The sequence below is a fragment of the Papaver somniferum genome, chromosome 3 (genome assembly GCF_003573695.1).
Source record: "Papaver somniferum cultivar HN1 chromosome 3, ASM357369v1, whole genome shotgun sequence".
Taxonomy (NCBI): domain Eukaryota; kingdom Viridiplantae; phylum Streptophyta; class Magnoliopsida; order Ranunculales; family Papaveraceae; genus Papaver; species Papaver somniferum.
The window spans coordinates 119015667-119087755 of record NC_039360.1 but is presented as its reverse complement, the minus strand read 5'-3'; the positions used below and the strand labels follow the sequence as shown (position 1 = coordinate 119087755).

The window sequence follows — 72089 nt, the reverse complement described above, 5'->3', positions numbered from 1 at the left end:
TAGGCATGAGCCTCCGGATGTGGTCGCCAAATATTGAAAGGTGAATTTGATTTTTGTCCTACCCGTCCTAGCCACACCAAATGACCTCACACTTCCAAATGTGGTAAGAGAGAGAGTCCCCCCTTTCCATTGTACCTTGTCCTTTCTTTTATAGGCTTTCCTAAAAGCCCTTCTTTTTTACTACATCATGACACATGTCCTAACACCTCTTAATTACTCTTAATGCCATTCTTTAACATAACCTTTCCCTTCTTCATTAATTCCTCCCTTGTCCTCCCATCTTCATGGGTATTTCCTACTTGGACTTGGGTTTAGTCCCAAAGTCCTCATACCGTAACCCAAGCTCACCTCTATTCTTAGGGGAACCCCCAACTCGTTAAGGGGGTATTTTTCATGTATCAACATTAGTCCCCGACTATTGGATTAATTATCAGATAATCCAATAGTCAAAGAATCTTCTTTTGGGCGCCTCCCTGTTTCCACAGGAGATTTCGTTATCTGATTGAATATGTGATTGTGGGCGACGTTTCGACTCCCCATCGTGCAAAACCTCTCTTCTTTTTTCAGTTTCTGACGGTTACTATTCCCCATTCATAACTGCCACGTTCGACCTTGAAACCACCTATATATAGAGCTGTCAATCTATTTCTCCTTCAATAACTTTCTTTCTTCCTTCCTTCTAAACGCACTCATACACTCGCCATGTCTAGTAGTTCTTCTAGCAGTTCTTCGTCTGACGAAAGTAATGAGTCCGAACATCCTAATAGCGCTAGGCCTGCACACGGTGCGGTTCGGTGCGGTTATGCGCAAAACCGTTCACCTAAACGTAAGTTCTGCGGTTTTCATTTTTAGAACTGTAACCGAACTGTGGCAGAAACGGTTCGGTTTCAAAACCGAGCCGACTCAGATCGTTCAGTTACGGTTTTCAGAATGGTTTCTGTCCAAAGTTATCAGATCTCTAACTTCATCTCTTATATACCTTGAAAAATATCAATTTTATTCACTGAGTTAATCATGCCAGCAACTTAATTCATCATCAATTTCTTCATTGAACCATGACAACAAATCAATTACATCAATTCTAAACATTCCCCAGATCTCTAAATTGCTTTGAAATCAACACATAAAAACTCATCTTAGTAACTCATCAAAATTGATCTTCAAAATAAATAAACCAACTAAAATTAAAGTTACAATCATTTAAAACAAAGATTCATCAATAAATTAGAAAATAAAGTAAACCCAATAATTCGAATACAATTTTAATCCTTTAAAAAAGAATCCCAATCGAAAGGTGATGGTGGTGGTGGTGATGATGGTGTAGCAGGTTGCTCTGGTGTTGCCGTGTTGGTGGTGTAGCAGGTGGTGTGGGTTCAAAAAGAGTAAGAAGAAAAGAAGCATATGGTAGTGATTATGGTGGTAATTGTTGAGATTATTATTAGTCCCACATTGTTGGGAAATCTAAGATCCTGCGGTTTATAATCTCTTAGGTCCTCTCCATTCATTTCCAATTGGTTTTGAGTTGGATGACCGTATTCTAACATGGTATCAGAGCAGGCTATTTGCGACGAGTCATTGACCGCGCCTTTACTCCACGTCACCCGATTTATTGTCCACGTGTTAAACCCAACGAGGCTACACGTGAGGGGGCGTGTTGAGATTATTATTAGTCCCACATTGTTGGGCAATCTAAGATCCTGCGGTTTATAATCTCTTAGGGCCTCTCCATTCATTGCCAATTGGTTTTGACTTGGATGCTCGGATTCTAACAGTAATCGGTGATGATAAGTAGTTGCAGTGACCATAAGAAGAAATCAAATATAAAAAAGATGAGGCGACTGTAATGAAGTAGAATAGAAGAAGAAAAAAAGAGATAGAGAGGCGAGCAAATGAGTACTTAGATTTAGGGTTTTTAATATATATACTCTAGGGTTACTCGATTAGACGGCCAGGATTGATCAAAATAGAAATAAATCAACGACCTATAATATTCGGTTATTCGGTTCGGTTAGGGTGCGGTTATGGGTAAAACCGTTAACCGCACCGAAGATCTAACGGTTAACAAAATCAAAACCGTGACCGACCGTTGGATTATCGGTTCGGTGCGGTTTCGGTTCGGTTGTTGCGGTTATAGTTCGGTTAGCGGTTATCGGTTTGGTTATGTGCAGGCCTAAATAGCGCATGCTCTGAAGAGGCAGAGCATCCTGATCAGGAAGAGGTCATCTTTCCCGTCCCAGCGGATGGTAGGTTATATACGATCTCTGAGTTTACGAGTGGTCCTGCTTTAATGCGCGCACTGAGGTTAAGATAATTTCGCGGAGGTAAGCGCGTTTTCCCTCTAGAAGATATTTTTGTTTCTCGCCTTTTAAATCCTCCAGTGTTGCCTTACCCCTCTGCCCCTGGATGGCTTATACAACCTGAATCGAAGAGCATGGATGCTTTTGCGTTCAAGACTATTCCGCGGATGGCCATTCATCTTGGCGATTACAACCTTCCCCTTATTGATATTCGGTCTAAGTCTAAGACTCATTCGGTATGGCCACATTGGGCGGCTCTTATGCATTCCAACCCTGACCATGTTTCTGCACTTCAGAAGGCCGGGATCGAGGAAGTTATACACTCGTATCTTAAGCGGGAGGTAAACAGGTGCATCCGCGATATAACGCGGCTCTTCTGTCGTTGAACCCCTCATGTTCATACCCTTTTCACAGCATGGGGAGAAGCTACCATCGTTTTGGAGGACGTAGTCGCTCTTACGGGGTTGCCGATTCATGGTAGTCACTCATATGAGGAGGCGACCATTTTCGGAGCGCTAAATGACGAAGACAAGGAATTGTTTACTTATATGCTGAAATGCAAAGACGATTCTCGTCGTGAACTGGTTCGGAAGACCCAAGTGCCCCCTGAACAGGCTAAAGGCGAGGAGGCCGCTCACAAAAAGGAGACGCCATCGTCCGCCAAGAAGGAGAAAGCCAAATGGGTAGAAGAGAGGAAGGCGCCTCCTAAACACTCATCCAGCTATCGGCTGCTGTCCATCTCTTTTCGCACGTATGAGGCGGCTCATGGCTCGTCCGATCCACCAGAAACTGATTCCGAGTGGGTTATCAAGGTTAACCGTCATGCTTCTTTTTCCCTCTGGTTGAAGTATTGGGCTCCCCATATCGTTGACAAGAAGGTGCTCCCCTGTAAACGCAAGGAGAAGAATCCCCGCGCGGAATTAGCCGCTTTAATCTTGTTTTGGCTCTGTCATGATATGTTCGAATACAGTCCCCAGGATACCATTAAAGATGAGCTTGTGCCGATGGCAGTGTTGTTGTCCCGCATGATTTTTTTTTCACTTGCGCCGATGTTCTTAGGCGGCTTATACCGCCATCTTGATATGTTATGTCGATATCTCCAGATGGTAGGTTCATCTCATAAGATTGCGACCTACATCCCGGCTTCCTTCATGCAGGCCTGGTACTGGTAATATGTTCCTCCGTGCGCGCCAGAGCCAAATGACCTCGTCGTTCATCGTGAAGAAGATGTTAAACAGGATGACGGTTCAGTTAGGAAGCTTCTTGTTGTTTATGTCTATCCACGGATGGCTCTATGGAACTTGAAGGGGAAGATACCGAAGGGCGATTTAGCCAGGCATTTGGATGTAGCCAAAGATTTTGAACCATTCCCTTACCAAGGCGGTCGTTCAGATCCGACGCATTACAATTTTCTCGCTCTTTTTGAAACAGAATTGGATTCTTCAAAGCCCTTATCAGAAGCAGATTTTGATTCGGCGATGGCTGTGTTACCCGGTTATCTTCCTGGTTTCTATGCCGGTAAGTTTATCGTCATATTGTATAATCCTGATCGCGCAGCTCGGAAAGTAGGGTTCGATCAAGGGGTCCCTCATAGGTTCCCTCCTCCATACAGTTCTAATGTTGAGGACATTGTCGCTAGCTTCAACCATTACGTCTTCAAAGGGCCGACTCGTTTATCTGATCTAGGGATCGATTTTTCGTACAAGCAGCCCGTCTCCGTGCGGCCTTTGGAGGTTACCGAATGGGCTCACGAGTATCATGATTTTTATGGCGTCGATCTCTAAACTTTCTTTTGCGCGAATCATCTCCTCCTCGTGATCTGATTGTCCAAGATCTTCGGAACTCCATGCGTCTGGCAAGATTAAGCTTGACGATGCCGTGGCTGCTGAGCACTGCCTTGTTCCCACTAACAAAGGTTGCTCGGATCCTGTAGTGACTTCTTGGAACCCACCCGAGGGTCATGAACCTGTGAAGCCAAAAAAGGGGTCGTTCTCCAATCGAAAACCTCCCGGTTGAATGTGAAGACGTCTGCTAGTCCTCAAGCCCCCCAGGTACTCGTTATTTCATTCGCCTTGAATTTTCCTGTTATTCATCATGTTTCCAAACTTTATTTTGATTGAGATGGATGGCGGAAATCACTTCCTCAGGGAGCCCCTCCTTCCAATCTCCTAGGGTGGAAAGCCCCTTCTTACGTGATAGAGGAATACTTAAATATGCCCGAGTGTGATTGGACGGAGAGCAGTTTTAAGAAAAAGGCTAGGCGGGAGGAGAATCAGTCTTCTGCTCCGCGTCCTTGTTCCTCTGCTAATATTGTGTCTTTTCAGCCTCGTCAAAGCCATCAGAGGAGCGTGTCGCAGCCCCCAAGGAATGCGAGCGGCATTCCAACTCCTTCATTTGTAGACCAATTGAGAGATTTGGGAGTTAGCATTCCTTCAGGGGCTGGATGGGTGTCGTCGCGCCTTCACATACTGTCGATTCACTCTCTTATTGCTGAAACCGTTCGTGGTCAGGGTGAACTTCCGGTATCTCCCAGTGCGTTCTGCAATCAATGAGTCCTTCTGGGTCTAGTCGGTCAGTTTTTGGTGGGTCCTCATCCCATGTGGCGTTAGACGTCAATGATTATGCAGGTAGTTTGTTATTTAATACATGTCTTTATTTTTGTTATTCCTCTCTCTTTGCCTTCCTCCTCTCACTTATTTTTTCTTATAAATCTAAGTTGGTCTTTCGCGATGGTGGATATTTCTCACTTGTCAGGTTCCACTAGTGACTCTGAGTTCTCTTCTAGTTCCTCCGCGTCTCACCCTAAAGTTACTGATATTCCGCTAGGCTCGTCAATTCCCGAAGTTAGTTTTTTTTCTCTATTCTCTTCCATTATTACTGTGTTGTTTCGTTTTTCTGTTTTGACGGATTGTTATTGGTGCTAGGATATGGGTAAGAAGCGGAAGGAAGCTGCGAAGCTCGATATGGACGGCGCTAGGAGCGTCGTTCCCAGTGGCGACGGATTTGTTAAGCGTACTAAAGTGGACAACGGTAGCTCGTCTGTTCCCCCAAAGAAACAAGTTGATGCTCATGTTACTAATACATCGAACACCCCCATTGTGACGGGAGGCCCTGAGGACGCGCAGTTTCGTTTTTCTTTGGTGGTGAGCGCTGCCGAAGCTGAGGTGGATCCTTCTACTTATACCCTCATCCACGGCTTTTGGGTTCCGACTATTTTTGCTGCCAACTATAGGGATATCGTCGAGCGCGGCGGCGGTCATATGGCAAAGGCGGGTCTATTGGGTGTCCCTATCCTATGATACATGACTCGAAATCTTCTGGAGATAGCGGACCAGCTTACGCGCGTAGGAGATGATCCTGTCGAAGAGGCGAAGCTGCGTAGCTGGGAAGCTTCCGTGCAATCTGCGCTCAATGTTCAGTTTCCCATAGCATGGCTAAAAGAACTGTTGGTGAAGGTGAAGAGCCGCAATGATCCTCGCGGTCGCCTTACTAGTCAAATTTCTCAGTTGGAGGAGAGGCTGCATAGGTGCTCTGAGGCGACTTCTAGCAAGAAGGTGGTGTTGGACCTGCTGCTTATCGACGTTGGTTCGACAAATGACGAGGTATTGCGAACCGAGGCCGCCGAAACGAAAGTTTGTGCTGATCTCGAGGATAAACGGCGGGAGTTGGAGAAGCTTTAATTTGCTTGTAGCGCTCTTATGTTACTTGTTCTTCGTTCTTTTATTTCTATTTGTTGGACTTGATCTTTGTTAGGCTTGATGTTTATTGTGGGATATTGGTGTTCGAATTAATTTCTTTTGCTGGTATTTCATTATGGGATATTCTGTTGGTGTTTATATTAATTTCTCTTGCTGCTGATATTTTATTGACTGTTTTATATTCGTGAATATGCAGGTAGGGGAGTAGGTAGAATCGTTGTTTTTAGTTTGAGGATTTTGTTATGTTTGTTTATAGTAAAGGATTGTTGGGTAGCAAAGGATCGCCATTTTTTTTTGAAGATCTTTTTAGGGAGGACGTTGGTAAACGCGCCTACTCCTCCCTTATTTGTCTCTTTTTCTCTCCTCTCCTCCCCTTTTTTTTGAAGAGTTCTGGGTGGGGCTGGCGTTTCTCATATGTTCCTGCTTTCCTTCTCAGAGGGGCTCTAGGTGGGGCGGGCGTTTATTAAACGCGCCTGTTTTTGGGGTATTGGGTAGAGCGGGTGTTTGTCGGACGCGCCTCTTTTTATTCAGAGGTGTTCCTAGTGGGACAAGTGTTTATTAAACGCGCCTACTCCTCTCCCCTTATTCCTTTCTTTTAGACGCGTTTGTCAAATGCGTCTTCATCTAATCTGAGGCCTTTATGAACCCGCATGTCAATCAGGCGCTTTTGGCTATCCTGAGAGTAAAATTCAGTCAACCAGGCGCCTTTAGCCGCCCGAGGACTCTTCGTGAGTTTGTCAGTCGATAAGGCGCTTTGGCTGTCCTGAGACCTGTGAATTTTGTCGGTCGATCAGGCGCCTTTAGATGCCCTGTGATCTTTTGTGAATTTGTCAGTCAATCGGGATCCTTTGGCTTCCCCGAGACCTTTTACGAATTTGTCAGTAGATCAGGCGCCTTTGGCTGCCCTAAGACCTTTTGTGAATTTTTCAGTCGATCAGGCGCCTTTGGCTGCCCTGAGACCTTTTGTGAATTTGTCAGTCGATCAGGCGCCTTTGGCTTCCCTGAGACCTTTTGTGAATTTGTCAGTCAATCGGGCGCCTTTGGCTGCCACGAGACCTTTTGCGAATTTGTCAGTCAATCAGACGCCTATGGCTGCCCTGAGGCCTTTTGTGAATTTGTCAGTCAATCAGGCGCCTTTGGCTGCCCTGAGACCTTTTGTGAACTTGTTAGTCAATCGGGAGCCTATGGATGCCCTGAGAACTTTGGTGAATTTGTCAGTCAATCAGGCGCCTTTGGCTGCCCTGAGACCTTTTGTGAATTTGTCAGTCAATCAGGCGCCTTTGGGTGCCTTGGGACATTTTGTGAATTTGTCAGTCAATCAGGCGCCTATGGCTTGTCAGTCAATCAGGCGCCTTTGGCTGCCCTGAGACCTTTTGTGAACTTGTCAGTCAATCGGGCGCCTTTGGCTGCCCCGAGACCTTTTGTGAACTTGTCAGTCAATTGGGCGCCTTTGGCTGCCCCGAGACCTTTTGTGAATTTGTCAGTCAATCAGGCACCTTTGGCTGCCCTGAGACCTTTTGTGAATTTGTCAGTCAATCAGGCGCCTTTGGCTGCCCTAAGACCTTTTGTGAACTTGTCAGTCAATCGGGCGCCTTTGGCTTCCCCGAGACCTTTTATGAATTTTTCAGTCAATCAGGCGCCTTTGGCTGCCCCGAGACCTTTTGCGAATTTCTCAGTCAATCAGGCGCCTTTGGCTGCCCTGAGGCCTTTTGTGAATTTGTCAGTCAATCAAGCGCCTTTGGCTTCCCTGAGACCTTTGGTGAACTTGTCAGTCAATCGGGCGCCTTTGGCTGCCCCGAGACCTTTGGTGAATTTTCCAGTCAATCAGGCGCCTTTGGCTACCCTGAGACCTTTTGTGAACATGTCAGTCAATCGGGCGCCTTTGGCTGCCCCGAGACCTTTTGTGAATTTGTTATTCAATCAGGCGCCTTTGCTGCCCTAAGACATTTTGTGAATTTGTCTGTCAATCAGGCGCCTTTGGCTTCCCTGAGACCTTTTGTGAATTTTTCAGTCGATCAGGCGCCTTTGGCTGCCCTGAGACCTTTTGTGAATTTGTCAGTCGATCAGGCGCCTTTGGCTACCCTGAGACCTTTTGTAAATTTGTCAGTCAATCAGACGCCTTTGGATTCCCTGAGACCTTTTGAGGTATTTGTTTGCCAAATCATGAGAAAGTTCTGTTCTTACCAAAAAGGATAGCGTTTTACAGTTTGCGGATTCATGCTCCGCGTTCTTCCTCTTTTTATTTTTCAGGTTAGTGGCGATGGAATGAGTCGTGCTCAATCGTTTGTTTTGTTGTCTCAAGTTCTCCGGCCGCTCGCTTGCGTTCTAATGTGCTTAGAATGACAAAGCATTCCTCTATTGGATGTCCCATTCTTCGGTGGTAATAGCAGTATATGGATGAGTTTTTATACATTTTGTTGACATCTACTGTGGTTGGGGGTAGCTGAACTTCTCCTTCAGCGACCCAGCGATTTAGCAACCTGATCTCTCGTTCCCTATTACAGGGAGAGGGGGTGGCGTTTTATAATCACGCCTGCTTCCTCCGCTCCTCCCTTGATTTCTGCCGTTGGCGTAATATTGGTTCCTCCCCTCGCTAGTATTGGACTTCACGTTGCGCGGCGTTCCCAACACCATGCCAACTGTGGTGCACCAAGCAGAATCTGTAGGTATCTCTTCTACGTAGTCGGCGATCCTCTCAGCTGCCTCTCCTAGTTCAACGAAAGTCTGGAATTTGAAATTAATTAGACCCCTTATGAATGCTGGGACCATCTCGCGTACGCAGATTTCGACAAGCACTTCTTCATTGATATCTTCATGGCAGTCCAGCGTTAGGCGCCGGAAATGCAAGATGTATTTTCCTACTTCTTCGCATGTTCGTTGTCCACTCCTGCTCAAGTATATTGTTGTTATCTTTCTTTCGGCGGAGTAAAACTTTCCAAGAAAGAGCGTGGACAAGGTCTGCCAGGAATCCACACTTTCTTCTTTTAGGTTTTCGTACCAAGTGAACGTCGTGCCGGTGAGTGACTTAGGAAATTATTTTAAACGTAGATTTCCGTCTGTTACTCTGTCGTTCATTGCTGACAGAAATTGGATGATATGTTCTCGTGGGTTTCCTTGACCCTCGTATGCCTTGAAATTTGGGGAGACATAGTCTCCGGGGTACGTATATTCCCGAATGTGTGCTGGGTATGGGTTGTGTATGCGGCAAATGCTGTCTTGTTTTATCACGTGATAGTTCTGCTCAAGGTATTCGGCGATCTCTTTTTGTGATGGCATTGTTGTTTTGTCGCTTTTGTGTTCTCCTTTTGTTGCCTCCTCGGAGGTGCTTTGGCCTGCTATTACCGCCTGTGCTATCCAATCTTCAATCTCTTGTCTTCTTCGTGAGCGCTCAATCAGTTCTTCTTGCATATTTTGTAAGGTCGATGATGCGGATCCCGCTAGCCGAGCCGCCTGCTTGTTCTTTTCCTTTGTTGCTACTCCTTTCCTTTGGGGTTCGTGGCTTGCCGATTGCTTGATAACACCTACAATTGGTGTTTCTTCCTCGCTATCATCATCTTCTATTATCACCTCATCCAGATCAAGGGGTCGGTCAGCCGCTTGGTTTCTTACTGCGCCTGCATTAGTGTCTCCTGGGTGCGTCATGGTGGGCTAGGCACGAGCCTCTGGATGTGGTCGCCAAATGTTGAAAGGTGAATTTGATTTTGGTCCTACCCGTCCTAGCCACACCAAATGACCTCACACTTCCAAATGTGGTAAGAGAGAGAGTCCCCCCTTTCCATTGTATCTTGTCCTTTCTTTTATAGGCTTTCCTAAAAGCCCCTTTTTTTACTACATCATGACACATTTCCTAACACCTCTTAATTACTCTTAATGCCATTATTTAACATAACCTTTTCCTTATTCATTAATTCCTTCCTTGTCCTCCCATCTTCATGGGTATTTCCTACTTGGAATTGGGTTTAGTCCCCTAGTCCGCATACCGTAACCCAAGCTCACCTCTATTCTTAGGGGCACCCCAAATCGTTAAGGGGGTATTTTTTCATGTATCAGCAGTGGCAAACACAAATCGTCATCAGGAATGTATGAATATCTAACACAAGGTTTTTTAGGCGTCTTTCTAGGTTTCTTTCCCACTATTTCTACTTGTTCCTCTTCCACTTCCTCTTCACCCGAGTCCTCCTTTGATTCATCATCATCCTTATCTCTATCCTTATCTCCATCTTCCTCATCTTTTTCACCCTCATCATCGTCACCCTCATTTCCTCCTTCTTCAGCTGGTACACCTTCTCCACCTTGATTATGTTCTTGACTGCCCATCTCTTCCACGATCTCTTCATTAACTTGTTGGATTACGTTGTCAACATTATCTCTATTGACACCATCTTGGATGACAACACCCGGTAATGACCCACCTCCAAACTTGGCATTTTGGGTTCCACGCTTATCGATACCTAAGTGTACTCTGCCTCGAGGCGTGGGAGTTCTCAGATCTTCCGGTAAAGGTTGGTTTGATTTTTTGCCTCTCCCACTAATCAAGAAAACAAAAGATATTAGCTTAACCGATAAATGATTCACTAAATCAGATGCAACATAAGGGTTATCAGCGTAAGGTTTGGTTAGTAGCAAAAGTTCACGAAAAATAGGTCAAGTCTAATTTTGTGTTCCAGAGTATAGTTCGGTTACCAATGTTTTTTTACGAACAAACCGAACTCAACATTGGTCACTATTAATGAAGAGTTCGGTTTGTCAAGGTTTTTTGCGAACAAACCGAACTCCACATGTATGCAACTATTGAAGAGTTCGGTTTGTCAAGGTTTTTTGCGAATAAAACGAACTCAACATTGGTCACTATTAGTGAAGAGTTCGGTTTGTCAATGTTTTTTGCGAATACACCCATCCCACATGTATGCAACTCAACATAGTTGGACAAGTTCGGTTAAATTGAAACTCAACATATTGGGAAAAATAGCATAGTTCGGTTACATTGAATTTTTTTTTTTTTTGTAAAGTTCGATTACTAAATATTTTTAGAATTTTATGCGAACCAACCGAACAAGATAGCTCAGTTCGGTTACATAAAAATTCAAAATAACGGGCAAAATAACACAGTCCGGTTATATGTGAAAAAAAAATTGTTGTAAAATAGGTTAAGTTCGGTTAGAGAAAAGTTTTAGGCTTCTTTGCGAACTAACCGAACTGGCAGTTCGGTGACCTAGTTTTGAATCCTATAGAACCGAACTGTTCTTCGTTTCAAGAAGTTCGGTTAACAAACTAGGATTTTTAGAAATTCGTCCTAACCAACGCACTGTAACTTCCATTTGAACCCTATTTTGATGATTTCTATTCAATTAAACGAATCAAAATCAAATTAAAAGTAATGGGTTTGTTGGAAAATACCTGCGAATCGGTCCCATGGTAGAATCAGGCTTCTTCAAGCGTCTATTATACTGGATTATGGCTTCACTTGGCTGTTCCACTTCTTTATGAATCTCAAAATCACTTGGCTGATTTGCTAGATGTCCCAATCGAGGACCTTCTCCTTGAAGTCGGTTGGTTTTCTTTCGAAGAACCATTCTTATAGTCGATTGATTAATCGACGATGAAAATTTTATAATCGACGATTAATCGATGAAGACGATGTTGAAAGGAAGAAGAAGAAGATTTTTTTTTCATTGTGCGTCGGGAGGGTAGTCTGATTTTGGTTTTTGTTAATAGATTAGATTAGGTTTTTTTATATTTTGGTAGTTATTAGTTTAGTTATAATCTCAATTAGGATTAGGGGGCAAATTAGTAATGTCTACACTTTAGGACATCTCTTATAAGTATAGGGTAGATGGTCTTATAAAACAATGGTCCCCTCAAAAAAAGGTTGGTACCCAAAAAATCGTTCTAAATTTGGTAAAGACATGCGGATATAAAATGTTGATCCAACAACTGGCACTCGAATAGCAATGGGGTTGGGGTTGGGGTTGGTGGGTTTACCCAATGGTCTCTTGTCTAACAAGCATGTCCACCCAGCTCGACTTGTTAGTCCGAGAATAGGCTTGATTTCAGCAACAGGTATGTCCAATTTATTGCTATACATATCTCGGAACCCAGCTTTGTCAAGTTCCTTCATATTTAACAAGACTTGTTGTCTCTTTGCCCCCACTCTTCTGGTCTTTCCAAGCACTACCATCATAATTGCATGACTTCATTTTTAGAGCGTACACCCGAACATAATATGGTAGTCTACTTAGGAATCAAGAGTAACACACTGTTAGAGCATCTTAGCTTTTTTGCGGATGCATTGGTGGATTATATTGAGATTTGGGGAGGGTCGAAGCACTAAAAGAATCTATGATTCTCTCTCAAGATGGGTTTCATTGTCAACGTGAGCACTCAGAATGGCCATCTCAACGGGATGTCAGAACTCCTTGGTTGCAGCAACCTGAGACGGGGATTCCACCTGGGACAAGGGAGGGACATCTCAATGGGCAATGGGGCATTAAGTTCAGGTATGAAGTTTTCATTTGTTGGTTTGTTAAGCTGACAGCATACTTAGAACTGGGAGAGATAAATGAGTCATAGGAAAATGTTTGGTATTTATAAAAACATAAGAGTCCAGCAAAAATTGGCAACAAGGAATGATAATTTACTGATACTGCTGCACTTTTATTTCATAAAAATACATCTTCATTAGCGTTTGATCACTTAAGTAATTGTATCTTACCTGTCGAGGAGAAAAAACCCACTGCTTAGATCTTGTTATACATCACTGATGAAAGTGGTAGAAGGAGGAGGTTTCCTACTAAGTGTAATCTACTCAAACCCGTAAGCAATTTCAATCAGCTTTGGTTCTGAACCTCTTAATCCTCCGAAACATATTCCAACAGGCATTCCATCATCCTCATACCCTGCTGGAACGATAATTCCAGGATGTCCTCCTATTGCAAGCACAGTTGAAAAACTATTTCCTGGAGTGACGACTGCATCCAAGTTATTCTTAATTATCATACTCTTGAACCCTTCATTGTCAAGTTTCTGCATATTTAACAGTGCTCCTTGTCTCTCTGCCTCGTTTCCACTGGTCTTCTCAGCGTCTATCATTGTATTTTGATCATAGACATCAGTCATTTCCTTATCATGCATGATTGGCACCATTGCTTTTAAGTATCAATGGAAAATTAAATTAAGCATCCCTTAGTAGGGATGGTCAGTTGGTAAATTACATCAGCTAACGACCTCACAGGAGAAGTAACTAGATCTTTCAAGTAGACATTCAGAGACTGCTTGAACTCGGACAACATTGCTGGCATTTCACCACTAGATGGATCATAAATTGTTCGGATATTGTCGATTCCGAGATTGTCCCCTATAACTGCACCTGCTTGTTTTCATTTTAACAGAGAAAATGAGTATTAGGCCACATACCTAGACAGTAAGATACACTCAGCACAGGTCGTCAAAATTTGATCTTTTCAAAACAAAACAAAACAAAACAAAATAAGTCATCAAAGTTGGATACCTTTAATGGCAACTGCAAGATGAAACTTAGCTTATATAAAGACAACTCTCTTTATTGATGTTTAGAAAATCTCTCAAAACTAAACACAAGCTCTAATCTTGTTCATATGATCAACCACAACTTTGGTGATCATATATATATAGAATTATGAATTCTTTTCCTAGTCCTATTACCTTATTACATGTCTTTCCTTTTCTTAGAACTAGATGACTTCTAATTTCCTTAGGATTACATCAATTTCCTAATCTTGTCCTAACCAGCTTGTTAGTGACTTCTGTGTTGAAGTTTAACCAACATTCTCCCCGTTAAGCTTCAACCTTACCCGTGACATATCTTGTACTCCAATCAGTTGTCTCATTTCTTCAAACTTGATCCGAGCTAATGCCTTTTTCAATATATCTGCTTTCTGCTCAGTTCCTGGTATGTGTTCAACGTTGATGATCTCCTTCTCGATACATTCTCGTATGAAATGATACCTTTTGTGAATGTGTTTCGTCTTCCCATGAAACACTGGATTTTTAGTGAGTGCAATTGCAGACTTATTATCAATCTTGGTGAGAACTTTTTCAGGTTCTCTTCCTTTGATTTCACCCAACAGTTCTTGAAGCCATATTGATTGTTTAGCTGCTTCTGTTGCAGCCATGAACTCAGCTTCACAGGATGAGAGGGATACAGTGTCTTGCTTCTATGAACACCATGTAATAGGTGCTTCACCTAGATAAAATATATGACCAGTTGTACCTTTTCCATCATCTTGGTCAATATTATGACTGCTGTCACTATACCCAACAATTCCTTTTGATCCTCCTCGACCATACTTCAATCCACAGCTGATTGTTCCTCTTAGATATCTCAATATCTGCTTTATTACATCACCATGAGACTTGCGTGGACTCTGCATATATCGGCTTGCTACTCCTACAGAGAAATCCAAGTCTGGCCTTGTGTGTAACAAGTATCTAAGGCATCCAACATTTCTTCTATAACTCGTTGGATCAATCTCTGCTTCTTCTTGTGCCTTTGAAACTTTAAGTCCAAACTCCATTGTTATCTTCGTTGGATTACAAGTTTCAAGTCCTGCTTCTTTCAGAATTTTCCTTGCATAAGCTTCTTGTTTTTCTTCTTCTTCTTCTTCTTCTACGTTATTCTCAGTGTTTTCAATATTCTCTTCTTCTTCTTGATTATCATAGTGATTTTCTTCAGTGTTGATGGTTATGGGTCCTTCTCCTTCATCAATTACTTGACCCCATCTCATGTGAAACATTCCTCGATCCCTACTTGGTCCATCATTAGTTTCTTTCCAGTTCCAGTTTTCTTTTTCATCGAATACCACATCTCGACTCACTATCACTCTTTTCGTTGTTGGATTGAATAATCTGTAAACTTTGGATCCAGGCTCAATTCCTAGATGCACAAGAGTCTGAGATCGATCATCCAGTTTCTTAAGAGTTGCAGAATCAACTTTTGCGTATGCTTTGCAACCAAACACTCTTAAATGATCTATGTTTGGTTTTCTCTTTCGCAAACTTTCATATGGAGTCATGTCTTTCAGAGCTTTCGTAGGTATCCTGTTTATTAGGTATGTGGAGTGTCGTACAGCTTCTCCCCATAGATAATTAGGTACCTGCATAGCCTTTAAAGAACTTCTTGTCATCTCCATTAGAGTCCTGTTTCTCCTCTCCACCATTCCGTTTTGTTGTGGTGTATATGGTGATGTGAGTTGCCTTTTGATTCCATTTGAATCACAGAACTTGTTGAACTCTACGGAAGTGAACTCTCCTCCTCTATCAGTTCTAGCATTTTGACCTCCTCTTTTAGCTCTTTTTCTATCATATTTCTGAATGCTTTGAATCTGTCAAATGCTTCACTCTTTTCTTTCATAAGAATAGACCACATATATCTTGAGAAGTCATCTATAATAACAAATATGTATTTGTTATTTGCAAGGGTTTGTGGTGTAATAGGACCACATAAATCAGCATGAAGAAGCTCTAATGGCTTTGAGGCTCTGAATGTTGTTGCTTTTGGGAAACCTTGACGAGTTTGTTTCCCAACTAAACATGATTCACAGATTTTTGCTTCATCATTTATCTGTGGTAGTCCTCGAACCATCTTGTTTTGAGACATTGCCTTTAATGTTCTAAAGCTTATGTGCCCTAACCTTGCGTGCCACTTCCATGTCTGATCTTCCAGTCTCATATTCAGACACAATGGCCTCCAATCATGAGACTTATCTTGTAGAGTCTATTATGTGAGCGTGAGACTCTAACTAAAAGTATTCCACTTGGGTCATGAACTGTTAGATAATCTTGTCGCATTCTAACATCACATCCAACTTCTGTAGCTTGTCCTAAACTTAGAATGTTGCTTTGTAAGTTTGGGATGAAGTAGATGTTTGTGACAAGCTTCTGTTCTCCGGTCCTGCTCTGAAATATAATTGATCCTTTCCCTTCACTTTCTACAGAAGATCCATCCCCAAACTTCACTTGTCCTTTGATTTTCTCATTGAGTTCAGAAAAGTAGTGTCTCTTACCAGTCATGTGATTGCTGGCTCCATTATCTAAATACCAGATTCCTTCTTCTCCATCCTTTGATTCGTAGTTCTTTGGTATTAGTTTCCATTCGTTTAAGAATACAACTGCGTGCATGAAAAGAGTTGTATCTGCTTCCCTTGTTTCATTCTTGTTTGTTTCTTCCATATTTTGTATTCTTTCAGGGCATACAGAAGAGAAGTGTCCTGGTTTATCACATCTATAACAAATAATGTTTGATCTATCCTTCTTTTCTTTCCCTTGGTTTTGATCATTCTGACTTGTTGTTCTATCTTGTGAGTTAAACCTTCCTCCCCTTCCTCGGCCTCTGTTTCCTCTACCACCTCTTCCACGACCTCTTCCTCTTGTCGCAGAGTTTTGTTGGTAAGAGTTTGTGTACAATAGTTTTCCTTGAGTTTCTCCGTTGTTTTCTTCATCAAGGATTCTTTCTTCATATGCTTTCAATCTTCCAATTATATCTTCATAGCTAGTCTTCTTTAAATCTAAGACTTGTTTGAGAGAAGCTATGATATGAATATACTTGGATCTTGGTAAACTATTGAGAAACTTCTTTACCAGTTTATCTTCATCAATGGATTGTCCAAGTGACGCATATTTTGAGGCTATCTCTGATAGCTTTCCTGCAAAGCTATCAATAGTATCAGTGTCTTTCATCTTCATTCTTTCAAATTCAGACACTCAGGTTTGCAGACGGGCTTCTTTAACTCGATCAGCTCCGAGATTACGTGCCTTTATTGCATCCCAAATTTTCTTTGAAGTTTCCTGTTCACCAACTTGTAGAACAAGACATTCTGGTATTGCTTGAAAGAGTAATCCAATGGCAACATTGTTTTTGTCTGGGTCCAATGTACCAGGATCAATTGTTTCCCAAACTTTGTAGATTTTTATCAGTACCTTCATTCTCATGGCCCATACTGTGTAGCTTGTGGCGTTGAGGATTGGAACTTGTATTGATGGTGGCGTGAACTGTTTTGCACCCACAATGGTGGTTTCGTTTTCCATGGCTCAGAAACAAGCTATGATACCAATTAATGGCAACTGCAAGATGAAACTTAGCTTATATAAAGACAACTCTCTTTATTGATGTTTAGAAAATCTCTCAAAACTAAACACAAGCTCTAATCTTGCTCATATGATCAACCACAACTTTGGTGATCATATATATATAAAACTATGAATTCTTTTCCTAGTCTTATTACCTTATTACATGTCTTTCCTTTTCTTAGAACTAGATGACTTCTAATTCCCTTAGGATTACATCAATTTCCTAATCTTGTCCTAACCATCTTGTTAGTGACTTCTATGTTGAAGTTTAACCAACAACCTTAGCGTCTCGATGTGGCCCTCAAAGAGTTGGAGAAGAGGTCTGTGTGTACATATTTAACCATCAGCCAGCCACGTGTTTATGAAGAAACACGTGGAAGGCATGCGAACCAAGCCATCAAAACATGATGAGACACGCTTACAACCAAGAAGCATGTCCCATTAGCATCAGATCTTCGTCCAGATAATCTGATGGTAGAAAATTAAGGTGTACCGAAGTACGATGTTACTGCGGAGCACCAAATAGCCCCCAAAGATCTACTTTCTCTTATCCCCAGAAAGAGCCAAGATCAATGGCGAGGATAAATCTGACTGACACTGATGTGACAGGGGCAGAAGACATTTGTCTGACACGAGCAAACGTCTCAACTACCCGCATTAAACACTCTGAGCAGTGTACGTGTCAATCAACCCATAGGACGAACGAGGAAAACCCTTCGTGATCAAGCATGGAACGCAGGGGGCATTGTAAAGGACAAATACCTCTGCGTGATGGACACAAAGCACAAGAAGATAAGGTTGCAACGGCTTCTCAGAAGTAGGACCCACGTTTCAATCCTATAAATACCCCTCTCCACCAAGACAAAAGGAGGTCGACCAATCCACAATCCTTAGAAGAGAACATAAGAAGGAGAAATAGGAAGAGTAAGTAAATCCCATGCTTCCGCAGACTAATGTATACTCAAAAATCATTCGACTATCTTTGTAAACGTTCAATACATAGTGAAACACCAACCCTGTGGATGTAGGCCTTAGTGCCGAACCACGTAAATCTCCATCTTATTTATATTTCAGCACTTTTATATTCATCGCATATCCTTTATGATTCGTATTTATGCTCGTATTTGTAGTCTTACTCCTTATACGATCAATTCCTGGTATTACTCGACTAGGCAGTGATGATCCTGAAGGCTTTGAGTCAATGAATCGATAGTATCAGCCATTCTATGCATGTGTCATTTAATTCAAGAGTTTTTTGTATGTGCGAACATTGTTTGTGAACACGTAGGGTGACCTCGTGATTTATGTGTTCACAATCTGGCGCTAGAAACAAGGAATTTGTACCGGTAAAAGATTTATCTTATCCTGTGATTTCGCTTTAAACGCGCACTATGGCTTTGCTCTATTATTTTTAGCAGCACTTATCTGTTTATTGGCCAATTAATACTAAAGCTTCAGCGTGATTTCAAAACCTTTTTTATTCTGGGTTTACTGTCTTTATCTTCAGGGACACCATTTCAAAACAGACAAATCGACGGCTATTTATCACAGATCTGCACGTTCGGCATATTTTAAACTGATTAAATGACTTAATGGTCAGATTCACGGGTATTCGCTACGGATCTGCCTTTTCAAAAGATTTTCTATTTTTATCTTCACTACGGATATAGATCCATGATCGTTTATTAGAGGTTTTGTACTACGAAAACAAGACCGTTGAATTCTTTATGTTTTGTTTCTCTTATTAAGGCCCTCGGGCAACTCTTTTCTTTCTTTAGGTAAACATTTTTTATTCCAGGCATTTTACGAGCACGAATAGCACTAACCCGATCCACGCGGATATCTCTGGTTCTCTTTATTTGAAATTCCCCTATGCAGAAGGACCCAAGATGGAAAAGACACTAGAGGCAGGAAAACCCAAGCCTCATCAAAGGAAACACCGAGGACTACCCCGGTCATGACCCGAAGTAAGCAGAAAGGAGACAAAGCTAAGACAACTAATCAGAGGCAGGATGCTACGGAAATCACCTCACCTATGAACACTAACTCTATTGCAGTCGCGGCTCTCAAAGCAGCAGCGGCAAAGAGCAATGCGACTGCTGCGGCCCTCCAGGCTGCAGAAGCTAACAAAACTTTGGCTACAAACCAAGTCCATCAAAAAAGAGAATGGGTGGCAGAATCCATGACACATCATCCCGCACACCCGCCAGCCTTCGGAATGCCGTCAACGAACGGTCAGAATCAAACTATACAAGTGGTTCTAGCACCGCAGGTGGAAACTCAACCGAGGGGACCCAACTTGGAGACACCAACAATCGAAGATGATCCTCTACCACCCTTAATACATACAATAGATGAAGGGGGAACCATGGCCGTAAGGGTACAAGCAGGAACTCCCAATCAGGGGTTTAACCAGTCCCATCGACTGATGGCAGAGCTCGAAGAATTGAAGAAGATCCAGCAAGTCTATGCAGATTCCGTAGCTCTGCTGGCCAGAGAAAATCAAGACTTAAAATATCGGATTGCCCAAAGCAAGAAGACCATCCAACAACTTGACGAAGCAAATTCTAAGGCACCAGAACCTAATCGAGACCGAAGAATCATCCTAGCAAACGCCGCTAGGGGGAGCAGTGCCTCTGATCCGAATTATGCCGTCGAAGACTCAGATTATTACGACAGTGAGGATCGAAGAATAAAATGCTCAACTGAGCATGAGAACGTGGGACATCACCGCGCGATGGAAGAGCTACGTGATGAGATGATGGCTGAGATCAGGTAGCTAAAAGTCAGACAAGGCGGAGGAAGGATAGAAGAGGTGATGAAAGAGGCTAACTCCACGCCCCTAACTCATAGCCTGGCAAACACCCCCATTCCCCTGAAGTGCCATGTCCCAACTTTCGAATGTTATGACGGGTCCAGTGATCCCGCGGCACATATACGGTATTATAATCGTATCTTAGCCCGATGGAGTCAAAACGACGCTGTCCTTTGTAGGTATTTCCCATTAAGTGAAGGGGTCGGCTTTGTCTTGGTTTGACAACTTGCCACCTGACTCTATCAATTCCTATGATCAACTCGCAGAGAAATTCTTGAGAACCTACATGTACAACAAAGCTGTCAACACCGGAATGGATAAACTCTTTTCGCTGGCAATCGGTTACAAGGAGAATACAAGGGACTTCACCAACAGATGTCACAAGAGCTGCCAAGCTATAGGGAGTGTAGATCCCGTAGTGAGCATCAACTTCTACAAATGGGGATTGGACCGAATGAGTCCACTGTTTGTTGAGATCCACGGAAGCGTACCTAAGACAGAAGGAGATCTTCGAATAATTATTGAGAAGCATGCTCGTCTTGAAGAAATCCAGCGTGTGAACCCGATGGCATAAACGCAAAGGTCTCACCGTACCAATTCCGCAGAACAAACCAGCGCGGGCAAAAGGAATAGCTCAGTGGAACGGCCGCACGAAGATAGGAAGGAACGAAGAGATGATCGACAAAAAGGCGATCGAAAATTCGAAGATCAGGTTTATACAAAGCTCAATGCTAGCTACGCTCGGATCTTACGAGAGATCAAGGGACGGGAAAATTTGGAGTGGCCATGGTCTAAGGGAAAACAGCCCCCAAGGACCGAGAAGTCAAAAGATTACTGTGAGTATCATTGCTTCAATGGTCACCAGACCGAGAAGTTCAAAAACCTCAAAATAATGATCCAAAAGTTAATTGATGCTGGCGAACTCAAGCAATAAATACAAAAGGAAGTCACCGAGGATAGGTCCAGACGAACCAAGCAAGTCCAACTTCCAGAGGGAAACCGCACAATCAACACCATTTTATGTTCCGAAGCCGTAGGACCCTCACTTACAGCGCAGATAGGAAAGAGGCTAAGAAATCAATTCGAAGATTACTGCGAGTTATATAAGATTGATGGCGTAGAGGTGGACGAGTACGAAGAGTGGATGGACGCACCTATCATCTTCGATACTGAAGATATCGAAGAAGATATGGAAGAACATAACGATCCCTTGGTCCTCACACTACCAGTGGCCGGATGTAACCTCAAAAAGATCCTCATCGACGGGGGAAGCTCAGTTAATGTTCTATTCTACGACACCTTCAAATGGATGAAGCTCAAGGATGAGAAGCTGATGTCCTCTTATTACACCATCTACGGGTTCAACGGAGCACCCACAAATCCATTGGGAGACATCGTGTTACAGGTGGACGTTGGTCCCATGAAGGTAGAAACACGGTTCAGCGTGGTAGACACCTCATCCCCCTACAACGTCATTATTGGCCGAAAATGGGTACACAAACTCAAGGGAGTGGCAGCAACTTACTACCAATATCTCAGGTTCCCTATACCCGAGGAAGTAATGGAAATCAAGGGAGATCGAGTCTCTGCAAAGGAGTGCTAGGCTACTCAGGATCGTATTAACAACGAACAGGAAGAGCAGCGAAAAACCTGAAGGGCCAAAAACAAAGAAGCTGCGAAAGAAAAGGCCATAGACCTGTTCCTCGAGGAGACCGTGGGGAAGAGCTTGACAAAGAATGATAATGTTCTTAGCACAGAGGCAAGTACTTCAGCAGCCAGCGAAGGACAGGAACATACCAAATAGCAATTAAAGAATGTCCATGTCCTTGGGGACCCAAAGCCGATGTTAACACCAGTGGAGCCCGTAAACGAAATCAACATATGAACGGAAGAAAATACAAAGATGATCAAAATAGGGACCATAATGGACGAAGAAAGAGAAGCTTCCTTAACCAAACTACTTAAGGAATACACGGATGTATTCGCCTGGAAGTTAGGAGACATGCCGGGGATTGATACAAAAATAATTCAACATAAGCTACGCATCAAACCAGGCACTCCACCTTTCATGAAGAAAATAATAAAATTTGCACCGGAATATCATAAGACAGCAGAGAAAGAGCTCCGAAAATTACTAGAAGCGGGCTTCATCAAGGAAGTCAAGTACCCAACATGGATCTCGAACATGGTCATTGTTCCCAAGAAAAATGGATGGGTTATAATATGCATCGACTTTACTAACCTCAACAAGGCATGTCCAAAAGACAACTATCCACTACCAAGCATAGATCAACTGGTTGAAGCAGTGGAAGGGTACGAAGAGCTATTATTCATGGATGGATATTCTGGTTACAACCAAGTAGCCCTGGCAGAAGAAGATCAATAACACACAACATTATACACCCCGCACGGCCTTTATTGCTACACAAGAATGCCCTTCGGACTTCGAAACGCAGGGGCAACTTACCCAAGAATGGTCGATGCTATCTTCAAGCCATGGATTGGTGGTACCCTGGAAGTCTACGTTGACGACATGCTCGTCAAAAGAAGGCTGCGAAAGATCACCACCAAGATCTGAGAGATATTTTTGAAGCAATGAGAAAATATCACATGAAAGTAAATCCAGAAAAGTGCACCTTCGGTGTCACCTCAGGGAAATTTCTCGGATACCTGATAACAAAAAGGGGCATTGAGGTAGACCCCACAAAGATTCAGGCCATAGTGGAAATACCATCTCCGAAGAAATTGAAATAAGTGCAAAAGCTCAATGGATCATTAGCAGCCTTGGGCAGATTTATTGCCCGATCCTCGGATAAATGCAAACATTTCTTCAATATTCTCAAAAAAGGGAGTAAGTTTGAATGGACCACAGAGTATGAAGAAGCCTTCCAAAAAATCAAGGAATACCTGGCTTCAATTCCGATCTTGCAAAAACCTGATCCCGATGAGGTGTTGGCGCTGTACATAGCAGCGACAGAAGACGCAGTTAGCGCAGTATTGGTCAAAACCAATACGAAGATAGAACAGCCTATCTATTATGTCAGCAAGACCCTCAATTCTGCGGAAAGGAATTACACGAAGATCGAACAACTCATCCTGGCACTAGTATGGGCTACTCAAAAGCTGAGAACTTATTTCCTAACTCATTTCATCCGCGTCCCATGCAAAGCACCATTGGAAGCAGTCCTCAAAAGCGCGGGGAAAGTAGGAAGAATAGCCAAGTGGAACACCCACCCGGACCAATTCAACATCATCCATGAAATTCAACACTCCCAAAAATCCCAAGTATTGGCGGATTTCTTAGCAGACCTCCCCCTGGACAACGATGAGGAGATTAGGGGCGTACCAGAAACTGACGAGGAAAATAAGGACCCGATTGACGTCCTCGAACCCGCGAGCCAAAGACGATGGGAAGTCTTCGTCGATGGTTCCAAAAATAAGGAAGGTGCGGGAATAGGCATTGTCATCACCACCCCAACTGGAGAAAGGATTTTACATGCACTCATATTGGAATTCAAAGAGCATACTAACAACATCGTCGAATACGAGGCAGTCGTACATGCTCTCCTCTTGATAATAGAGATGGGGGTAACTGATGTAAGATTAACAAGTGACTCGCAGCTTGTCATACGACAGATAGGGTTCGAATACAATGTATACGACGATACCCTCTCAGCTTACATGGCTTTGGTCCAAACGTTGGCATCGCAAATACCGAACATCAAGTTCAGGCACTTATGCAGGAGAGATCTCAGGAACGCGGATGCCCTGGCATATATATCATCCATGCTGAAGGACAAGAATATCGAAGCTATCAAAATAACAAGAGTGTACGAGCCTTCAATTGCATCACAAGTTTCCTTTGCTACCAGTCAAAATACAGTGGAAGAAAATATCGAAGATCAGGTGGGAGAAGGCATCCATAACGATTTCGACGAAGAAGAAACCCTGTCGAGAGCAAATCAAGACGAAGAGATCAACAACGAAGATGATTGGATAATGGTGATTCATGCGTTTCTCAAGGATGGGACCTTACCCGCGGATCATAAACAAGCCAGGAAAATACTCTCCAAAGTAGGAAGATATGATCTTCGGGATGGGGTCCTGTACAAGAAATCTTTCCTCGGACCGTTACTACGTTGCTTATCCAGGAAAGAGGGGCATCGAATTCTAAATGACATTCATTACGGTGACGCAGGTAATCATAGTGGCATGAGATCACTAGCCGACAAAGCAAAAATGCAAGGATATTACTGGCCCACAATGATACAAGATTCCGCAAGAATGTCCCGACGATGTGAAGAATGTCAACGTTTCGCCAAAAAGATACACGCGCCAGCAACAATGCTAAATTATGCGGATAGTCCGTGGCCATTTGCAAAATGGGGCATAGATATCGTTGGGCCTTTCATCGAAGGGTCAGGGAAAAGACGATTTTTGATAGTAGCCACGGACTACTTCAGTAAATGGGTGGAAGCTAAAGCCTTAGCCAGGATCAGAGACGTGGATGTGTTTACTTTCATATTCCAAAATATCATTTGCAGGTTCGGCATACCAGCGGAAATCGTGTCCGATAATGGTAAACAATTACAAGGGAAAAATAAAGACATGCTCTTCGACACTTTCAAAATAAGGAAGAACAAATCCACCCCCATATACCCTCAGAGCAACGGACAAGCGGAAGCTACTAACAAGTCCCTCGCCCTTATCCTCAAAAAGAAATTAGACGAACATAAGGGGCGGTGGTGTGAGCAGCTACACAATGTATTATGGGCGTACAAGACAACGCGAAAATCTGCCACCGGGGAATCCCCATTTCTCCTCACTTATGGAGCTGAAGCAGTCATCCCAACAGAAATCCTCATGCCAACCACAAAGACCAAAGCATGGGAGAAAAATCTCACAACAGACATGATGTTAGAGAGACTGGACGACCTGGAAGAAAGGAGGGAAGCAGCATTGCAAAAGATGGAAAATTATCAACGAAGATTAGCGAGAGAATACAACAAAAAGGTTAAGCTTCGAAATTTTGTAGAAGGGCAGTATGTGCTAAGAACAATCCTGCAGTATCAAAGAGAGAATAAATGGGGTAAGTTAGCACCTACATGGGGAGGACCTTTTATAATACACGACATTGCGGGAAACGGTTCCTACTATCTTCGCAATCTGAAAGGCGAGGTCCTCCGACACCCTTGGAATGCTAAATGGCTCAAACCGTACTACCCATAGGAGCAGCGCAGTTTTGCATCTGCATGAAGAATACCAGAAGAAGAAGGCAGCGTAACCGCTCTATATGTTTCTATCTCTGGACGAGGAGTAGCAGGCCTCAACCTATCAATCAAACAATCTTTTTGCAAAATCTTCGAGCAAACGAAATGGTCAAAAGGCCCGCCGGGTGAACGCATGTACATTACATATTAAATTAACAATATTGGGGAAAGTGGTTAATCTACAATCTCTCAGGGATCCCCTATCAGTGTCCATGAGTGTAAAGACCATGGGGAAGACACCCAGCAGAAAGAGATACCCAACAAATTTTAAGGCAGCGGGTCGACGGAATGGGTGCATGTAAATATTTCAAATAAACATCCCATATCCTAGAACGCTGCCTCGGCCCCCACCGTTTGGGAATCCTCTGGCCCAGGATTCGCCAACGGGGTGACAGGTCTCAAGACGATCACGAAGGTACCTACCTTCGGTGTCGCACCCAAACACTCGAACTTTTTACAAAGCAAGTTATTTCTAATTTAACACCTCACAATACTTAAAATAAAAATAAATTGATAACGCAGGTATGCCAAAAGGATTATCCATTCCATAAAGAGTTGATTACAAGTTCAGCAAATAAGATAGAGCAAGAAACACATCAAAAAATGATCTGAAACTATATAATCAACGAGGATCAACTTTCTATGACTAATAAAAGAAATCTACTTGGACGATACAGCTCCATCAGCAGGGTTGTCTTTGAGAGATGAAGGTACGCTACCACCTGAAGAAGTACCAGAAGAACCAGGCAAGGGCGCGGGTGGGGGACGACGCGGATAATTCTTGAAAAGACCATGTTCGACTTTAAGATCGAGTTCAATCTTGTCTAGGACTTTGTTGCTCTCCTCAGCTAACTGACATCGAGCTTTATGGGCCTGAGACAACAATGAAGATAGGCGTTCCGCCTCTTTGGAGGCAATCTCTGCTGCTTCCTCACGAGACGCGACCAACCCTTTAAAATAGTTGGTTTGTCCCTTCTGCTGCACTAAGGCAGATTGAGCTTTTTTAAGCTCATCATTTGCTATGTGAAGCTGTCCCTCGAGCGCTGAAAACAAGAAATACCAAGGGGTTAAAACAAAGAAATAACAGAATCACACTCGATAAAACGAGGTTATACCTTCGACATTAGCTGAAGCCTCTTCATACTCATTAACAACTACGTCCCGTGCCTCATCAAGAAAGTCATACTCGTTGGATAATTTCTTATAATCCATTTGAAGGTTCGTAAGAGCAAATTGACTCGCGTCTAAGTCTACCTGCTTCATTGAATCCAAGTGGCGAAGATGGTTGACTTCATCATTCATCTCCCCCATCATTTTATGGAGTCGATACACATTTACTTCAAGATATCTATCAGACTCCACTTGGCGGGCAACATCAGCTCGGGACGCTGCTAGGGCTTTACTAAGAGCACCGACCTCAGCCCTAGCATTATCTATTTCTTCGGTAAGACGCATCATACCATCCCTAACCCCTGGGCCTAAGGAGGAACGAGCATGTCGTAACTCTTCTTCCAAAAGGCGCACTCCAGCCTCTAAGTCCGAAGCATGTCCTTGAGCTTCCCACAAGTTATCACGCGTCCATAGAAGCGTACCATTGAACAAACGACGGTCATGGTTGTACTTATTTTTCATATCAACCATTTGTGTTCGCTTTTCACGCCACTCATCTGCTAAGGCATTGTGCTCATCAGCACGAGCGTTACACTTTACGGCTTCACTTTTCAACTTCCCCACCAACTGTACAATACGGGACTTCTGTCGTTCCCTTTCTTTCTGAAGCCATATCAGCTCGGGGACTCCACCCACTGAAGATAGGGTGGGGAGACTCAGACAGAACACCAAAGTACAAATAGGGAATCACGATGAGTGAAAGATTGGTAAGATATGAACCTGTGAGGGACGAGACATTTCTGCGAGTCTGCTTCAATTCGTTGCGGACTGCAACAAGCTTTGAACGAAGACTCTCCTCAGTGTTACCCAGCTGTTATTTTTCCTTAAGACAGCCCCTCAGTTCATTTATCTCCACTTCAGCCGCAGACAGTTCCTCTTCTCTATGACGAAGCTTAGCCTCCAACTTTAAAGACTTTGCTTTGAAGAATTGGTACAGAACATGGTTACAATGTTCGCTCCTCATCATCTATGTCTCAAACAACAAACATTATTACACCGAAGGGTTCGGATATCACGAAGAAAAAAGTAAAAGGATTTACCTCCAAGACACGCTGCTGGGGAAAACCGTACTGGTATCCATCAGATATGGCCATCATATCAGCAACAGAGGATGGAGGGTCAACCACCAGGTTAGTTTCCGAAGCTCTCAAATTCTTCTCCCACATTTCAGCAACACGGTCCTCAGAAGACAATTGCATCATCTGACGAGTATAAGCGTCGGAATTCTTCTCATCAGTGACCAGTGGGGCAGGATTAGGGAAGAACATCAGATTCTTCTTCTTAAGCCAAGCCAAGATGGCATCTTCACCCTCAGGTATCAGCGAGTGAGGGAAATCTTCCGAAGGAGACTCAACCGCAGACTTCTCCTTGGCTGTTATTTCCTCGTCCGCGCCAGTTTCAACATCACATCCCTCGGCATGACCACCTGCGTTTTCAGCCTGCTGATCAGTGGCACCCTCTTTACCAAGATTCCCAAGCACATCCCAATCATCATTTGGGGAAAGCAATGAGAAGTCTTCGGCAAGACCCATAGCAGCGTTTACATCAAAGGATTCCCCTGCGGAATATATCCTACCAAATGAAAATTCTGGGGAAATAACAGGCAGAGTACCCACAACCTCATTCCCACCAGTATTATCGCCAACAGGGGCAGATCCCTCCTCGCCGGTACCACCTGCGGTAATATTACCCTCAGCTTCATCATCACCACCCGCGGCAACTTCTTCCTCACCTATACCACCCTCGTCATCAGGGGGAGAAGTATCGGTGCGTTCTTCTCCATCGAACATTTCTTCATCCTCAGCAAACCCTTCGTTCACAGGACTAGTAACCTCCTCATAAACCTCAGCCTCACCAGTCACAACAGTAGAAGATTGCTTGGGTCCAATTTTCTTCTTCTTCGACACCTACAAACCATTACACGTCCCAACAAAGGCTCATTTTCTCCCTCACTTAAATTTTTTTTTCAACCAAGGGAAAAAAGAGGGCAAATATAATAGAGAATATAAGAAGAAACTATACCTTGGAAGTAGTAGCACTCTTCGAAGGAAGGGTAGCACCAGAACCCTCCTCCTCATCTACATCAACGACATCAAGAGCGTAAGGAAAATTCATACCCGCAAAATTCAGACGCCAAGGGAAGAAATCTCCATAACGAGCAGGAGGAGTTTCACGAGGCTTTCTATTTTCAGAAGGATGCCAACCGCGCGGACCAGGGATCCAACCGTAAGCCCAAGGGCCAACAATTTCAATGACAGTAGCATGCCACTCATAATCATGATCACTCTTAATCCTTTCACGAGCAGGAAAGAGTTTCTGTTTAGCAGATCCCTCAGTGCCAGGAACATACTTCAGCTTGGCATCACTCACCTCACTCAAAAGACGAATTTCACCCCGAGGAGCAGCAATGTTACGAAGACTAACACTCCATGGTTTACGGTTCCTACTGTTGACATAATCCCCAAAGGAACTATTAAAATTTTGAGGAGTGTACCACTCTCTCAGCAGGATTTGGAACGTAGCAGGTCATCATCGTCTCCCCCTTGCTCCGCAGGTAACATTCCTTCAGTGCACGAAGATAATTCCCAGACAATTGCGACACGGAACGATTATGAGTGTTTGTGGAAGAACCTTCACGACTAGGAAGTACATCATAATAAAAGGAGTCAACCGACTTATACAGGGGCAACATGAGACCCGCCTCGAAGGCTCCAACCGTAGTCAACAGATGGAACTCATCAAACTGATACTTAGAGAGGAGTTCATAAGTGATATCATCATCAGGGGCATAGAAGCGAACCTCAAAGGCTTGAAGCTCATGTTTTTCCTGGAACATCTCAAGATCAATATGCTTGAAAATGACCTTCTTCTTACCAACTGAAATGTTGCGTATCATGGGGGAAGCCTCTTCCTCGTCTGCGGAATCTGACGTGGGACTCAATTCTGAAGCCTTCCTTTTGGAAGGAAGATTTTTAGGCGGATCAGATTTCAACGTAGTACCCTTGGAGTACTTCCCCTTGAAACAAACCGTTGGAGGAGGCGGCAAAGAACTCTGCAGGGGCCCTGAAGGAGGAGCCATGGAACGAAGGGGCGGAACATCCAATGTTTCACTACGAGGAGGAGGAGCCCGCGTACTCCTAGAATCATCAAGGGGAGGAGCCTGCGTACTCCTAGAATCTTCACAAGGACGATAAGGAGCGCGGTTAACAGCGTACCTAGACCCAGAAGTACCCTTCGGCGTATCCCCTTTCTTAGTAGGCAAAGCCTTCGCACCAGAAGAAGATGAAACCCTATGACCACGAGGATCCGATTGCGAAGATTTATAAGAACCTTCCCCAAGTGGAAATCTTTCAGAATCTCTACGCGAAGGGGATCTTGGCGTACTAGACGGTGGGGTCTGGTAAGGAACCCGCGGACGATCAGACATAGCTACGAGGAAACACAAAAACAGTTTAGAGGTGAATACGAGGGGGCCACCAAAGATCAAAAAACCCATAAAATGACAGTTCATCTTAGTCTCTCCCAAAAACCCTAAAGATAGAGAACAATCAATCAATCAAAATACTGGCCTATTCGCTTTGTAAAGAAGAACAGGGGAAAGCATATATGCTTCGACATATGTGTTCTTCATCACAAAACAAACAAGTCACAGCGGCAGAAGATAAACAAGTCGATACAAACAGCGGAAGATGGACAAATCAACAACATAAAAAGTGAAAAAAACCCATACCTATATAGAAGGAATTCACAACACCACAAAGAAGAAGACAAACACCAAAAAACAGGCAAGGGCAGAAGAATCAGGAGCAGGGCGTGATCAATGAAAAGACAGGAGCAGTTAATAGCTAGAGAACAAGGAGAAAGAACAAAAATCTCTGAAAAAAATATATGAAGACTGACAGGGAGAGAATGAAAGTTATTTCTAGAAAATTTTCACATTCTCTCTCTTATTAATAAGCTTGGGAGCAGAACCGTAACTGTCCCCTCCTTTTAAGAATGCAGTTATTACATGGGTTGGGAAACGTGCCCGAATATTTAGGGGAAGTTATTAGGAGAGAGATGAGGAATATGTAACGTTATTTTTCTTCTAAACTCCCACTAATACCCTAGTCAGAAGAAAAGGGACAAATTGTGTGTACATATTTAACCATCAGCCACGTGTTTATGAAGAAACACGTGGAAGGCATGCGAACCAAGCCATCAAAACATGATGAGACACGCTTACAACCAACAAGCATGTCCCATCAGCATCAGATCTTCGTCCAGATAATCCGATGGTAGAAAATTAAGGTGTACCGAAGTATGATGTTACTGCAGAGCACCAAATAGCCCCCAAAGATCTACTTTCTCTTATCCCCAGAAAGAGCCAAGATCAACGGCGAGGAGAAATCTGACTGACACGGATGTGACAGGAGCAGAAGACACTTGTCTGACACGAGCAAACGTCTCAACTACCCGCATTAAACACTCTGAGCAGTGTACGTGTCAATCAACCCATAGGACGAACGAGGACAACCCTTCGTGATCAAGCATGGAACGCAGGGGGCATTGTAAAGGACGAAGACCTCTGCGTGATGGACACAAAGCACAAGAAGATAAGGTTGCAACGGCTTCTCAGAAGTAGGACCCACGTTTCAACCCTATAAATACCCCTCTCCACCAAGACAAAAGGAGGTCGACCAATCCACAATCCTTAGAAGAGAACATAAGAGAGAGAAATAGGAAGAGTAAGTAAATCCCATGCTTCCGCAGACTAATGTATACTCAAAAATCATTTGACTATCTTTGTAAACGTTCAATACATAGTGAAACACCAACCCCCGTGGATGTAGGCCTTAGTGCCGAACCACGTAAATCTCCATCTTATTTATATTTCAGCACTTTTATATTCATCGCATATCCTTTAGGATTCGTATTTATGCTCGTATTTGTAGTCTTACTCCTTATACGATCAATTCCTGGTATTACTCGACTAGGCAGTGATGAGCCCGAAGGCTTTGAGTCAATGAATCGATAGTATCGTCCATTCTATGCATGTGTCATTTAATTCAAGAGTTTTTTGTATGTGCGAACATTGTTTGTGAACACGTAGGGTGACCTCGTGATTTATGTGTTCACAAGGTCCATCGGAGAATATCCTGACTATCCCTAATCTTTTTCCTGGGAGACCATCCTTCTTCGGATATTGGCTGTAGCCATCTTTAGGTATGAACTTTGCTGCTGAAGATGTTGCTACGGTATCATTCGGATCAAAGCCTACAATTGAATTCAATACGTATACAGCATCTGATACTGTTTTGCACATTGGTTTAGAGAATAGTTAAATAATTAAGCTGAAAACATGTTGTGAATCGTGTCAACATACCCCACCGTGTCCTGTCTAGGCGAGATAGGAATAACTCCAGCTCGACTAGTGAGTCCAACTGTAGGTTTAATTGCCACAACTGCATTAGAACTGGCTGGGCAGAGGATTGATCCATCAGTTTCTGTTCCCAAAGACACTGTCACCAAATTTGCAGCAACTGATATAGCTGATCCACTGCTAGAACCACATGGCCCCCTTGAAAATGGGCTCTTTGATAGTATAACATACTGATTCTGCATCACGGTTGTGGACACACGAACTACGCGGGGTCCGAATGCCCGCAATCAATTGTTAAAGTCTAAAGAGATTACGATGATGATACCCTGATGTGGGTTCATTGGCTCAAAACCCACGGGTTTATCATGGCCTCCTCCAACTTCCCTGTGCGTAGCGATTATGCATGGGGTACAAATATAAAAGGAAAACAACATATATAAGCAAATGCATGCGGAACTAAATGAATGTAAAGTGCTGAAATGTAAATAAGACCAAGGTTTACGTGGTTCAGCACTAAGGCCTACATCCACGGGGTTTGTTGTTCTACTATATTATTCACGGTTACACGAATAGTTGAATGACTTGGGGTTTACATATTTCTCTCCACTATGGGATTCCTTACCTTTGCTATTCTCTCTCTCTCTCTCCCTCTCTCCTGATGTTTTTTCGATCCCCCTCCCCCTTTGTGGAGATTGGGTATTTATAAGGTAGGAATGTGGGACCCATCTCTGAAGACCGTTGGAACCTTATCTTCTAGTGTCTTGTGTCCATCACGCAGAGGTCTGCGTTTCCCCCTCGATCCCGCGGAGGCATCTTCGCTCGTTCCATAGGTCGGTCGACACGTGCACTGCTCAGAGTGTTTAATGCGGGTGGTTGAGGGGTCTGCCCGTGTCAGACAAGTGTCTTCTGCCCCTGTCAGTCCGTGTCAGCTGACTTTCTCTCCACCGTTGATCTTAGCTCCTCTTCTGGGGATGAGATAAAGCAACTCCTAGGGGTTTATTTGGTGCTTCGCGACGCATCGTGTTTCGATGTCTTGGCTTGCATGCTTTCCACGTACCTTTCTGTATACACGTGTCCGATAGTGAGATATATGTGTACACAATTTGCCCCTTTTCTTCAGGCTTAACTGACTAATGGGTGCCTTGAAGAAAAACTATCGTCGCACATTCTTCTCACTCCTAATAACTTCTCCTAGATACTTGGGCACGTCTTTTATTCGTGCATTAACTGCTTATGTAACGGGCACGTTTTCCTATTTCTCCCTTAATTTCCTCTTTTCTTTCGGGTATTTTAAGGATAGAGAGGAAATTTATTTTCATTCTTCCTAAACACTCTCTCAGTTCATTCTTCCTTTAAGTTTCCTGCCTGCCTTCATTAAACCTGTGACCTTAAATTCTTTGTCAGTCTTCATTGCACCTGTGATCTTAAATTCTGTCAGTCTTTATTGCACCTGGGATCTTCCCCTGTTCGTTTCTTCTACTTGCTGTTTTTGCCGGTGAGTTTTTCTTTTCTTGATTTCACTGTTTTATGCCGTGTTGATTTGTGAATTTTCTGCTATTGTTGTTCCTTGTTTGTGATGAAGAACTTTTTCTGATGCTTGCATACTAGTTTGCCCCTGTTCTTCATCTTAAATTAAGGCAGCCATTACTTCGAGGGTGGAGTATTGAGATTGTATCCTAATTTTAGGGTTGCTATGTTATCGTGGTTGTATTGCTATGAATGTGTTTTTTGATTTTTGGTTATTGTGTGTAACCTGTTCTTGATTTTATTCTTTCCGCAGCCATGTCTGACCGTCCGCGGCCTACTTATGAGACTCCTGATTCTAGGTTGTCGAGATCTCCTCAGCGTCGAGAGTCTCAAGATGATGTTCGTCGGAGTCGAGTTTCTTCCGGAGCGAGAGCCTCGTCTTCTCGGGAAGAGATTCCTCCGATAATTCCGTCTGGCTCACGGAGAGTCTTTAATCACTCAATGGTGCGTCCTCGTGAAGAGACTCGGAGTACGCAGGCTCCTCCCCGCGTTGTTGCTTTTGACGTTCCTCCTTTACGTTCGTTAGTGCCCGAGCATCATCTACGGTCTTCTCCAACTTTTAAAGGGAAGAATACAAAGGGCGTAGCTCCTGCGGCTGGATCTTCAAAGAATCCCCCCGTGAAGAGAAAAGCGTCTGAAGCGTTTGTTAGTTCATCCGGCCCCGCCGAGGAGGAAGAGGCTGCTCCCTTGATACGCAGTGTTTCTGTTAGCAGGAGAAAAGTAACCTTCAAGCATATCGATCTTGAAATATTCAAGGAGAAGCATGAGCTCCAAGCCTTCGGGGTTCGTTTTTATGCCCCCGAGGATGATATTACGTATGAGCTGATCTCTAAGTACGAATTCGATGAATTTCACTTGTTAACGACGGTTGGGGCCTTCGAGGCTGGTCTGATGCTGCCGTTGTACAAATCGGGTGATTCCTTCTACTACGACGTGCTTGCTAGTCGTGAGGGTTCTTCCACAAATACTCATAGCCGTTCCGTATCCCAATTATCGGGGAATTATCTCCGCGCTCTGAAGGAATGCTATCTGCGGAGTAAGGGGGAAACGTCGATGACTTGCTACGTCCCCAATCCCTTGGAGAAGGAATGGTACACTCCTGAGAATTTTAATAACTCCTTCGGTGATTACGTCAATAGCAGGAATCGCAAGCCGTGGAGTGTCAGCCTTCGGAATCTTCCTGCTCCTCGAGGCGAGATTCGTCTGTTAAATGAGGTCAGCGATGCCAAGCTGAAGTATGTTCCTGGCACGGAGGCGTCCAATCGTCGGAAACTCTTCCCCGCGCGAGAAAGGATCAAGCGTGATCATGACTACGAGTGGCACGCCACTGTCATTGAGATAGTAGGTCCGTGGGCTTACGGTTGGATTCCCGGTTCCCGCGGATGGCGGCCAACCGAGAATAGTAAGCCGCGCGAATCTCCTCCCGCTCGCTATGGAGATTTCTGCCCCTGGCGTCTGAACTTTGCGGGCATGAATTTTCCTTATGCCCTGGATGTCGTAGAGGGAGACGAGGAGGATGGTTCCGGTGCTATACTCCCATCGAAGAATATCTCAGCTGCTCAGGTACGCAGATTCTAGTTGTGTTTCGTTTTTATAACTTCCATCGGACGGGAAGAATAATTCCTTTGTGGTGTCGGTTTCAGGTATTGAAGAAGAAAAAGATTAGGCCGAAGCAGTCTTCTACTATGGTGGTGGGCGAGGTTGAGGCCCAAGAAGAAGTTACTAGTCCTGTGAACGAAGAGTTTGCTGAGGACGAGATTACAGATGGGGAGGAACGTACTGGTACCTCCCCTATCAATGCCGAAGAAGAGGTCTTCGCTGGTCTCGTCGGTGATGAAGGAAGGAACAAGGGTGTAGTGGCGGATGATGTTGTCATCGAGGATGTTTCCGTCCCTGCTGGTGATGTCATGGATACCCTCCCCACTTCTCAAGAATTTTCTTTCGATCGGATGTATTCCACGGGGGAGTTCTTTGACGAAGCCCTCGATTTTCCCGAGGACTTCTCTTTACTTTCCCCTAATGACGATTGGGATGTTCTTGGTGGTGATGGTAATGGTGATGCTGCTGTAGAAGGTGTTGGTGTGGAGGAGCCTGCTGTGCATGTAGGCGCGGGAGAACATGCCAACGTTCATGCTGAGGGGGTCGAGTCGGTCAAAGGAAAATCTGTTGTTGACGCGCCCGCCGATAGTCTTCCCCAGTCGCCGATGTCTGAGGGTGAGGATGCCATCATGAGTTGGTTTAAGGAGAAGAATCTTCTGTTTGTCTCTCATCCTGCTCCTTTGGTTGTTGGGGAAAAGGAATCAACCGCGTATACCCGTCGCATGATGGAGATGTCTTCGGAGGCGCAGGTGTCTGAAGCATGGGGAAAAAGGTTGACCGTTCCCGAAGCTACCCTCGTGCCGGAGCCTCCTACTTCTGTTGCCGATATGATGGCTATTGCCGACGGGTATCAATATGGCTTCCCGCAACAGCGTGTGCTGGAGGTAAATTTTCGTACATGCTTGTTCGTGAGAATAGGACGCTTCGGTTGAATAATGTTTTGTCATTTTGATGTGTAGATGATGAGGAGCGAGCATTGCAACCACGTGCTATATCAGTTCTTTAAAGCAAAATCTCTGAAGCTCGAGGCTAAGCTTCGTCATCGGGAAAAGGAATTATCTGCGGCGGAGGTGGAAATAGAAGAGCTGAAGAAAAGCCTTAAGGAGAAAGAAAAACTGGGTGAAGCAGAGGCTGATCTTCGTTCAGAACTTATTGCAGTGCGCGCTGAGTTAGAGCAAACTCGTAGCCAAGTTTCCACTTTCACAGGTTTGGTTCTTTTCCCTCGCTGTATGTCGTCATTCTTTTATCTCTTAGTTGTTCTGTCTGAGTCTCCCCACCCTATGTCCAGTGGGTGGCATCCCCGAGCTGGTATGGCTTCGAAACGAAAGAGCTCGGCAAAAATCTCGTATTAGAGATTTGGTTGAGAAGATTAAGAGTGAGGCTAGGAAATGGGATGCTCGGGCTGAAGTATGGCGCGCGCGGCATGTTCAGATGGTCGACATGCAAAATCTGTACAACCATGATCGTGCTTTATTTAATGGCACACTGCTGTGGACCAGTGATAATCTGCGGGAAGCCCGCGAGCGTACTTCCTTGTTGGAATCTAGGATTCAGCTATTGGAAGAAGAATTACAGATGGCGCGGTCCATTCCTCTTTCAGGGGTCCAAGATAATATGCTTGGTCTTGCCAGGGAACGAGATGATGCTCATGCTGAAGTCTACGCTCTCAGCAATGCTCTTTCCGCGTCTCGTGCCGATGTAGCCCGTCTTGCTGAGTCTGAGAGGAATCTTGAAGTGTGCATGTACAGACTCAGCAAAGGGGTCTCAGAGATAAATAAAGAGGTCGACCACCTTCGTCATATGGACTCGATGAAGCAGGTAGAATTAGATGCCTGTCAATTTACTCTCACCAACCTTCAACTAGACTATAAGAAATTATCCGCGGAATATGATCATCTTGATGAAGCGCGAGATGCGGTTGTTAATGAATATGAAGAGGCTTCGGCTTGTGTCGAAGGTATAATCCCAATTCATCGAGTGTGATCTTGTTTGTTTTCTACGCTAACTCCGTGGTGTTGTCTTTTTCAGGGCTCGAGGAACGCCTTCGCGTCACAAATGAAGAACTTGAAAAGGCTCAATCTTCCTTAGCACAGCAAGAGGAACAAACCAATCCCTGTTTCTAGCGCCAAATTGTGGACACACGAACTACGCGGGGTCCGAATGCCCGCAATCAATTGTTAAAGTCTAAAGAGATTACGATGGTGATACCCTGATGTGGGTTCATTGGCTCAAAACCCACGGGTTTATCATGGCCTCCTCCAACTTCCCCGTGCGTAGCGATTATGCATGGGGTACAAATATAAAAGGAAAGCAACATATATAAGCAAATGCATGCGGAACTAGATGAATGTAAAGTGCTGAAATGTAAATAAGACCAAGGTTTACGTGGTTCAGCACTAAGGCCTACATCCACGGGGTTTGTTGTTCTACTATATTATTCACGGTTACACGAATAGTTGAATGACTTGGGGTTTACATATTTCTCTCCACTATGGGATTCCTTACCTTTGCTATTCTCTCTCTCTCTCTCTCTCCTGATGTCTTTTTCCCCCCCTTCTCCCTTTGTGGAGATTGGGTATTTATAAGGTAGGAATGTGGGACCCATCTCTGAAGACCGTTGGAACCTTATCTTCTAGTGTCTTGTGTCCATCACGCAGAGGTCTGCGTTTCCCCCTCGATCCCGCGGAGGCATCTTCGCTCGTTCCATAGGTCGGTCGACACGTGCACTGCTCAGAGTGTTTAATGCGGGTGGTTGAGGGGTCTGCCCGTGTCAGACAAGTGTCTTCTGCCCCTGTCAGTCCGTGTCAGCTGACTTTCTCTCCACCGTTGATCTTAGCTCCTCTTCTGGGGATGAGATAAAGCAACTCCTAGGGGTTTATTTGGTGCTTCGCGACGCATCGTGTTTCGATGTCTTGGCTTGCATGCTTTCCACGTACCTTTCTGTATACACGTGTCCGATAGTGAGATATATGTGTACACAATTTGCCCCTTTTCTTCAGGCTTAACTGACTAATGGGTGCCTTGAAGAAAAACTATCGTCGCACATTCTTCTCACTCCTAATAACTTCTCCTAGATACTTGGGCACGTCTTTTATTCGTGCATTAACTGCTTATGTAACGGGCACGTTTTCCTATTTCTCCCTTAATTTCCTCTTTTCTTTCGGGTATTTTAAGGATAGAGAGGAAATTTAATTTCATTCTTCCTAAACACTCTCTCAGTTCATTCTTCCTTTAAGTTTCCTGCCTGCCTTCATTAAACCTGTGACCTTAAATTCTTTGTCAGTCTTCATTGCACCTGTGATCTTAAATTCTGTCAGTCTTTATTGCACCTGGGATCTTCCCCTGTTCGTTTCTTCTACTTGCTGTTTTTGCCGGTGAGTTTTTCTTTTCTTGATTTCACTGTTTTATGCCGGTGGGTTTTTCTTTTCTTGATTTCACTGTTTTATGCCGTGTTGATTTGTGAATTTTCTGCTATTGTTGTTCCTTGTTTGTGATGAAGAACTTTTTCTGATGCTTGCATACTAGTTTGCCCCTGTTCTTCATCTTAAATTAAGGCAGCCATTACTTCGAGGGTGGAGTATTGAGATTGTATCCTAATTTTAGGGTTGCTATGTTATCGTGGTTGTATTGCTATGAATGTGTTTTTTGATTTTTGGTTGTTGTGTGTAACCTGTTCTTGATTTTATTCTTTCCGCAGCCATGTCTGACCGTCCGCGGCCTACTTATGAGACTCCTGATTCTAGGTTGTCGAGATCTCCTCAGCGTCGAGAGTCTCAAGATGATGTTCGTCGGAGTCGAGTTTCTTCCGGAGCGAGAGCCTCGTCTTCTCGGGAAGAGATTCCTCCGATAATTCCGTCTGGCTCACGGAGAGTCTTTAATCACTCAATGGTGCGTCCTCGTGAAGATACTCGGAGTACGCAGGCTCCTCCCCGCGCTGTTGCTTTTGACGTTCCTCCTTTACGTTCGTTAGTGCCCGAGCATCATCTACGGTCTTCTCCAACTTTTAAAGGGAAGAATACAAAGGGCGTAGCTCCTGCGGCTGGATCTTCAAAGAATCCCCCCGTGAAGAGAAAAGCGTCTGAAGCGTTTGTTAGTTCATCCGGCCCCGCCGAGGAGGAAGAGGCTGCTCCCTTGATACGCAGTGTTTCTGTTAGCAGGAGAAAAGTAACCTTCAAGCATATCGATCTTGAAATATTCAAGGAGAAGCATGAGCTCCAAGCCTTCGGGGTTCGTTTTTATGCCCCCGAGGATGATATTACGTATGAGCTGATCTCTAAGTATGAATTCGATGAATTTCACTTGTTGACGACGGTTGGGGCCTTCGAGGCTGGTCTGATGCTGCCGTTGTACAAATCGGGTGATTCCTTCTACTACGACGTGCTCGCTAGTCGTGAGGGTTCTTCCACAAATACTCATAGCCGTTCCGTATCCCAATTATCGGGGAATTATCTCCGCGCCCTGAAGGAATGCTATCTGCGGAGTAAGGGGGAAACGTCGATGACCTGCTACGTCCCCAATCCCTTGGAGAAGGAATGGTACACTCCTGAGAATTTCAATAACTCCTTCGGTGATTACGTCAATAGCAGGAATCGCAAGCCGTGGAGTGTCAGCCTTCGGAATCTTCCTGCTCCTCGAGGCGAGATTCGTCTGTTAAATGAGGTCAGCGATGCCAAGCTGAAGTATGTTCCTGGCACGGAGGCGTCCAATCGTCGGAAACTCTTCCCCGCGCGAGAAAGGATCAAGCGCGATCATGACTACGAGTGGCACGCCACTGTCATTGAGATAGTAGGTCCGTGGGCTTACGGTTGGATTCCCGGTTCCCGCGGATGGCGGCCAACCGAGAATAGTAAGCCGCGCGAATCTCCTCCCGCTCGCTATGGAGATTTCTGCCCCTGGCGTCTGAACTTTACGGGCATGAATTTTCCTTATGCCCTGGATGTCGTAGAGGGAGACGAGGAGGATGGTTCCGGTGCTATACTCCCATCGAAGAATATCTCAGCTGCTCAGGTACGCAGATTCTAGTTGTGTTTCGTTTTTATAACTTCCATCGGACGGGAAGAATAATTCCTTTGTGGTGTCGGTTTCAGGTATTGAAGAAGAAAAAGATTAGGCCGAAGCAGTCTTCTACTATGGTGGTGGGCGAGGTTGAGGCCCAAGAAGAAGTTACTAGTCCTGTGAACGAAGAGTTTGCTGAGGACGAGATTACAGATGGGGAGGAACGTACTGGTACCTCCCCTATCAATGCCGAAGAAGAGGTCTTCGCTGGTCCCGCCGGTGATGGAGGAAGGAACAAGGGTGTAGTGGCGGATGATGTTGTCATCGAGGATGTTTCCGTCCCTGCTGGTGATGTCATGGATACCCTCCCCACTTCTCAAGAATTTTCTTTCGATCGGATGTATTCCACGGGGGAGTTCTTTGACGAAGCCCTCGATTTTCCCGAGGACTTCTCTTTACTTTCCCCTAATGACGATTGGGATGTTCTTGGTGGTGATGGTAATGGTGATGCTGCTGTAGAAGGTGTTGGTGTGGAGGAGCCTGCTGTGCATGTAGGCGCGGGAGAACATGCCAACGTTCATGCTGAGGGGGTCGAGTCGGTCAAAGGAAAATCTGTTGTTGACGCGCCCGCCGATAGTCTTCCCCAGTCGCCGATGTCTGAGGGTGAGGATGCCATCATGAGTTGGTTTAAGGAGAAGAATCTTCTGTTTGTCTCTCATCCTGCTCCTGTGGTTGTTGGGGAAAAGGAATCAACCGCGTATACCCGTCGCATGATGGAGATGTCTTCGGAGGCGCAGGTGTCTGAAGCCTGGGGAAAAAGGTTGACCGTTCCCGAAGCTACCCTCGTGCCGGAGCCTCCTACTTCTGTTGCCGATATGATGGCTATTGCCGACGGGTATCAATATGGCTTCCCGCAACAGCGTGTGCTGGAGGTAAATTTTCGTACATGCTTGTTCGTGAGAATAGGACGCTTCGGTTGAATAATGTTTTGTCATTTTGATGTGTAGATGATGAGGAGCGAGCATTGCAACCACGTGCTATATCAGTTCTTTAAAGCAAAATCTCTGAAGCTCGAGGCTAAGCTTCGTCATCGGGAAAAGGAATTATCTGCGTCGGAGGTGGAAAAGAGAAGAGCTGAAGAAAAGCCTTAAGGAGAAAGAAAAACTGGGTGAAGCAGAGGCTGATCTTCGTTCAGAACTTATTGCAGTGCGCGCTGAGTTAGAGCAAACTCGTAGCCAAGTTTCCACTTTCACAGGTTTGGTTCTTTTCCCTCGCCGTATGTCGTCATTCTTTTATCTCTTAGTTGTTCTGTCTGAGTCTCCCCACCCTATGTCCAGTGGGTGGCATCCCCGAGCTGGTATGGCTTCGAAACGAAAGAGCTCGGCAAAAATCTCGTATTAGAGATTTGGTTGAGAAGATTAAGAGTGAGGCTAGGAAATGGGATGCTCGGGCTGAAGTATGGCGCGCGCGGCATGTTCAGATGGTCGACATGCAAAATCTGTACAACCATGATCGTGCTTTATTTAATGGCACACTGCTGTGGACCAGTGATAATCTGCGGGAAGCCCGCGAGCGTACTTCCTTGTTGGAATCTAGGATTCAGCTATTGGAAGAAGAATTACAGACGGCGCGGTCCATTCCTCTTTCAGGGGTCCAAGATAATATGCTTGGTCTTTCCAGGGAACGAGATGATGCTCGTGCTGAAGTCTATGCTCTCAGCAATGCTCTTTCCGCGTCTCGTGCCGATGTAGCCCGTCTTGCTGAGTCTGAGAGGAATCTTGAAGTGTGCATGTATAGACTCAGCAAAGGGGTCTCAGAGATAAATAAAGAGGTCGACCACCTTCGTCATATGGACTCGATGAAGCAGGTAGAATTAGATGCCTGTCAATTTACTCTCACCAACCTTCAACTAGACTATAAGAAATTATCCGCGGAATATGATCATCTTGATGAAGCGCGAGATGCGGTTGTTAATGAATATGAAGAGGCTTCGGCTTGTGTCGAAGGTATAATCCCAATTCATCGAGTGTGATCTTGTTTGTTTTCTACGCTAACTCCGTGGTGTTGTCTTTTTCAGGGCTCGAGGAACGCCTTCGCGTCACAAATGAAGAACTTGAAAAGGCTCAATCTTCCTTAGCACAGCAAGAGGAACAAACCAATCACTTCAAGAATTTAGCAGCCACCCGCGAGGAGGCCGTTGCTGCTGCTTCCAGAGAAGTGAATCGGCTATCCTCGTTATTATCCCAAGCCCAACAGCGGACAACAGTTATTAAACATAAGGCTCGTTGTCAATTGGCTGAGGAGACGAACAAGATGCTGGAGAGGATAGAGCTTGGCCTACGGAATGAACATGGTCTCGTGAAGAACTACCCTCGTCGTCCCATTCCTGCTGCATTGCCCAGCTCCTCGGGCCCCTCTTCTGGTGGGAGCGTCCCATCAAGTCTTCGGAAAAATCCTGACGACGGGACCGCCACCTAGGTAGAGATGGCAGCGTTCTGTAGGGTCCGCGGCATAATTGTGCTTTTTGTAACGATGTAAAAGGAATGTTTTTTGATTGTGTATCCTTGGCTTTGGCCGTTCACTTCTTGTAATCACCCTTTATGAAATGAATCCTCTTCTTGATATACCTACAATGTTTTTGTATTTTAAGTTTGTGAAAAATCAAAACAAAAGTTAAGTGTTTTTGAGTGCGATACGAAAGGAAGGTACCTTCGTGATCGTCTTGAGACCTGTCACCCCGCTGGCAAATCCTGGGCCAGAGGATTCCCAGACGGTGGGGTCCGGGGCAACGTTCTAGGATATGGGGCGTAAAATATGTACGCACCCATTCCGTCGACCCGTTGCCTTAAGATTGGTTGGGTATCTCTTTCTGCTGGGTGCCTTCCCCCTGGTCCTACACTTATGGACACTGATGGGGGAGCCCTGAGAGATTGTAGATTAACTACTTTCCCCAATATTGTAGGTAGATTCCACAGACTTGATAATTTGAAAGCTTGTTTAATTGATAAGTTGAGGTCTGCAATTCCTCTTCCAGAGATAGAAACATGTTAGGCGGGGAGGCTCCTTTCTTCTTCTGGTATATTCCCAGCAGATTCAAATCTGCGTTGCTTCTATGGGAAGTATGGTTTGAGCCATTTAGCATTCCAAGGATGCCGGAGGACCTCACCTTTTAGATTACGAAGGTAGTAAGAACCATTACCCGCAATGTCGTGGATCATAAACGGTCCTCCCCATGTAGGTGCTAACTTTCCCCATTTCTTTTCTTGCTGATATCGTGGGATTGTTCTCAACACATACTGTCCCTCTACAAATTTTCGTAGCTTTACCTTTTTGTTGTACTCCCTTGCTAGTCTTCGTTGATAATTTTCCATCTTTTGCAATGCTACTTCCCTTCTTCCCTCCAAGTCGTCCAACCTTTCTAACATCATATCTGTTGTTAGGTTTTTCTCTCAGGCTTCAGTCTTCGTGGTTGGCATGAGGATTTCTGTAGGTATGACTGCTTCAGCTCCATAAGTAAGAAGAAACGGGGATTCCCCGGTAGCGGACCTTCGTGTTGTCCTGTATGCCCACAAGACATTGTGCAGTTGTTCGCACCATCTTCCCTTATGCTCGTCTAATTGTTTTTTGAGTATAAGGGCGAGGGTCTTGTTGGTAGCTTCCGCTTGTCCGTTTCTTTGAGGGTATAAGGGGGTGGACTTGTTCTTTCTTATTTTAAAGGTGTCGAAGAGCATGTCTATATTTTTTCCCTGTAATTGCTTGAAGTTATCAGACACAATTTCAGCAGGTATACCAAATATGCAAATGATGTTCTGGAATATGAAAGTGAACACATCCGCGTCTCTGATCCTGGCCAAGGCCTTAGCCTCCACCCATTTACTGAAGTAGTCCGTGGCTACTATCAAAAATCGTCTCTTCCTGGATCCTTCGATGAAAGGCCCGACGATGTCTACTCCCCATTTTGCAAATGGCCACGGGCTATCGACAGAGTTTAACAATGTTGCCGGCGCGTGGATTTTTTTCGCGAAGCGCTGACATTCTTCGCATCGTCGGGACATCCTCGCAGCATCTTGTATCATGGTCGGCCAGTAATATCCTTGCATTTTTGCCTTGTCAGCTAGTGATCTCATACCGCTATGATTCCCTGCGTCACCATAATGGATATCCGTTAGAATTCGATGCCCTTCTTTTCGGGATAAGCAGCGTAGTAATGGTCCGAGGAAAGATTTTCTATATAGGACCCCGTCCCGAAGATCGTATCTTCCCACTTTGGAGAGCGTCTTTCTAGCTTGCTTCCGATCCGCAGGTAGGCTTCCTTTGTCGAGGAAGGCATGTATTGTCACCCTCCAGTCATCTTCATTGCTGAAATCTTCGTCTTGATTTGCTTTTGACAAGATTTCTTCATCAAAGTCGTTATGGATGTCTTCTCCTACTTGGTCTTCAATATATTCTTCCATCGTATCTTGATTGGTAGCGAAGGAGAATTGAGATGCAATCGAAGGCTCGTATACCCTTGCTATTTTAACACCTTCGGCATTTTTATCCCTCAACATGGATGATATGTATGCTAGGGCATCCGCATGCCTGAGGTCCCTTCTGCATAAGTGCCGGAACTTAATGTTCGGGATTTGTGAAGCCAATGTTTGGACCAATGCCATGTAAGCTGAAAGGGTGTCATCGTACACATTATATTCGAGCGCGATTTGCCGTATGACCAGCTGTGAATCACTTTTCAGCCTTACATCGGTTACCCCCATCTCTATTATTATACGTAGGGCATGTATGACAGCTTCGTATTCAACAATGTTATTGGTATGCTCTTTGAATTCCAATCTAAGTACCTGTATGATCCTTTCTCCAGTTGGGGTGATGATGACAATACCTATTCCTGCCCCTTCCTTATTTTTAGATCCGTCGACGAAGACTTCCCATTGTCTATGACTCGCAGGTTCGAGGATATCCATTGGATCCTTGATTGCTTCCTCGGCTTCTGGTATTCCCTTGATCTCTTCGTCGTTGTCTAGAGGGAGGTCTGCTAAGAAATCTGCCAGAACTTGGGACTTCTGAGAATGTTGAATTTCATGAATGATGTTGAATTGGTCCAGATGGGTGTTCCATTTGTCTATTCGGCCCACTTTTCCTGTGCTTTTGAGGACTGCTTCCAATGGTGCTCTGCATGGTACCCTGACGAAGTGAGTTAGGAAGTAGGTTCTCAGTTTTTGGGTAGCCCATACCAGTGCGAGGATGAGTTGTTCAATCTTAGTATAATTTCTTTCTGCGGGATTGAGTGTCTTGCTGACGTAATAGATAGGCTGTTCTATCTTTGTATTGGTTTTGACTAATACCGCGCTGACTGCGTCCTCCGTTGCTGCTATGTACAGTGCCAAAACTTCATCAGGGTCAGGTTTCTGCAGGATAGGGATCGAAGCTAGATGTTCTTTGATCTTTTGGAATGCTTCCTCGCAATCGGCGGTCCATTCGAACCTGCTCCCTTTCTTAAGAATATTGAAGAAATGTTTTCACTTGTCCGAAGACCGTGCAATAAATCTGCCCAACGCTGCTATGGACCCATTGAGCTTCTGCACTTCCTTTAGATTCTTTGGTGACGGCATCTCTACTATGGCTTGAATCTTAGCTGGGTCTACCTCGATGCCCCTTTTCGTCACCAGATAACCGAGGAACTTCCCTGAGGTGACACCGAAAGTACATTTCTCCGGATTTACTTTCATGTGATGCTGTCTCATTGCATTGAAAATATTCCTCAGGTCCTGGTGGTGATTTTTACGCAGCTTGATTTTGACGAGCATGTCGTCCACGTAGACTTCTAGGGTTCCTCCAATCCATGGTTTGAAGATAGCATCGACCATCCTTTGGTATGTTGCCCCTGCGTTTCGGAGCCCGAAAGGCATTCTGGTATATCAATAAAGGCCATGTGGTGTATAGAATGCTGTGTGTTGCTGATCTTCTTCTGCCAGGGCTACTTGGTTGTAGCCAGAGTATCCGTCCATAAACGACAGCTCCTCGTACCCTTCAACTGCTTCAACCAGTTGATCTATGCTCGGCAGGGGATAGCTGTCCTTTGGACACGCCTTGTTGAGATTAGTAAAGTCGATGCATATTCTAACCCCTCCATTTTTCTTAGGAACAATGACCATGTTGGATATCCAGGTAGGATACTTGACTTCCTTGATAAATCCTGCGTCTAGTAGCTTCCGAAGTTCTGTTTCTACCGCCTCATGATATTCTGGAGCCACTTTTCGTATTTTCTGCCTGAACGGGGGTGTGCCCTGTTTGATGCGTAGTTCATGTTGGATTACTTTTGGGTCGATCCCTGGCATATCTCCTAACTTCCAGGCGAACACATCCGCATAGTCCTTAAGTAATTTGGTTAAGGAATGTTCTCTCCCTTCGCCCATGATGGTCCCGATTTTGACCCTCTTCGGGTCTTCTTCCGTTCCTATGTTGATTTCCTTAGTGGGTTCCACGGGTGTGAACATAGGCCTTGGGTTTCCGAGGACTGGGACGCTCTTTAATTGCTATTTGGCGTGTTTCTGCTCTTTGTTGATTGTTGAGGTACTTGTTTCCGAGCCTCGGACATTACCCTCTTTCGTCAAGCCTTTTCCTGTGGTTTCCTTAAGGAATAGTTCTACGGCTTTCTCTTGCGTGGTTTCTTGATTTCTTACTCTTCGGATTTTTCGTTGTTCTTCTTGCTCGTTGTTGATATGATCCTGAGTGGCCTGGCATTCTCGTGTAGCGATTCGATCTCCCTTGATCTCCATAATTCCCTCAGGTGTTGGAAATCTGAGGTACTGGTGGTATGTTGCCGCAACTCCTTTGAGCTTGTGTACCCACTGTCGTCCAATAATGGCGTTGTAGGGGGAAGGGGTATCCACCACACTGAATCGGGTATCCAGTTTCATGGGCCCTGCGTTAACCTGTAACACAATGTCTCCCAAGGGCTTCGTGGCCGCTCCATTGAATCCGTAGATGGTGTGATAAGAGGTCATCAACTGTTCATCATGGAGCTTCATCCGCTTGAATGCGTCATAGAATAGGACATTCACAGAGCTTCCCCCGTCTATGAGGATCTTTTTGAGGTTACATCCCGCTATTGGTAATGTCAGGACCAAGGGATCGTTATGGTCTTCCATATCTTCTTCGATATCCTCGGCATCGAAGATGACAGGTAATTCCATCCATTTTTCATGTTCGTCCACTGTTATCCCATCGACCTTATATAACTCGCAGCGATCTTCGAATTGCTTCCGTAACCTTTTTCCAATCTGTGCTGTGAGCGAGGGTCCTGTGGCTTCGGAACACGAGATGGTGTTGATTGTTCGGTTTTCTTCCGGAAGTTGGACTGGTTTGGTTCGTTTGGATCTTTCCTCGGTAACCTCTTTCCGTATGTAATGTTTGAGCTCTCCCGCATCAATTAATTTTTGGATCATTATTTTAAGGTTCTTGCATTTTTCGGTCTGGTGTCCGTTGAAACAGTGATACTCACAGTAATCTTTATACTTCTCGGATCTTGGGGGCTGCTTTCCCTTAGACCATGGCCATTCTAAGTTTTCCCTCCCTTTGATCTCCCGCAGGATACGAGCATAGCTAGCGTTGAGTTTCGTGTAAACTTGGTCTTCGAATTTTCGGTCGCCTGTTCTTCGTTCATCCCTCCGTTCCTTTCTATCTTCGTGAGGTCTCTCATCTGAGGAACCCCTTTTGGCCCCATTGGTTTGTTCTGCTGAATTGGTGCGGTGAGACCTCTGCGGATATGCCCTCGGGTTTTCCCGTTGAATTTCTTCAAGTCGAGCGTGCTTCTCGATAATTATTCGGAGATCGCCTTCTGTCTTGGGCACGCTCCCGTGAATTTCAACAAATAGGGGACTCATTCGGTCCAAGCCCCACTTATAGCAATTGATGCTTACCACTGGGTCCACGCTTCCTATGGCTTGGCAGATCCTATGCCATCTGTTTGTGTATTCCCTCGTGGTTTCCTTGTAGCCGATTGCTAGTGAAAAAAGCTTATCCATCCCAGTGTTTACAGTCTTGTTGTACATGTATGTTCTTAAGAATTTCTCTGCCAGTTGGTCGTATGAGTGTATGGAGTTTGGTGGCAGATTATCAAACCATGATAACGCTGATCCCTTCAAACTTGACGGGAAGTATCTACAGAGTATGGCGTCGTTCTGTCCCCATCTCGCTAGGACGCGGTTGTAGTACCGAACATGTGCAGCAGGGTCGCTGGACCCATCATAGCATTCGAACGTCGGGACAGGGCATTTCAGGGGAATAGGGGTGTTGGCCAAGCGATGCGTCAGGGGCGTGGAGTTAGCTTCTCTCATAAACTCTTCTAACCTTCCCCCTCCTTGTTTATTTTTCAATTGCCTGATCTCTGCCATCATCTCATCTCGCAGTTCCTCCATTGCGCGTTGGTGTTCTAAATTCTTCAGATCATTTCCGTTTGATTCTCCATCGTCATAATCCGGGTCGGATACGCTATGTCTCTTTGTCGCGTCTTCATTAGTCGCTAGGACGACTCTGCAGTCTTGGTTTGGCTCTGGTGCTTTGGAGCTTGCTTCATCAAGTTGTTGGTTGGTCTTTGTGCTTAGAGCAATCCGCTCCTTTAAATCTTGATTTTCTCTGGCCAAAAGTGCTACAGCTTCTGCGTAAACCTGTTGGTTCCTTCTCAGTTCCTCGAGCTCAGCCATTAGTTGGTGTGATTGGTTGGACCCCTGATTGGGAGTCCCCGCACGTGCCGCTACAGCCGTGGCGCCGCCCTCCTCCATGGTCTGTACTAAAGGTGGCAGGGGTTCAACTTCTGTTGCTGGTGTTTCCAAATTGGAGTGAGCGCCCCTCTGCGGTGCCCGAGCCGCCGGTATGGTTTGATTCTGGTTATTTGTTAGCGGCATTCCAAAGGTTAGCAGATGCGCGGGTTGGAATGTTCTGGATTCATCCACCCTTTCCCTTGGTTGGTTAAGTTGACTCATGGCGAAGGTATTGCTAGCCTCCGCAGCCTTCGGGACTACCGCGGCTTCACCGTATTTTATCGTTGCTGCTCTGAGAGCCGCCATTGCAACAGAATTAGCGTTCATGGGTGAAGTGATTTCAGTGGTATCCTGCCTTCGATTGGTCATTTTAGTTTTATCTCCTTTCTGCTTGCTTCGGGTGATGATCGGGGTTGTCCGGGGTGTTTCTTTTGACAAAGCTTTGGATTTTCCTGCTTCCTGCGTCTTCTCCATCACGTGCCTATTTGTTGACGAAATCTAGCGTAAACTCGCCTTCTTTACTCACAACACGTTCTCTCTGTATAAATTTATTCAAACAGAAACGGGAATATCCGCGTGAAGCGGGTTAGTTGTCGAAATACAATTTTTCAAAAGCGGGTTTATTAAAGGCGATCTTTAGTATATAAAAAAAAACTATGAAAATTGTAAATCCGACGGATTAGGACAATAACCCATGCTTGGAACACTAACTCTTATCGAAGGCAAAAGGTGGGTTTTTGAATATAATACTGTTGACGAATGATCTATACAGTCAGAGCTGATAAAATCGGAGCAATCGTATGCCAAATTAGAATGAAATCACAGGACAAGATAAATCTTTTACCGGGACGAAGTCCCTGTTTCTAGCGCCAAATTGTGGACACACGAACTACGCGGGGTCCGAATGCCCGCAATCAATTGTTAAAGTCTAAAGAGATTACGATGATGATACCCTGATGTGGGTTCATTGGCTCAAAACCCACGGGTTTATCATGGCCTCCTCCAACTTCCCCGTGCGTAGCGATTATGCATGGGGTACAAATATAAAAGGAAAACAACATATATAAGCAAATGCATGCGGAACTAAATGAATGTAAAGTGCTGAAATGTAAATAAGACCAAGGTTTACGTGGTTCAGCACTAAGGCCTACATCCACGGGGTTTGTTGTTCTACTATATTATTCACGGTTACACGAATAGTTGAATGACTTGGGGTTTACATATTTCTCTCCACTATGGGATTCCTTACCTTTGCTATTCTCTCTCTCTCTCTCTCCCTCTCTCCTGATGTTTTTTCGATCCCCCTCCCCCTTTGTGGAGATTGGGTATTTATAAGGTAGGAATGTGGGACCCATCTCTGAAGACCGTTGGAACCTTATCTTCTAGTGTCTTGTGTCCATCACGCAGAGGTCTGCGTTTCCCCCTCGATCCCGCGGAGGCATCTTCGCTCGTTCCATAGGTCGGTCGACACGTGCACTGCTCAGAGTGTTTAATGCGGGTGGTTGAGGGGTCTGCCCGTGTCAGACAAGTGTCTTCTGCCCCTGTCAGTCCGTGTCAGCTGACTTTCTCTCCACCGTTGATCTTAGCTCCTCTTCTGGGGATGAGATAAAGCAACTCCTAGGGGTTTATTTGGTGCTTCGCGACGCATCGTGTTTCGATGTCTTGGCTTGCATGCTTTCCACGTACCTTTCTGTATACACGTGTCCGATAGTGAGATATATGTGTACACAACGGTCTTACAGATAAGTCTCATATCATAAGCAGTATGCATGATTTTTGTTTTTGGATTTAGAAGGTATAACTGCAGGTTAAGATTAAAACATCATATATCTACAGGAGAACGGATAAGCATTTCAAATTAACCTACCACGCCTTGTTTGCTTCTTCCACACCATGCCGAGGGAACAGTGGTACCACGGAAATGGGACCACTCGTTAAAGCTGGCCTTCCCCATGATCAGCGCTCCAACTTTTCTCAACTTTCTCACCACCCCTGCATCTCGTGGGACCACAGAATTTAACAGTGCAAATGATCCGGCGGTAGTGTTAAGTTTGTCTTTGGTTGCTATATTGTCCTTGAGGGGGATTGGAATTCCGTGAAGTTCTCCCAGTGGCCTAGGTCTCGGCATCTTCCTTTCAAGATCGGCCCTTGTCAGCTTGATTTAAAACGTATGGATTCACCTCAATAACTGCATTGAGAATTGGATTGAGTGTTTGAATCTCCTGGATGTAATGCTGCACGAGTTGCCTAGACGTCAAAATGTTATTCTTGAACGCTAGTTGGATATCTTCGATACTGGCTTCTTTTATGGTGAAACCATGACAGTTAACGATCAATAAGCTAGAACACACACTGATCAATAACAACAGCTTCATTAGTCGTAGAAATGAAGAAAACGATGCAGTGGTTGAAGTGATTGGCCGGAACTGAGAAAAAGGAACGGCCATGGTTTCCTGAAACTAGCTACAGCAATACTAGTCGAGATTGAGAATTTATGCTCTGAAGAACATTGACATTGTAATGAGTAATGGCTTCTCTAAATAGCCCAGCCCATAAGTAGAGACGATATTAATAGTTATGGCTCGGCGGTGCAGGCACCATGTGCTTCCTCAGAACTAGCGTGCAACGGGTGGATTTCTATGGTGTTAAATTCATCCTTCCATCTTCGGTAATGAACATTGACTATTTTGGCAGGCTCACAGTCATAGTAGCGTCGTTTTTCTACTAAGCTTAAAAATCAAGGAGTGGTTACACAAAGAGCCAACACAAATCGTATTATATGCAAATCATGTTTGGCACGTTATATATTTAATGCTGTGTAAAATATGAAACCAGCAGGAAACTTGCAGATTTGCGATAAGGGGGCGTGGAAGACGAGATCTAGCTATTCTCTCACACCGACATGTCATACGGATTTAACACGTGGAAATGAAATGAACAATGATACGGATTTAACATGTCATCAGCAAGTTTGTCTCTGGTTGCTATACTTGCAAGTTCTTTTGTTATCCTTGCTCCACCAGAAGGGATCCCAATAGCACTGGAGATGCTCTAGCGACTAAATTGCAAATGTCCATTTTGATTTCATTAAACAAGAATTAAAAAGGCCAAAAATCCATTTAAATTGCAAATATTCATTTTGATATCATCGAATTAGAAATAAGTACATAAATTCTTCACAATACAGACAAACTCACACACAGATGCTGGTAGTTTACAATGACACACAAGAACCAACTATTGTTTTGTACACTTAAATCAAAAGAGAACACCAAAGAAACCCAGAGTAACCAACGCAACCCCCAGTTTGGATTGTTTAATTATCATGGAAGAAGTTGATCCACTATCGAAAGGAGTATTGTCAATGAGAGGTTGCTGCATACCTTGAGTAGCACTAGCACTACCGACTCCTCCTCCAAAAGCAGCAGCAGCAGCAGCAGCAGGCTGATGATGTACAGATGGAGATAAAGGTTGTTGGGTACTTAAATCACCTACAGGTGATAGAGGGTCAGCCAAATCTGGTTGTTGGAAGTCTTCTCCTGGTTGAGTAAGACCTGCCTCGGGCTGTAGTGCAGGTTGTGGTAATTCATCGGGTTCGTTTAGAGCACCCTGCTGATAAGCAGGATTACCTGCCTCGGGCTGATGTGCAGGTGCTTGTAATTCATCTGGTTGGCTTAGACCGTCGTGCTGTTGAGGAATACCCGTCTCTGGTTGTTGTAATTCTTCCTGTGGGACAGTTAATTGAGCCTGTTGTGCTCCCGCTCCTTGCTGAACATTGTTTTCCAATGACTGCCCAAAGGGACCCCTTGCATCATCGCCGTGAACTGAAGAAGCAAAAGGTGGAAGTGCAGGAGTCATTCCAGGTGCTCCAATTGATCCACAATTTTGGTTCACAATGGGGTTATCACTTGCCCTCCAAACCATTTCACCTTCTCTATCTCTTATCTGCATATCACCGCTATCAATCAGAACCAACTCCTGAAGATAGTCACCTTCCACGTCATTGTCCCATGCAGAGTTGCTTCCATCAAAAATCTCAAGTCCACCTTCAGTAAACACTAAGGTACATGTATTGGCATTGCTAACAGGGGTGCATTCTGATTCCCACACACTTACGCCATGATCTTGGACTTGTATGTAACAGAAATCAGACCCAAATCCACCAGCACCAAAAGAAGTCTCACGACGAAGGAGGAAAACAGAATACTTTCCTGATGGAGAGGTTAGGAACAACTGCGAAGAGCCAAGTGCTGCTGTTTCATGACTTAATGGTGGTACACTTGCTAGAACTTGCTGTTTAGTAACCCTTTCAATGGTACCAGCTGGAGATATGGCATGCGAAAGAAGTGTGGAATGCGAAAAGAAGAAAATGAGTAGTGAAGACAGAAAGAGATTGTACTTGAGAAAACCTTCCATATCTAATAAATTTAAGTCCTGTGTAGCAAATGAGCTTCAAATATTGGGAAATAGAAAAGATTGATGAGGAAGTAAATTGGAGTTGGATCATATTTATAGGGGAACTGAAAGAATGAGCAGTTCAATTGGCAGGATAGTGAAACTGGTTTTTCTATTGAAGTAGCTGGCTAGATAATTAGACATATAGGAGCAGTTGAAAATGACTTGGATCATTCAAGAATTCATTAGTTCAACCGTTAAAAGCAGATAAGAATAGTATAGTTTGTTTCTGGTACACTCTACATTCGTGGGATCGAAGAGTTATATGACCCTATGGCCTTTGTTTATGCCCAATAATCCTCCTTGTTTCTGTATATGTTTTTAACTAGAGAATGATTTGGTTCAAAATACATAACCAGATCCACAATTTTAGTTATTGTATTTGGTTAGGTTTGAAGGGTGCCATAGTTGGTAAATCCCCATATTATTCGAGAATTATTCACTGACCGAACGAAGTCTGCAGTTGGAAAGAGTCATCATCGTATAACAAGTACGAGGTTATTTTGTCAAGACTTAAGAGAATGTAGTATACCATTTATAACGGTTGTTTTACATTTGGTCCCTTTTTTTTTTTTTGAAGCACACATTTGGTCCCTGGTAGTGCTTAAACCAATCTTCTTCTCTTGCTTGACCCCTAAAAAGGAGCATTTTACAGCCAATTAAAGTTTAGACTACCTTGTGGCTATGTAAGTTTAGGAACAACACACCTGATAGAATTTAGGTACTCCAAAGTTGTTAGATTTGGAGCAAGCATGAATTGTTCATCCCAGACAAACCCAGTAAATATATGTGATACACTGACCAGTACATCTCAAAACAAATAAAATTTTCAATTCAAACATGACTGTACACATCGTAAACCTTCTTCACAAGTATGGTTTATATACAAATATATCGAGAAAATATAATCCGGCGAAAATGGTCGTTCTCCAGTGAGAGAACTATCTGAAATTCAAAAAGAAGAAAAAACAAGAATTATTTTTCTAACTAGTTGTTTCCAACCCATCAATCACATCCAAACTGTTAGTCTTTGTTTCGTTGAACTCTCTAGTTGGAGAGCTGCCACTACTCTTGCTCATCCTCAACCTACTTGTTGTTCTCCTTTTACCGCGACTCCTAAATTCTTGACTTTTACTTATCCTGGGGTTCAACCTTCTAAAGCTAACATCAGCTAACATGTCTTGAATTTCTGGAGAGAGCTGAAAAACAAAGTTAGTTTGATTTTTTCTTGGCGGATCTTCTTGCGTTTCAACAAGTAAAACCACAGCCTTCTGGCTAAGGGATCGAACAGGAGCCAGTGACTTGTTGGATCCATTATCTCTATTTCTTATCTGACTGATCATGCGATGAAGCCATGTTACAAGTTCAAGAATATATGTGTCTGTCTTCTCCTTCTCTGCGTGATAAAGTGTCTGGATGCGCATCAAGCTATTTTGTCCTGACGTCTTTTTGTTAAAGTCATTGCTGTTTAATCAACAAACAGTATAGGCATAAATTCACACTGATAACATTACAATCTATCTGATTTATGATGTTTGCATAGTGTAGTGCGAGGCCAGATGCACCTAGTCGTTGAGGCTTATGAATTTGTTCCTCGTTAGCAATGGTACAACCTGTCGTGGCTTGAAGTGAATTTAATTTTTTAGATATAACAGAGGAGGATAAGATCGTAATAGACTGGAAAGCAATAACAAAATCCTTAGTGAAGGTTTTAGGTTCTTTAAAATCAACAATATGAAGGGTTCACTAACTAGTGGAAAACTGGAAATTAGCTTACCATAGTTGCTGCTGAACGCTTCCACAATTTCCTGATGTATAAAGGTAACAATGTCGACGAGTTTCTCCACAACCTACATGTACAGAGTAATATAATTTGGAAACTCTAACAGATGAAGATATTTTTAACACTAACAGCTCGTACGGTTGGGAGAATTGGAAACCTGAGAATTCAATTATGGGGTAGAATTGGATTCAAGGAATTCGATTGAAATCCTAAAAATTCATATTCGGCTGAGGTAATTCAATTATCTTTGTTTTCCCCGGAATCCAGTTCCATTGCACTTTAGGACCAATGCAATGGAAATCTACTATTTTGGAGGGAATTGGATTCCTAGGAATTAAAATCTTAGTTACAAAGAGTTCATTGCCCCATTCGGTTCAAAGAATTGGGTGCATTCCCTAGGAATGGATTAGCCATCATCCAATTCTTGAAATGAACATGCTGTAAGTGACATGATAAAAAAAAATCAATTCTAGTCATATCGAAAAACTAGTACATTCTTCAAAAGTATAAGAGGATGTTGAATGATATCATGGTTTATACCAGTAACAATTTTAAATTTCGGGACAATGTAAGATGTGGAAAAAAGTGAGATAGGTTTACATACCACATCCAAATTTTTCGACCAAAGAGATTTCCTTTTCATTCTTAACATGCTTTCTTTGCTGTTTCAGCTCACCACGTAATATCATCACATTCTCTCCTATAAATTTCAAATGCGATGGAATGTTAATCAAGATAGACCCAACCATAGAAGTTCAAAATGAAATTCAGAAGAAAAATGACTAATTGTAGATTTCATAATTAATGAGCACAGAATCAAAACTACATTTTCTGTGAGAAGAAAGTGTTTTTAACCTCTTTTAGGAAGCTTTAAAGACTCTAGCTCTTCAAGCTTTCGCTGGTAATCCTGTTCAAGTCTGTCCAATGGAGATAACTCATGGTACAGTTCCTGTACACAAAAATGAGTTAGTTTATTACATATTCCAATACAATAAGTACAAAAGGTAATGAATGACCAAACCATGAGAGTAGACATGTACAGGACCAGCACAAAGTTGCCAAATGAACGTTACAAATATACTTACAGAAGTATGCTGAGCTAAGGCCATAAGAGCTGCATTGTCTTTTCTGCCTCGTCTCTGTGTTGTCTGTGTGCGGCAAAATTTGTATCTAAACTGAAACAGCCACAAAGCAATTCAAAAAAGAAAACTCCATCATCAGTAAATGCGAGCTCTGATTTACCAATGTAACACACTATGTCTACCTTACTTTTGAAAGTAGCGACCCAGCTGGTGCCACTGGGGGTCTTTGCAGAGGTCTCCAAATCTAATGACTTCGCGCGAAAAAAGATTGAATTCCTCCCTAAAAATAGCACGAAACCGCCACGAGTTAGAGCTATGGGAATTCCAAACTACTGTTACAAACAATTCAAAGCAACAGGTTGGTTCCAAAGACTGCAATAAATCACCTTTTGTCTGAAGCAGCAAGCCTCAGCAACTCCTCCATATCGGTAGATACTAGTCTGTGTACACCTTCTGAATGTAGAACACTTTCTTTTAAAAACTGCACGTTTTCCTCCGAAAGTGATTGCAAGAGATTTGCACCTTTCACAATCGTATTAGCTACTTCAAATGCTAGAATAGATATTTTATTTCCTCGAGGTGCAATCCCATAAGAAAAGCCACTGCTTGCATTCAAATTTGACATACTACTCCCTAGTGTATCTAAAACCTCCAAACCAACATTCCCAGCTTTTCCTAAAAATGAGCTCATTTGTGGTACCTATACATCAAGCAAATAAACAAACAAGAACATACACTTAACCTTGTGTCCAAGATTCTATGCTTCAATTTGCATCTCAAAAGTCCGATAAATCATTCCTTGTTAACACGTTTCGAGAACGAGTCTGATAGAATTAGAACAGATCCTGCCGGCCATTCTTCCAACCGATACTATAATTTTACTGAGTGTATCTAGTCTAGCAATTAAATCAGTTGTACAATTTGGCCAGGGGGGGTGACTCTAATACTAGAGGGTTCTTTACAAATTCAGTGCTTAGAATCCATTAAACAATTCTCATGTACTAGATTTCCATTGGTCATTAAAAATTATCCGTTTCTCAGAATGTAATAAAATGTACACAAAAGAATAAAAAAATATTGCCCAAGAAAAAGAAATTTACCTTGGTATTGGCAGGCCTAACAGGGATTGGAGTAGGTTTCAATTCACTTGAAAATGATAACCTATATTCACTTAGATCATACAAAGGATGTGAAGAGTTCCTTCCATATACACCATCGTAATCATCATCATCACCAACGACATCATCATCATCATCATAACTATTATTCTTAGTATCAGAAACTAAATTCAGATCTTTCCTTTGGTTTTTATCATCAAAGCTTTTAACAGTCTTGAATTTACCAGAATACTCAACAGGAGCAGAAGAAGAAACATTCTTCTCAAATTCTAAATCTTTCCTTTTCATAACTCCACCTGAACATACCCCTCCCATTGCCACTACCAAAATTTGATCAAATACAATCAATAAGAACTCTAATTTTACTACAACAAAACCCTAATTATATTAAGGAGAATAGAACTGAAGAATTGAATTGAAGAGAGAGAAAATATGGGAAGGACAGGGAAGTTAAAGTCTACTGTTTTTTCGTATGAAGGGAAGAGCGGGTGAAGATGTGTTAAAAGTTGTCGTGTTTTGGTGGAGAAAAATCTAACTTTCGTAATTATCATATTGCCCTTGTTTCGTACACTTAGGACGGAGGAGTTGGAGAGTACTGCGGAGGATTTTATTGTCTTTTCAAGTTTATTTCCTCATTAATCAAATCGGTAGTGATTAAAGATTTGACTAATTACTAGTCAAACTTTAGACCTTTTCGCACCCCATTTTGCAGTCTTGATGATTTTGAGCTTTCCATTAAAAAAAAATGAAAATCTAATAAAATGGCTACGAAAAGTCTACTGTAACGCAACAGGATGAGAATACGAGTTAGACTACACGTCCCTAACGATAAAGAAAGCCATTTTTGACATCATAGTGCTCAATGAAAATAAACACAAAAAAAGCTTTTTTTTTCTTTTTGACATATAATTGTTCTTAAGAAAAAGATATACTACTACAAAATGGTATGTGCACATGTATTCCTCTATATGACCAGTTTGTCGACACTATTTTCTAAGCGCATTTCTATACAAGCTCTTCAGAAATACAGATATGTGAACGATCATTTACATCGATTTTTTCATGCGGCACCGTTGTTGTGTATCAAAGGACATAATCATTGAAGGATGCCTGTGAAAAACTCAACAGACAACCACCAACAAACTCGAACTCCGTAGTCAATTTAGGGCAGATACGATAGAGCTACCAGAAGTTCAAATCCAATCAAAATAGCCAGCGGCTTAATTAAGAAAAATGTTAATTATGTTAACGCGTGTGGCTGTTCAGGTATTTCTTCTATAAAATACTCGAGACCTAAGTGCTAACCGAAGTCTACTCATGTTTAATTAGATTGGTCGACACTAGGACAAAGAGATGGAGAACGCGAAAGAGACGCCAAAGAGGACGGGAACATATGTTTGTTTAAGATTCTTCTACTCCTAGTACAGTTCTACTCAACGATTTCACTCTTCTTCAAAAACATCAATTCCAGTTTTACGGTAATTTGCAGTAATTGAGAATTACGGATTGGTCTCTTGTCTTTTCGATTCCCATCCGAATTTATTATAGGCTACTGTAATTCTCACCTGTTCTGACACAACTATTTACTACTACCACGTGATTTACGACCAATTAAAGAGAATCTACCCTACAAGTGCAGCCAGACCCTATTGACAAGAAATGGAGACTTTTAGTTTTATATGCAGCAACTCCGTGGATGAAACTTGTACACATTTATCGCACAGGGCATGTCTACTTGACAAAGGTCTCCCGGTACTGTTCTCATTTCACATACTTGGAAGGACACTCGGTGTTCCTCAGAAAAATACAATGTAGTGTCTTAATTCTATGTGAAAACCCAAAATTATATATCTTATACTTTGCTTTGCCATGAGAAAATATGAACGATCTCTCGAAGAGATTACTACGTCATCGACACGACCTTTTTTTCTTTTTAATAGTAAGTGATTTTCATACAGAATCAGAATGATACAGGACCATAATCTCGTAAGCAAAATTCTGTAATCAGAAACGGACAATCGAATGATAACAATAATATCATGTATACACACGGGGGAGTATGGATCGATAAAACGTGATCCACAACTCGAAAAGTTTTTTTTTCTCTCTAAAAGATCTAGTAAAACACTTCTCCAAAAGGAGAAATGTCAAATCTAATGCACAACTTTCACAACTGGTATACAAGTGTTGATGGTGGTTTTTAGTCCAGGGTTAAGATTGTAAAACCTCGCATTTAATATGCCGTCACTCTGCAAAGAAACGGAGCCATGTAAAAGTGATGAGTGTTCAACCTCTTCACAGGCGCATTTATTGAGCAACTCAATATATCCACATAAAATTTACCCAGAATGGTGCATGTAGCAACAATCCCAGATATTCTGTAAATTTTGGCACCTTGCATGTATTATTCAGTTAATATAAGTTTCTTTGAATGCTTTTTGTGATATGTTCCCCAGCCGAACTCTTAATGTTGGTATGTCATGACAATTTGTGTTCACTCGCAGCAGAGTAGCACGAATTTCCAAGTATCAAGGTTAAGGTCCTTGCATAAAGGATTCAATCGGAAAGCATACTGCTATCTGGCAATGAACTTAAAGAACTATGTGTCAACACATAGAATTCAATCAATTTTGTGATAATTCATAAGATTCAGATATTACCCTGACTAATTTGCAAAAATTATGGTTTTGTGCCATGCGCAGTATATTAGACCTTGTCTGTCGAAATTAAGCCTAGGCGAACTAGGTAATTAATCCGCCATGGATTAGAAGGTGCAAAATCCTACCCACAATCAGAAAAAAAGGAATAAAAGGAGTCGTGGGATAGGAGCAGCAACAAAGGGAGGTGTGACCATACCATAGGCCAGTCGGCGCCACTTGCAAGTGGCGACACCCCATGCTACTCGAACCAGCCCCTATTTCCTGTCGACCAATCAGGTCGCCTTAAACCCGCCACATGCACATGACTTGTGGTTGGGCCCATACTTTCCGTCCATATTTCCCATCGACCAATCAGGTCGCTTTAAATCCGCCACACGCACACCAGAAGTGTGGCCATGCCCATGCTTGGCCGACCCCTCTTTTTAATTGACCAATCAGGTCGCTCTAAACCTGCCGCAGTATCAAAAGAGGCAAAGTTGTGCCAGATGGTCACAATGCCAAATTGGCTTTCCAAAAGCCGCGCCAACATGCTAATTGGCATGCCAAACGTGTCATTCCGCTCCGGCGTGCTAGTGGCATGCCAAACATGCCATGCCGCGCCAATACACTAATTGGCATGCCAAACGTGCCACTTTGCCGCAGTAGCATGCCGAACATGCCAAACATGCCAAACGTGTCACTTTGCCACAGACGCATGCCGAACATGGCAATGTACCATAAATAACGCGCCAACGTGCTAACCCACTTCGTGTTCGTGGCCAAACGCCATAACATATTCTAATTAGGGTATTCTAAACGGCTCTGCCTTAGTGGCATTAGTCGAAACCCTAATTTCCAGTCGTGGCCCAATTACGCTACTTTGACCCTACAACATGCCACGAGCTATGTGGGACCCTCCAAACCCTAAAAATGACGCCATCCTATAATCACCCGTGGCCATCCTTGTGCATGTGGTTATTCCCATATTATGGCCTACCATAGTTCCTTTAATGTGGCCATGGCACCGACTGCATAAAGCGCCACTATGTCGCGGCCATGCCGCGCTAATTAGGGTTTCGATATGCCAAACCCTAATTTAGATAAAGTTGCCACACCAACTAAGTCAAGTAATTCTCCTAAGGCCTTAAGTTTGATGTAGTAACAGGGTCAATGTTGCCAGAGTCATATTTGGGTCTAACACCAATATGCCAAAATAGCTGCCATAGATGCGCCAGGCGCCACTATGCCACTGGCATGCCGCTATATGCCACTACACCATTGCCATTTGCTAATGACGCCACTGTGCTACCCTCAGGCGCCAACATAATGTGGCCATAATCAATTGACACCCTTTCTCATGAGTTACGATCTCAGCATCCAAATTCGCCACAGAATTGACAGGCCTATGGCAAGTTTTGGGCGACCAACTAAGACAATCCAAATAACATCACGTGCTATTCTCCTGTGGCAAGTCTCTTGAATTTGAATTTCCACACATAGCAACCTGCTACATGTTTTTCCATAAAACACTCGAGACATCAAACATGTCACAAACTGGGGGATGCTCATCAGGGTATTGGTCTGGCGGTTTACAGCGTGCGGCATGCAACACGCCCATTATAAGAAAGTGTCAGAAAGCAGGGCAGTTGGAGGCGGTAAGAAGTAGTGGGTGTAAACTAACCAGTTTTCTCCATGGTGGGAACATGGTCTCTGACATTTACACATAATCCCACTTCTCCATTAATCAATCACTCCCACTTTCTACGAGATCAGGGTGCATTCAATATGACTTGTATAAATAGATTTTACCTATTTCGACAAAACAACAAGTTTTGGTTAGAACAACACAGTATCCCGAAAAACACCAAAGAACTGATAGCTTTCATTCCACAAGCCAGTTCCAAATTCTGATACAAGTCATAAAATAACCACACCTTCATAATTAACCATTCTGGTCTCAACACCTTCTTCGCTTCCCTCCCTAAGACCAACCCTTCTCCTTCACTTTGTGACCGAAGCAAGACTGGAACGGTCATTTCTTGGTTTAGGCAAGGATTGTACAAATTGATCTATCGAATCTAGAGTACTCCCGTGCAGTGCATTTGTTTTAGGTTTAGATTTGTTTCTCATCCACACACCCAAATTTACCAAAACTAGCAGAAACAGTTTTTACCAATAAACAATTGGCGACCACAGTGGGAGATTAATCTCTCGGTTGCGATATCAAATTCAATTCTCAATTTATTTCCATCCCAATTGGTCTTAGGCTTAATCCAATCATTAACTAAAACTCATTTCAGTTAAAGATTTCAATTTCCCAGATGTATCCTAGCCATTCGAACCTTTCAAAAGCAATGAACAGCCAGAAGCCAACCACCATAGAAGGCGTGATAAGAATGCTAGAAGATATGGCTGCAAACCAAGTCGATATTATCAGACGGCAAAACGAGACGCTTCGTATCCTGAAGAGTATGATAAGTCGATTTTGGAAAGAATCAGCGGGTACCTGTCAGAAGGATCTCACCAATTTCAAAGATAATACGAATGACATTCAGTCTTTGGCTAAGGCTCGTACTTCTACCAATGAAGACGCAGACAGATCACGCAGCCATGTCATACAAGAGCAGAAGAACAACCACTTGAATTCTGCCGACGATAGGGAGCTAAGACAGTTTCACAAGACCAAGGAAGGATACTTGTCAGGTGTGTCACAGCGTCTACAGGACAAGGGTAAAGAGCCAGCCTATGAAGCCTTGTTGGAAAACATTTATCTCCAAACTCTCGCGGAGGTTCAAAGAGTCGTCCAACAGTTCGCAGCCATGACTGCTCAGCAATCTTCCAAGACGCTTATGGGAACGAGCAATACCCAGCCCAACAATCTCATGTCGCCGCCACTGACACAGGCCCCTCAAGAGAAATTTACCCTTCAGCAATATGGTAGTAGTAAACGGTCCGCTTGTGAATCAATGATCGCTCAAGCGTCAACTCATCCTTCGAAAAGAGCTTTATACCAAAGTTTGCCAGGGCTCCTACCACAGCAACCGCTGATGCAAGAGAAGCCAGACCCATAATATCCACGCTTCCCGTTGCCTATCAGAAGAGTCCTAGAATTACTGGAAATTTGGGTACAAGAGAGGGTGGTCCAACTACCCTCGGTATGGCGTCCACCAACTATCAAGAGATGCTAGATTCAAGATATTTCCATTATCACAGATTCATCCATCATCCTACCAGTGCATCAAATGCTCTAAAGCATCGTCCAAGAAAAGATAGATTCAGGGGAATTGCGCCTGGGGACTGGAGATTCTCTGCCTTGTCGCAGGTCGGCATAAAGATGTTACACAGACAATAAAGGACGATAGGGGACTTCTCGCTGCCGGGACAGTGTCACACGATAAATTTGGATTTACATCCTGAAAATTCAGTTTATTAGAAGACCCTTAAGCGGGAAAGTTTTGTTGAACATTGTTTGCGCAACTTACGTTTTGAATGTGCTAGAAATCTGACACAGCGTCAGTTCCACATTGACAAAAAAATCCAATAACCCAATTGTTCTAAGATTTCATACCATTCCTATATTTTTCCCTTTTCATGCAATACTTGTCGTTCTTCCAAAAATGGACGCACTACCTTTATTCAGGATTTGGATCCTAACATGTCCGTTGATTTATGATGTAGTTTTTCAAGTGGTAAATAAAGTTCGTTCAAAGACTTGTAAAGATTTGATTTCAGACTTAATACTAAAAAATATACACAAAAGATGTCACAAATATCGAGAGGTACTGAGAGTTAAGATTCCACCAATTCTCATATTCATGTGGTTCAACTATCGATTCCAGACAATTATAGCTCATAACATAATAAATATTGACTTTTTATTCTTTGCCAAGGTAGATTTTATAAAAGATTGACTGTAAATCACAAACATGACGTATCAAAAATACTAAGACCAAGCATACGCCATCAAACAAAATCACAATCAATTAAGAAAAATCATGAATCAATTTAAAATAGTGCAAAAGTCATAAAGGAATTAAATAGATTTACCACACGTGTAGAGAATGGCTTCCTCCGTCATCCCAGTGTTGGGTTTTACCTCTTCATGGTGAAAACATGCTCAAAATATTTATTCATGGCTCCAAAGTGTTTGAATAGAGTGAAAATACAAGAAAAAGATCAAACAGATCAACTGCAACGTTTATAAGCGTTACAGACTGGCTGTTATAAAGGACTACAAAGAATATAAGACTACCTTCTAAGCGGTACTTATTTGCTGCAGTAACTAAACTACACCTCTCTGCGACTGACTTAGGGCGTCAGTTCTTCTTCTTCTTCCCCCTCTTCCCTGAAAGTGCAGAAACGACTCTGCAACTTTCTTTCTCCGATCAAAGACCTTCGTTGGATCTCCTGTACCTCTCTAACTTCACCCCAAAGTCTCGACCCCTCTTCCAGGACTCGTACAAGCCTTTATATATCTAACAGGTGCAAAACTATCTCGAGAAATATTTTTTTCTTCCAACGAAAGTCTCGGAATTTCTCACCTTTTCTTTCACCGGAATTCTCTCACACGTCTTCTGTTTTGTGTCAATCATTCCCTTTGAATCGACAACTCCAAATCTAACAGAATATATCTTCTTTCACCTCACGTAACTTCTTAATATAAATCAACCAAAACTCCGGAAACTTCCTCATGCCCTGTTACATAAAGAATACATGTAAGCTGCTTTCTTTACCATAGAAATCCGAGTACCAAGCCTGTTTCGATAAAATAGGGTACCATCTGTACGTGCCAACTCGAATGATTCTCGTCCAAAACAAAACCAGAAAAGACCGAGCATAATCCTCCTCTGTTCTTTCCAAACTCGACTATATGGTCATTTTTAAACGAACCAAACACCCATGCTAACTCTTCTCAGCCTAAACAAGTCCAGCCCAATAAAAATCTACGATTGAATCTAATTAAAACTCCTTCAAAATCGGTCCAGAAATCTGCAGATGGACAAGGTTGTTTTCCCGCCAAAACCATTTCAAATGGGGAGGAAGATGGTGTCCCTTAACCTCTTATGGGGTGCCTTTATCATTTGGGTGCCCTGGGGTGCAAATAGCAAGTGGCTGCCCCTTAGTAAGTGAATGCCCCTTATCCAAATGAGGGTTTCCTTTAGCAACTGTCCTCCGGGATTCTCCGCGCAACTTTTTGAGCCGATTTTTCCACACATGTTTATTTCTCCAAAAACACCTACAAAGACACAAAAGGCCATAATAAATATAAAATCGAGCACTAACAATATATACAATTGAGATTATATCAGACACAAAAACTTGTCTATCAAATACCCCCAAACTTATTATTTGCTAGTCCCGAGCAAATCAAATCTACAAAATAAAATCCTAAATCACTGTCGCAGGCATCGTCAGTTGCATTTAGCGTATGCAACAAGCCTTTAAACCCCTAGGTGGCCCTAGTGGCCGAGTTATAGTCTCGGGAGGGCTTACAAGAGATATACCCACAAAACCTTTACTCTAGACCCTAACTATCTACGCAGAACCTTGGAAGGCACTAAAGAATCTCCTTGGTTGGCATACTTATTGACTATAAGAGGAAGTACCCTGATGCGAAATTCCAATTGTTGTACACGAGTTTGCACTCAAGCATACTAAAATTCATATATAAGTGACAGAGCTCTACTCAGATAGTCGCACTATGGACATCAATATCCGGAGTCAAAACTAATCACATGGATAGATCAAGAACATGGATATAGAGAAAAACATAGATGGTTTTGATGTTTACTAAGTGAACGGCGTTTCCCATATCTGTCTGAAGGCCTCCGCCAAAAATGAACCTATCCTAATGGACTGAGATACTAGTCTGACTAATATCAACACAACTGGCATATACAAGGGTACCAATGGTCGACTTTATTGAATTTATTCTTTTTGGTCAAATGGCGTGATCTCAATTTTTTTTATTTTTTTTTTCATCTCTTTTTCTTTTCTTTTTTTTTTCTTTTTTTTTCAACTTTTTTTTTCATGGTATCTCAATCACTCTAATTCACCCTAGCATTGGTAACAACTTGAATCGTGAGCCCCACCTAATCACTTAGAGTAACTGATGAGTGCTAAAAAGTGCATATTTCTATATATTTTTCTTGGCATTTAACTCATCTTTTGTGCATTAATTCTACATTTTATCCCATATTCTATATTTTCATTGTTTTCAAGAATAAATATTTTTATTAATTAATTTTGCATTTTTAGGTAATAAATAAAGTTTGGATGAATAGCGGAGCGAAAAGATCAGAAAAGTAGTGAAAAGCCGGGAGAAATTACGCAAGGAAGCCGCAAAGAATGGTGCGCACAAGTCCAAAAAGCTAGGAATGGGCTCAAGAAGGAAGAATTGTTCTTAAAGAAGATATGGGCTTGGCATACCCAAGGCCCAAAACCCTCACCCAAACCCATTTCCTATATCCAAACCCGCCTCCATCTTCAGCCGTCGGATTGGATCCATCTCATCATCCAATGGTCGCTTCATCGTCGTTCATCGAAATCGGAAGCTCCTGTCTAACACTACAGCACCTAACTCCATCTGGCGCCGTTAGTTTCGTTGTATATCTGCATCCAACGGTCGCTGCCAGCCTCTTCACTTTTAGCCGTTAGATCAATCTTCATCTCCACACCCCACGGCTAAGCATCGCAAGACATCGAAATTTGATGAAACTGCCTCACACCCAAACATTAATTACCCTATACCCCAAAAGAGAGAACCCTAACCCAAATCATTTCTCCTCCTTCTTTCTTCTTCTTTCTCCCGACCTGCTACCACCTTTCCCGACTGCAAATCCATCATCCATCGCTCCTGTCACCACCATCTCTACCACCAACTCATCTGTCTCAATCACCTATACATCCCCCTACTCTCTAGCCATCTATTACATCAGCCCATCACCCCTTTTTCTCGCTGGAACCCTAGGCGTGAAGAGTTGATGAAATAGATGAGGCTATAGATTGAAATTGAGGGCAGAGAAGGATCGAGAGAGAAGAGAAGAGGCATGGGTCACCACCAATTCAGCGGATTTGGTGAGCAATTTCGGAATTGAAAATACCTAATTTTAATTTTAGGGTTTGTAAATTATTGGGGCTTTTGAAGTATAAATAGCTCATAGTGTAGAGGATGAAGGGCATGCCTGGATTAGCCAGAGCTTCACCCAATAGGACTGGACTAGACAGTTCCTCAACTGTTGGTTCATTTGTTTTGTAAATTTTCAGTCATGTTTTGTTTTAATTTGCTCTTATTATCATATGTGATGAATGTTAATGTTGTTTATATGTTGAGCATGAGCTAAATTGTTGCAGCTGAGGTTTAGATGAAACCTCAGTGCACTGTCTGATAGTGGAATGCTAGGTTAGAGCCTTAGTGCATTGTTTTGATTGAGCAATGGGAGAAATTAGTGCTCATCTGTGTGCTTGTGATTGATTGTACTGTCAAAAGACAGTCAATGCTAGGAGCACATTAGTTGAGCAAGCTAATTCTCTTTCCATTCCATTTGTATGCTTAGGATCATAAGTTGACCTTAGCTGTCACTTAGTTCCATTAGGAATTCAACCTAGAATTACATTATCTGGATAGGTCACAAGGGTGGATTCAAGGCCTTAGCTTAACCCACATTTTGTTTTCACAGTCACTTGCAACTCCGAATCTGTTTTTCTTATTGCTTAGTTAAATTTTCCTTGCTGCTTTGTTTAGTTTTTGTGCAATTTACAGCTTGTTGTGCACTGAAATCAGTGCACAAACTCCCCCTGCCCTTGGCTTACAGCCTTGGTTCTTAACTGTTCTGCCTTATTGCTTTGCCTTGCTCACTGCCTTGGCCTATCCCTCATTGTCACTGCCTTGCATATAGCTTAGCTAGGAAAACTTCATAACACCCCAAGTCCCTGTGGAATGACCCTGTTCTTGCACACAAGCTACAACTGACCCTGTGCACTTGCAGGTATCACTGTAGGCATCCATTTATTGTCTTATTTTCACATCTTTAAATGCCTACCAGTAACATAGTTTAAAAACAAAATAAAATAAAAATAGAAGTGAAAAAGACTCAACGATATATGGTGAAACTATCATGTTATTTCTAACAATTGAGCTCTGTGCTTTTATGAATAGACTCTTCTAGATGTTTCCATCTAATCAGATTGGTTCCTCAACTCCTACAACCAAAATGCTTCCATCCACTTAGATTGGTTAGTGCAATCCTTAATAGGCATAAATTTCTAGGCTCTGGAGTTTATTTATTGCAACTAAAAAGTTTCTCCCATACCCCCAAACTTAAATCTAACATTGTCCTCAATGTTCTAAAGATAAAATTAAAATCATGAACAAGGAGAAACTGTTACCATTTGAAGCAAAAGAGATAAGGAAAGATATTACCGTGTTGCATGAGATTGGGTTACCTCCCAAGAAGTGTTAAGTTTAACGTCTTCAGCCAGACATAAGAAAGGATTAATCACCTCGTATCATAAAGTAATAGCCGAAATATCTGTGGGTCATCAAAACCAAATAGAGTTATCACAAGTAAAAGGAATCTGCAACATGCCAAGAAAATTAACAAATAAAGCGCACCCTTCTCTAGTTTCCTGTTTAAGACAACTACATCTAGCTGTGGTTCAGGTTCGGGCTCTATGAAAGGGTCTAGATAAAATATTTTCATGCGATGGAATTCCTCAAAGCTAAGGTCCGGTTCAGGTATTAGAGTCTGGAAAAACTCAAGTAAAAAATTAGAAGCACATAATAATAACCTGAATAATTGTGGATCCTTAAAGTCAATCAGTTTTGACTCACACAGCTGACCACAATGAGAGTGGTGGTCTTCCTTAAACAAATGTGTCGACCCTAATCTCCTAAAGTAATTAGGTTTAGTATCAAAACTTAATAATTGACACATATGAAACTTATACGCTCCCACAATTGGTCGAAAAATATTTGGTGGGAAAACAAAGTCAATCTGGATATCATAGCCTGGGTAAACCACATCAACCAGAGGATGGGTTTCTAACAACTGAACTTCCTTATGGACATCACTAGGTTCAGGAAAACGTGTATGAAGATAATCTTGTAAAATGGTTGAGGCACATATGTCAAGTTCAAAGTGAGGGACCTTTCTAATAGTTAAAGAACATGGAGAATGATAATCACCCCCAAACTTAGAGTTTTCAGTGTCTCTAGAAAGACTAATCACAACTTCCCTAATTTCAAGGTCATATGATTCCTGAAAATGGTCAATTGATTCTTCTAAGTCAGGTTTATTTTCACTCATCTCTACGAGTTTACTTTCTTTGTCTAAGACTAATGTTTCTAAATCGATAGACTCTAAAACAATATTTTCAGAAAAAACTCGTTCATCTAAACCATTATTAGCTTCGTAATCAAAAGGAAATACTACATCGTCTAAAACGGGGGTATCTCTAGTCAAATCCTCGTCCTTTTGAATAGGTGAATAATTATTAAAATTATTTGGATTTGAACTAGAAACATTATCATTATTAAGCTCAATTGGAGTAACAAATTCCTGATCACTATGCCTACTTATTTCAAATTCTTCATCAACACTATTCTCATCATAATCATCATTATAATAACATGAAAATGGTTGAACCTCATATAAACAAGTAGTGTTACCAATTTTATCCTCGTCATCTTGATTATGTGAATAACTATCTTCATTTTCAAAGGTACTATTGGAAACACTATATTGGAAATTAAGAGCAGTTATGTTCTGGGCCTCTAAAAAAATATTTTGAGTCGACTCACATGACTTCCTGATTGAATCTAGGAAAGAAAGTTCACTCGTTGCATTGCTTTCGTCCATAACTAAGTTATTCATTTCTGCTAACTTACGTGTCGACTCAGCTAACTTACGTGTTGACTCTAGTAGAGAGGAATTTTGCTCGTATGGCCGGTTGGCGTGTGGATAGTAATTAGGCTCACCATGGTATGGACCATTACCTTCAAAAGGCTGATGTTCCCAACCATTATTCACGCTATGGTCAAAGTAGTAACGTCCATTTTGAAACTCAGTCTGATATTCGTTGTATTGGCTATTGTAATACCAGTTCGACATTCTATTGCAGGGGTGTGAGTTATCACACAAAATAAAACCCACTGACAGGGGATTCGTGGGTGGATAGGATCTTACCTCCCGTATCAGACGGGCGATGAACCGTTGAAGTCGACTCAGGCCACCGACTCCGATGTCAGTGTACGAACCCGAGGGGCCGAGACAGTATCGTAACTGTCGTCCTTCCCTGCAAACAGTTGATATTTAATTTTGACCCTTCCTTAGGGTTTAAAAATAATGTCCAAGAATGTCCAAAAAGTCCAAAAATAAAAATGTCCAAAAAGGAAAAGAAAAATTACAAAAATAACACCCTATTTACATTTTCTAAAAATAAAACAAAATAACTATATACAAAATCTTATTCTTCACTCCTTTCGGATTCCTCTTTTCTTTCCTTCTTTGGCGATGCTTTCATTTTATAACACTTTTTCTTCCCTTGTAGCTTCTCTCCAAATCAGAAAAGAATCGAAAAATACCAAAACGCGTAAAAAGAACAAAAAATAATAAAAATAAAAAGAAACCTAAAAAAAATCTAAATACAAGTCCGCGTCGGCGGCGCCAAAAATTGATGTAGTGTTTCAAGTGGTAAATAAAGTTCGTTCAAAGACTTGTAAAGATTTGATTTCATACTTAATACTAAAAAATATACACAAAAGATGTCACAAATATCGAGAGGTACTGAGAGTTAAGATTCCACCAATTCTCATATTCATGTGGTTCAACTATCGATTCCAGACAATTATAGCTCATAACATAATAAATATTGACTCTTTATTCTTTGCCAAGGTAGATTTTATAAAAGATTGACTGTAAATCACAAGCATGACGTATCAAAAATACTAAAACCAAGCATACGCCATCAAACAAAATCACAATCAATTAAGAAAAATCATGAATCAATTTAAAATAGTGCAAAAGTCATAAAGGAATTAAATAGATTTACCACACGCGTAGAGAATGACTTCCTCCGTCATCCCAGTGTTGGGTCTTACCTCTTCATGGTGAAAACATGATCAAAATATTTATTCATGGCTCCAAAGTGTGAATAGAGTGAAAATACAAGAAAAAGATAAAACAGATCAACTTCAACGTTTATAAGCGTTACAGACTGGCTGTTATAAAGGACTACGGAGAATATAAGACTGCCTTCTAAACGATACTTATTTGATGCAGTAACTAAACTACACCTCTCTGCACTGACTTAGGGCGTCAGTTCTTCTTCTTCTTCCCCCTCTTCCTTGAAAGTGCAGAAACGACTCTGCAACTTTCTTTCTCCGAGCAAAGACCTTCGTTGGCTCTCCCGTGCCTCTCTAACTTCACCCCAAAGTCTCGACCCCTCTTCCAGGACTCGTACAAGACTTTATATAGCTAACAGGTGCACAACTATCTCGAGAAATATTTTTTTCTTCCAACGAAAGTCTCGGACTTTCTCACCTTTTCTTTCACCGGAATTCTCTCGCACGTCTTCTGTTTTGTGTCAATCATTCCTTTTGAATCGACAGCTCCAAATCTAACAGAATATATCTTCTTTCACCTCACGTAACTTCTTAATATAAATCAAGCAAAACTCCAGAAACTTCCTCATGCCCTGCTACATAAAGAATACATGTAAGTTGCTTTATTTCCCATAGAAATCTGAGTACCAAGCCTGTTTCGATAAAATAGGGTACCATCTATACGTGCCAACTCGAATGATTCTCGTCCAAAACAAAACCAGAAAAGACCGAGCATAATCCTCCTCTGTTCTTTCCAAACTCGACTATATGGTCATTTTTAAACGAACCAAACACCCATGCTAACTCTTCTCAGCCTAAACAAGTCCTGCCCAATAAAAATCTACGATTGAATATAATTAAAACTCCTTCAAAATCGGTCCAGAAATCTGCAGATGGACAAGGTTGTTTTCCCGCCAAAACCATTTCAAATGGGGAGGAAGATGGTGTCCCTTAACCTCTTATGGGGTGCCTTTATCAGTTGGGTGCTCTGGGGTGCAAATAGCAAGTGGTTTCCCCTTAGTAAGTGAATGCCCCTTATCCAAATGAGGGTTTCCTTTAGCAACTGTCCTCCGGGATTCTCAGTGCAACTTTTTGAGCCGATTTTTCCACACATGTTTATTTCTCCAAAAACACCTACAAAGACACAAAAGTCCATAATAAATATAAAATCGAGCACTAACAATATATACAATTGAGATTATATCAGACACAAAAATGTGTCTATCAATTTAAGCACCATTACTTTCAAAAAAAATTGTTACTCACAAAACCGTTCCAAAAATTAGTCAATTCAGAAAATCCTTATATCAATC

General features: G+C 42.9%; 2 pseudogenes; both read right to left on the bottom strand.

The window, feature by feature from the left end:
* Window positions 1-12742: 12742 nt before the first annotated feature.
* Window positions 12743-51042, bottom strand: LOC113359898 (annotated as a pseudogene).
* A 2991-nt stretch (window positions 51043-54033) lies between these two features.
* LOC113359897 lies at window positions 54034-57510 on the bottom strand (annotated as a pseudogene).
* Window positions 57511-72089: the final 14579 nt, after the last annotated feature.